Below are 72,089 nucleotides of genomic sequence, written 5' to 3'. Positions count from 1 at the left end.
TCTAAACCAGAACTTTTAATTTTGGTAACATACCCTTAATAAGGATTTTTCTTTATTTCCATTGGCTAATATATAGACTCTTCTAAATAATAGGATTTTGAAGCTGACATGAATTTTATGGCTAAATCATCTGGTCCAGTCTACTAATTATGTAAATTAATAAACTGGGATCAAGGATATTTTAGTGACTTGGTCAGAATTACACTAGAGTTGTAGGACAAATCAAAGATAAAATCATGGTCTGAATCTTTTCACTGGGAAAGAAGGATCAACAAAATTCAAAGTACCTGCAATATTTCTCTGTGTCCATATTTCCTCTGTTGATTGTGTTTACTCATCTCATAGATAGGGCCTTACTATGCCAGACATAATAACGAGATAGAAGAAGAAAGAATGGTTATTTGCATTCAGATTCATGACTGGGGAAAGGAGAACTTCGAAATTACTTGCGGATAGATTTTGTGGCCTCTCTATCTTCACACCACTCTCTAGTGTATTTAGACAGGATGTTCTTACAACTCTGAATGTACTTTATCAGGATTTGGCCTCACTGGAGCACTACTTTTCCCCAGTATAAACAAAGTACAAAATTAAATAGTTCAAGTGCAGAGTTGGAGAATCAGGAAGTCCAGTGTATTAGCAAATGTTAAGTCAGCTGCTTTTAACAAACTCTAAATAATAGTGACTTGAACAAGGCAGAACTCCATTTCTCTCGTATTTCAGCAAAGCAGGAGATAAACTCAGGACCAAACTTTCTGTTTACACAGAGGAGGAGATGCTTCAAACAAGTGGAAGGATTGGTTTTCATAAGGATTAAAGATTCCTGGACTGACATGACAGGAGAAAAGACAGAACATGTAGATAAAGAAGCAGATAGCCTGGTCATTCTGGTGGTGGGGCCATAAAGCAGGTAGTTCACAGATTATTCCTTTATTTTTTGAAAATAAGTTTGAGAAAGGATCATTAGCAGTGTATGGACTTGGTTGTGTATACACATGTGGGAGCATGGGGTTTAGAGAGGAGACTTCATGATAACTTAGAAAGTATATAACCTACAGAGGCCAATAAAGAAATGGTGGACACTGGCAAAGATTCTGATACGTGGGTCTATCCTGGAAGACTGTCAGAGTTCACAGAAACTAAAGTTATGTGAATAAAATGGTTGTTGTGTTAGGTGTTCATTACACCAAAACATGACTATTTAACCTTTTCCCTTATCAGACTGTGAGCTCATCAGATGGAAGAACTGATTTAAATTCTGCGTCCCTAGCATTTCATGTGGATCATATTGACAAAAACTTTGTTGAATGAATGAATGTTGTACATTATTAAAAATGTGAGATTATCATGTTTTTTTATGGTCAAATATTATGTCAAATGCTCTATTAAAGACAGCTTTTTGCATGTTATATACTAACATACTTTCAGCATATGATTCCTGAAACTTACAGAAAGTGAAAAAAAAATGCTTTTATATAAAGCCTGAATTTTAGTTTAGACTCCACGCTAATTCAGTGGTCAGAAAGAGCAATCAGAATTCTCATTGCCCCAGGCCACTATGATTTCTACATAATACTGACTTTCTGAGATTTTTAAAACATTGCTTATAATAGGCCACTTTGTTTCATTCTAACCTGAACCCTAAATACAGCATTTATTTATTTATTTATTTATTTCTCTACAGGCTGTATCATTCAGGTCTAGGGAGTATCCTTGAAAAACAAGAAAACACCTAAAAATAAGGCCTAGCATCTCTACTAAATGGCCATGAAATCCTTCACAAAATGGAAAATGGAAGAGTTATATTGATTATTTCAATGCCAGAGATGTTCCATAGTTGCAGTTTTGGCACCTTTTGAAGTTGCATTTACTCTTTTAGGCTGTTAAGGCACTATTTAATGAATCAATCGAGTCATTTAGTCAATAAAAGTATCCTTGTCTCCTAAAAGAGTTAATATGCCTTTTCAGTGGTGCTTCACTTAGAAAAAAGAAACAGTTAAAACACTCAACAAATCAGATTTAATATTAGTTAAAATGCACATTTTTCAAAACAATGGATTCTCTTCTACCCCAGTGATATACATATTATTTGTAAACAAACTCCTCCACTCACATAGGAAGAAGCATTCTCTGTTTAGAAATTTCAGTGGAATGTAACACTGTCATAGAATAATGATCTTTTGTTCCCATATAAATGCCTAGGGAAAACTAAGATGTTCATTTTCAAAGCAGGAAACATTGATCCACTGGGTATGTCCTATTAAAATGACTTTATTTTATTCCATCAAATAGCAGATGTAAATTCAGTCATTTAGTCTGATAGATATGGGTTCCAGAGAATGACATTTGTGTGCTACAGTACTACTAAATAGTTGAAAATCATTGCATTCTGCTTTGCTTTATTTGTCAGCAAAACAGAATTAAGTTTGTTCATGAACACTCTAGGGTTTAATATTGGCAATTTAGAAATGGTATATACTGATTTTATTTTTCTTTGATTTCCTTTAAGTAAACCTTTTCCAGATCTAATGGTCATTCAGTTACATAATTCTGAATTATATGCATTCTATTGAGAATTCTATATATTGTTATATATCAGAAAGTAGGCACTATAACACAACATCTGAAGATTTGTGGCCAATGACTGTTCAAATGAAGGTAAATGTTACCATAATAAAAAAATGATGGAGAATCATGCCTGGTTTTGATAGTATTTTAATCTGAACAGCAAAAAGAAAAGATGGCCAGTGCTCTGGGGGGAAAGATGGAAAAGCACAGAGATTTATATGTTCAAATAATGTGCATGTACATACATATAAGTCTGTGCATAGATGATCTGTAGGTGGACATATTCTGCATGATGAATAGTCACATAATCCCTTAGAGCAGTTTTCGTACCTATCCTTACAGTGTACTCTGTGGTACATGCTGTGTCTTACTGGCAATTCACAATAAAATTGTGATAGAAATTAATGGCTTCAGAATAAGCCTTTATATCATTTCTTTCATCAGGATCTAAATTTCACATTACCACCACTTGTGTAGCTGGCTAAATGCAGTGATTGCTTTTTTGTCATCTGAGCATAAGATGTTATAGAAATATAAGTTAGCATCAGATGAAAAAGTACTTTTTATTGAAACAATGTACACTTCTTTTCAAAATGGGGTCATTACATAGCATTTCTGAAATAAAAAAACTTTAAAGGGTAGTGATTATCAATAAGATGAAGGCTGTACAAAATATAAGAGGTGTGGGTTTATCTCAGAGCTTAATATATTATTTAAAGGGAGTAAGTTTCCCATGTCTTGCTAATGTATTTTAAGAAAAGATGGCATCTCGTCATGTTTATCATGCGGCACCCCTCATTCTAGCCACTCATGCTGAACTTCTCATATTCTCTCCTGTTTTGCACCCGTCATCATAGGCCCAGCTGATGTTCTGGTTCTTCTGTAACTTCCCTCTATTGCTTTTGCTTTTGTGCGGGTACCATCATTATACCTGATGCCCTTAAACCTAAAAAGATGCATCCAGGCACCATCCAGTGGGGAAGATCTTGGGGGTGGGGCTGAACCTGGAAGATTATGCAGAGAGAAGACACAGTGAGCAGGAAGTGGGAAGAGCAGTAACAAAGACTTGCCAAAGGAAAAGCAAATCAGCAACTTGGTTATTGTGGTTGGGGTAGAGCAAAAACAAGCCTTACTATTGATGGAGCTTGGTGGTCTCAGACTAAAGGTTTGTCCTGCCTGGGAAGAGAGTTCCAGCAGGCATACTGAGCCCACATGTGCATAATAAGTGACCTTGGCTTCACCAGAGAGATCATTGCAGTGGTGGGTACCAAGTACATTTGTACAGGTTGCCTTCACACGTTCCAGGCCTGGCCAGTCACTGTCAGCGATACAACATCACCATCACGCCACCGCTCCATCCACACATACAAGTGCTGGATGAAGGAGTCACTCTAAGACACATTTGCCATTCACAAGCACGTGCTGGAAAGGAGCAAGACCGAGTCAAGCCCTCTACCTTACTTCACCCTACTTTGACACGACTGCTCGTTCTCTCATTTTTCTCTTCATTTGATCCTTCAGATTTTGGCATGCTACACTTTGTTTTCCCCCAAGTACATTTTTACCCTTAAATAAAATAAACAATAACAAAAACTCCTGGTCTCTCTCCATCAGGTCCCATGTCCTATGCTCCACCCCTCCATCTGCTACATTTTCCCCACCTTGCAGTTGGCTCAGAAAATTTGAAACCCAGAGATTTTTTCCATCATTAAATATGTTATTTTACAGAACTTTCCCCATTATATGATCCAAGTGATTAACCAGAGCTTTAATTAGATTTTTGAAATCATAAATCAGGTTAGAAGATGCATTTTAATACTTGACAACTCAAGAATCATTCTTGAAACATTTTTCATTTCTCCACCCACCTATGTTTTAACATATCTCACCAAGTGCTATTTTCTCCAAATTATTCTACCATCTTAGATACATAAGGGCAGACACATTTCCTTTCAAATCTATTTTTACTGACTCTTTTCCTCCATAGACAAAAATCAATTAGGATATACTTAAATGCTCTAATTTAGCATCAAAAGTTACAATCAGTAGGACTAACATTTTCTTGGTTATATTTCTAAATGAAAAGTGAAAGGGGATATATATTGGCACATTTAACTGAATAAATCAATACAATTCCAAATCATTCTGCTTTACTTTAAAGTGCCTTTGTTTAAAAAAATCTATAGTGACTAATTTATGAACTCCTAGAATCATTTAATAACCTTGTTTAACCTTTGAAATGTTTCATAACTTTAAAAAGCCCAGTGAATGCTATAATCTCAGAATTACTAACTTCCTTTCAAGTAGTAGGATATGCACGAATGGACCTAGATTCCCCTTAATTTCACTGAATACACTTCCTTGTATGACCCTCTCACATCTCCATTATTTCTGCTATCATAAGTCAAAAAGCCTATTATGTTTATAAATGCTGAGAGCAGGAGTGAACTTGTTAGCAGCTTGCATACTTAGAGTAAATGAAAAATGTACTACCAGGAGATGGGAAAATTTTAAAGCTAACTTAAATTGGTAGGACTTTGCTTGTTATGTACCACTCACTACATATGAATTTGTTTCCTACTACACACCAGAACCATATGATCGTATATATTGAAAGTACTTAGAGATAGGGAAATGGCCATGTTCAGGGTTGGCAATTTTTATAGTACTTTTACCAAGATAGTTGCTTAGTTCTCTGCCTTCTTCACGTAGTGTGTGTGTGTGTGTGTGTGTGTGTGTGTGTGTGTGTAACTCTTGGAAACCACAAACATTTATTAAGTGATCATTTAAGTTTTGTTAATCACACATAGAAAACAAAATACATAAACACATATTTCCTGATCACAAGTCTATAGTCTCAGTGAGGAGAAAGTCAACAAACATAAATCAATAGAAAATAATATAAAGCAATACATCACTTATCGCCTTGTTTTATGGCCTAATAGTTTCCATAGGAACTAAGAGGAGAAAGGAGATAATTGGACCAAAGTCAGAAAGAGGTAAATGGCACTAGTACTGCTTTATTTAGTCCCTGCAGACAAAGAGAAAGGTACAGCCTAAGATATAGGGAGGCCTTCCAGGATTATTAAAAAAAAAAAAAAGAGGCATCAATTCAAAGGCCCCTTATGTTTTCTAAACCAGTCATTCTCCCATGGGGCGCATTTACCCCCAGGAGACATTTGGCAATGTCTGGAGGCATTTTTGATTGTCACTACTGGGCTGAAAGTGTGAGTGTTGGGGAAACTGGGAGGGGGAAATAGGAGGCAGATAAAGACCAGCGGGCAGATAAATGGTACTGCTAAATATTCTGTATGACGTGCAGGTTAGTTGCCTCACAACGAAGAGAATTATCTTGTCCAAAATGTCAGTAGCGCCAAGGTTGAAAAACCTTGTTCTAAATACATGAGCGTGGCGAGTGGGTTTCTCACATCTCGAATCCCATATCAGGTTGTGAGCTTTCTCTGCATGTACCAGCCGTACACATGGTGGTAACATAGTGTTTAGATTCCAATGAAAGGAAATAATGGTAAAAAGGTTTATTCTGAGCTCATTAATTGGCATCGCTAAGACATATGGAGTGCCCATAAGTACTTCACAGCATATACCGCAGTGTGTACCATAGGAAGACATAGTGTCTTTCTATTTATTTAGGTCTTTAATTATTCTCAACAGTGTTTTATTGTAGTTTTCGGAATCTGAGTCTTGAACATATATTTATTCTTGATTATTTTATTCTTTTTAATGCTGTTGTAAATTGAATTATTCTCTTAATTTCAATTTTAGAGTCTTTACTACTAGTGTAGAGAAATAGAAATGATTTTTTAAAAAGCCACTTTACTGAGCTATGATTGGTATCCAGAAAATATACATATTTTATATATATATATATATATATATTTGATGATTTTGGAAATATATACCTGTGAAACCATCACCACAACATTATGTCATAAACATATCCATCATTTCCAAAAGTTTCCTCCGGAACTATATATTTTGTGTGTATGTATATGTTGATAAGAACATTTAACAGAAAATGTACCTTTTAGCAATTTTTTTAAGTATACAATACTTAACCTTGAACAATACAGGTTTGAAATGTGTGCATCCTCTATGTGAGGATATATATATACATATATATAGTACATAACTGTAAATGTATTTTCTCTATGATTTTCATAACATTTTCTTTATTCTAGCTTCCTTTATTATAAGAATAGAGTATATAAGACCTATAACATACAAATTATGTATTACTCAACTGTTTATGTTAGTGGTAAGGCTTCTAGTCAATAGTAGGCTCTTAGTAGTTAAGCGTTTGGGGAGTCAAAAGTTATAAATGGATTTTCAACTGCACAGGGGGTCAGGACCCCAAGCCCTGCATTATTCAAGAGTCAACTATATATATTGTTAACTACAGGCACTGAGAACTGCAGTAGATCTCTAGAACTTGTTGATTTTGCATCACAAACTGTGTCCTTTGACCATCACCTTCCTGTTTCCCCTGCCCCCAACTCTGGTAATGACCGTTGTGCTTCCATGAGTTTGACTTTTAAATTCTTTTTTTTTTTCTTTTAAATTCTTTATACAGGTAAGGTCAACATAGTATTTATTCTTCTGTGACTGGCTTATTGTTTATTTTTTTATTTTTTTAAAGATGTTATTTATTTATTTGACAGAGAGAGACACAGCGAGAGAGGGAACACAAGCAGGGGGAGTGGGAGAGGGAGAAGCAGGCTTCCCACGGAGCAGGGAGCCCGATGCGGGGCTTGATCCCAGGGCCCTGGGATCATGACCTGAGCCGAAGGCAGCTGCTTAACGAATGAGCCACCCAGGCATCCCTATGACCGGCTTATTGTACTTAGCATAATGCCCTCTCAGATCATCCATATTTTCACAAGTGACGTTATATCCCTTTTTATAGCTGAATATCAGTCTATTGTATATAAATACCATATTTTCTTTATCCATTCATCCATCACTGTACATTTAGGTTGCTTCCATGTCATGGCTACTGTTAATAATTCTGCAGTGAAGAGATGGACACAAGTTATCTCTTTGAGATCCTGATTTCAATTTCTTTGGATAAGTACCCAAAAGAAGGATTGCTGGATCAAGATAGTGTTATTTTTAATTTTTTGAGGAAGCTTCGTAGTGTTTTCTATACTGGCTACATCAATTCACATTCCCACCAAGAGTGTGTAAGAGTTCCCTTTTCTCTACAAACTCCTCAATACTTTTTTTTTTTTTTTTTTGATCTGAGCTATTGTAAGAGGTGTGAGGTTATATCTCATCATGGTTTTTATTTGCATTTCTTTGATAATTAGTGATGTTGAGCACCTTTTCATATAGCTATTGGCAATTTATATGTTCTCATTGGAGAGAACTCTCTTTCTCCATTTTTTAATAAGTTTGTTTTGTTATTATGTTATAGGAATTTTAAAAATATTTTGGATATTAACCCTTTATCAGAAATACGGTTTCTAAATATTTTCTCCTATTTCTTAGGTTGCCTTTTCACTTTGTTGATTGTTTTCTTTGGACAGAAGCTTTTATTTTGGTAAAATCTCATTTGTCTATTTTTGCTTTTGAGGTCTGTGCTTGCAGTATCATCAGTATCATATGAAAGAAATAGTTGTTAAGCCCAATGTGAAGAGATTTTTTGCCTTTTTTCCACAAGGAGTTCTATGGTTTCACATCTGACATTTCAGTGCTGAATTCATTTTGAGTTGATTTTTATGTACAGTTTGAAATGAGGGTTCAATTACAGGCTTTGCATTCATATATCCAATTTTTAAGACCATTTATTAAAGAGTAAAGAGACCATTCTCTCCCCCTTTTATTTTCTTGGTACCCTTGTCAAAGATCAATTGACCACATTTGCAAGGGTTTATTTCTGTTTTTTATTCAGTTGCATTGGTCTATGTGTCTGTTTTTTTGCCAATATCATACTGTTTTGATTACTGTATATTTGTAATACATTTTGAAATAGGAAATGTGATGCCTCCATCTTTGTTCTTCTTGCTCAAAATTGTTTTCAGCTATTCTGGATCTTTTTGGGTTCCATATGGATCTAAAGATTTTTTGTTATTTATGTAAAAAAATGCCATTGGGGTTTTGTTATAAATTTTATTGAGTCTGCAGATTGCTTTGAGTGGTATGGACATTTTAACAATATTAATTCTTCCAGACATTGAACATGGAATATCTATTGTTTTTTAAAATTTCTTTCATCAGTGCTTTATAACTTCCTTATAATTTGAGTTATTCTCTAGGTCTTACAGTATACCGATTAACATATCAAAAATTACTTTGGGTTTTAGATTTATACTAAAGTCCAGTAAAATATAGAAACTTTACTACTATATAGTTTTTTACAATCTCCTTTCTTGTACAGCTGTCATTAAACATATTATGTCTATGTAAGAAACCCAAGAATGCATACGTATAATTGTGACTTTACATTATCTTATGTTTTTTTTAAAGAAGCTGATAGAATAAAGGAAAACAAGTATGTACTTATAGAATTTGCTATATCAACCTTCTTAATTACTATTTCTTAAACTTTTCCAATGGATTTCAGCAACTTTTTGGTATAGCTGTTTTCAAACCCACAACATCTTATTGTTAAATATATTTCATAGATATGTGTTATTATCTCATAATTATATGTATACATAATTTAATGAAATTGCTTCTTAAATAATAGAAGAAAGGTAAGTCATTAGTAATTATACTCTTATTTAGAATTACACACACACACACAGACACACACATACCTGCACAGTTATCTTTACTTTTTGTGTTTGTGTGTGTATTCAAATTACTGTTGGGTGTCACTTACTTTCAGCCTAAAGAACCTCTATTAGTACTTTTTGCAGGACAGGTCTGCATTGTATAATCATTGTTTGTTTTGAAATGCCCTTGTTTTGCCTTTATTTTGGAAAACTGGTTTGCTGGAGATAGGATTCTTGATTTTTTTTTTCCACTTTTGGCACTTAGAATATGTCACCCTAATTTTTCAGTCCATTGTTTCTGATGGTAAGTCAGCTGTTAATCTTACTGGGGCTCACTTATAGGTAATGAGTATTTTTTCTCTTACTGCTTTCAAGATTTTTTAAAATTTGTCTTTCTAAATTTTAGTTTGATTTGTTTGGGTATGGATCTCTTTGTTTATTCTACTTGGAGTTTGTTGAGTTCCTTGGTTGTCTAGCTAAATATTTTTCATTAAATTTCAAGTTTCAGCAACTGTAAATTATTTTTCTGCCCTTTTTTCTCTCCTCTATTTCTGCTATTCACATTACACATATGTGGGTGTGCTTAATGGTGTCACCTATTCCATTGAAGCTCTTTGATTTTTTTCTTCATTGTTTTTTATCTTTGCTTTTCAGACTGTATATTATCTATCAATCTACTGTCTACTTTGCTTCTTTCTTTTGTAAGCTGAAAATTCTGTTGAGTCCTTCTATTGAATTTTTTATTTCAGTTATTGTACTTTTCAACTCAAAATTTTCTTTTTGTCCTTTTATAAGAGTTTCATATTTTTAATAATAGTTTCTGTTTCATGAGACAGTGTTTTATCTTCCTTAATTATTTGGGCATGGTCTACTCTAATTTTTTGAACATATTTATAAAAAATACAATAATATAACATTTGCTTTGAATTGTCTTTCTTCGCTGCTAAATCCAATATCTGGATCCCTTCAAAAGAAATTTTTATTGCCTGTTTATTTGTTTGGTTCTTGGTTATGTCTCATGAGTTTTGTATTTTAGGTAATATATTGTAGCAGCTCTGGATAATGATCCCCTCACCAAGGAGTCGATGTTGTTTACTTAGTGAGGTATTTATTTATTGACTTGGCTGAACTAATTCTGTGAAGTCTATTTCCCCTGTAGTGTGTAGTTTTTTGGTGCTTCTCCTCAGAGTTTTTCTTATTTTCATCTTTTAGGCTGGCTTCCTAGGCATCACTTCCATGTCAGTATAAGCCACTTACTGGACAACAGATATGTTTAAGCTGCATTAGCCAGTTGGATTTTTGTTGCCCTTACCTTTGACTGTGTGGGGTGTGTGTGTGTGTGTGTGTGTGTGTGTGTGTGTGTGTGCGCGCGCGCGCGCGTGTGTGTGTGTGGTAGTTTGTGGGGGCTGGTTGGATGCTGCTGTTTATATTTCAAGGAGTTTATGTTTTTGCCACCTATTTAACCAAGGTCTGGTAGCTTGGATATTTTCTCTTTCATCACTGCCAAAAGGTATGGCTTTAGGCCTGCACATAAGCTCAGAAACATCCAAGGTTCATGTGATTTTATTTTTAAGCCTGGTTTCCAGGAAATTGCCTTTGGGTCAGTGTCGCATATTTTCAGTCAGTGTTTGGTCAGAGGTTGTGCTTAAGTCCTCCATTTCAGTGAGGATTCCACTGTCTGTTGATTTATCTGTATTCAATTTGTGGAATATTTTTAAGTAATCCTCATGCCCTTCTCTGACTGCTCCTGAGTTCATGCTGTGTAGCACTTATGTCCAGTCTTCCCAATCCCAGAGAGTATCTGTGATTTTAGGACGGTTCTTCTTAGCTGTCTCTGTTCCTGGTTCTCTTTGTTAAATTTCCTATTGCTCTGCCTTTTCACTTGCAGCTACAGGAGCAGGAGCTACACTTCCTTCTTTATGTCTCTGTTATTTTGAACAGCGTCATTAGGCATGGAACTCTTCTCATTCTATTCTAAATTAAATCAGTCCCCACAAGCAGAGATAGGAGGCTCTCAGTCCTATGGCCTGTCTTTTTGACTGTATCAGTGCACTACTTCACAAGAGTCAAGGGTAAGCTCTGCAGCACTCCTGGGGTGACATACCTGCTCTGTGAGCCAGGCCTGGCAGGGGAGCTCCTAATCTTCTTGGCTTGCCTTTCCTGGCTTAGAATCTTCCATAAGTGCTAGCTGGGTTGTGAGTGTTCAGGGCCCAGGGTTTGTTGTCTGCCACATTTTAAGCAGAATTTATGCCCAACACATCAGGGCCATGTGGAGGAAGGATGCTCTAGTCATTTTAGTTGTGTCTTCCCCAAACAGAGCTTCTGCACCCCAGGGGTTGAGAGGGATGAAAAGCGTCAGCCGCTTGCCCACTTGAGGTGAAATTGTAGCCCCAGACTGGGAACTGATGGAAGAGGGAACCCTACCTTCTTGATTCCACCTGCTTGGAATAGAGGGCCAGGGATAGTTTCCATGAGATGAAGCAATTTATATGGGGGAGCTAGTCATGGCTCCAGTACCACAGATTCTTGTTTTTCTTACATAGATTTAGTATATTCTCTGGAATGAATGTTTCCTATTTGCCATGTACTCCTAGGAAATTTCTAGAGACTTTAAATGCTCTGTGTGTGTGGCTTTGTGTGTCTAATTGTCTCCAGATAAAATTGTCTCCAGATGTTGGGAATAGAATCTGCTGTGCTTCAACTCTGTTCTTCCAGAAGGCAGTCCCATCACATATTTGTGTGTGTGTCACTGCTGACTGCATCTCAAACCCTAGCAATAGTAAAGGGTTCTATGCTCACAAAAACAACTGATGCTAGAGAGTGTGAACAGGTCCCGTGGCGGGGGGCGGGGGGGAACCACATCATGACTAGAATAACAACTGAACAGTTGTGTCTGTGGAAGGGCTAGAAGAGAAATGGAGAAAAAGTCAGTGAGGTATACCTGGGCAAAGCAGAATGATATCACAAAAGCTGCTGAAAGAGACAAAAATAAAAAGAAAGAAAGTGAAGGTAAGAATATTTCTAATTACTCTTTTAAAATATCACCTTCACGCACAGTATTAAAAATTATAAATAAAATTATACATTAATATTTATATAAATATGCCTGTTAAAACAATTACCCATTAAATCTCTTGTGTGCCATTAAGCCATTTATAAAATTCAGGGGAATCATGCTTTAAGTATCAAATTATCTTGAGATTTTAAAGTGTATTTCTCGTAGCTTCAGAGAAATATAAACTTCCTCTGGCCTTACTCTCTGTGCATATTAAACACTGGTTTAGAATATTCCTTAGTTGATAGTTTGTTCTTCCTGAAATATTGCCTCTAGAGCAATTCCTAATGACAACCACTCCTCTAAACACTTTATTACAACTGCTTATCAATTAATTAATGAACAGAGGGATATCTTTAATGAAGCTTCTCACCTTTTTGGGAAGGCCAAATTAAAATCAGAAATCCCCTCTAGTGTGAAATAACAATTTTCCACTTTAAGCTAAATGATGTTATCAAAACCAAAGTATCAACGGTATATTTTTGTGTACTGGCCACTCTTTCTAGTGTCCACTGTTTCTGAAAATAACAGCACTTGTGTCTACCATTGGTCTAAATGCTCTCCACTTAACTCACTAGAGTTAAATCACAAACTGAAGAGGGGTATGGTTCTATGTCTCCCATTGTTGAATAGAAATAGAATTAAAAAAACTCTCAATATAAAAAAACTTCAACTCACAGCTGTTTAACTGCTTAAAATTTTTGACAGGTAAGAAATTATCAAGATGGCATAAAGAGTGTAAAATGACAGAGAAGTTTCTATTCTAATATGGAATAATCTTTCTAATAGAATGTGTCTCCTTCTGGTTCCTTGAAAAATGATTACTTGCCTGATTATTATATCTTTATCTACCCAGGATACTAATCAGTCAGTGACTTTAATCGATATAAACTCTGGATAATTTGGGGTTCAAAAACACTCTGCAGTTAAATACAGAATAAACTTCCCAGCATCTTACTGTAATATTGTTTTAGTCAGTATTTTTTTAACTTTTATTCAAATATAATTTATTTCTAGCTAAAGATATGTGTACCTCAATTAGGTCTAACATTCTGTAACATATGTTTGAAGGTCACTTGTGTAGTGCTTACTACATGCCAGTCAGTGTTCTCAGTGGCTCTCTAACGATGAACCTATCTAAGAACGCTGTGGGGTCGGTATTGTCATTATTCCTCTTTCATAGAGGAACTCATATAACCAAGAGTCACAGTGACGGAAAATAGCAAAGCTGAACTTAGGACCCTAAACTGAGAGTACTGTTTCCCACGCTGTACTACCTGTTTTTGAAAAGAGATCTCTAAAACTTTTCATATGATTTCTTTTTTAACATGTTTCATTATCTTTATCATCAACACATTAGAGTACTGGAGGCTGCTATACAATCCATCCTGTACAAAATCAGCCCCGTAGTCTTCCTTCTAAGAGATTCCAGGTAAGCATGGCCATGGATTATCTAAGTGTAATATGGATCATAACAACCCTAACTGTATTATTTTTGAAAGATTTTGTTCTTTTGGCTGATAATTTCCTTTCCCACTGTAGGGAGAAAACTGTGTCATTTAAGGACATTCTCCATTACATTTTCTTCCTTCACCTGTAAAGGAGTTCCCATCTCTCTTCTCTTTCCTGTCTCTAAATTTGTGGTGTATTTTTCCTGCAGCTAATGAAAAATTGGAGGTCCTCAAATGTCATCTGTGAGGTACTAATGGTATTCAGTGGAAAGCAAAATACTCTAAAATGTAAAACCATTCTTTGGGAATTTGTTTTTCAAATCAATGAAAAGCCATGAGTTGTAAATATCTGTAATCTCTGACTTATTTTGATACACTTGAAAGATTTTTCTGGCAAGAACTATTGCTTTCCTATCTGATTTCCTGATTAAGTTTCAGTAAAATATGCATTTCATAATAATAAAATACACATTGTATTAAATAGGTCCTATACATGACATCCTTTTTTATTGGTCAATGTTTCTATGTGTTTTAATAACACCAGAAATATTATTGAAGTCACATTTATTTGAAATAATTTGAAATTCTCTCAGGAAATCATTGAGAAAGAGTGAGAAATTGGAGGTAAAAAGGGATTGGATTTCTTAGGGCTTAAGAACACTTTTTATCTATAGAATCAATTTTTCATATTCTGCCTCTTCAGGATTCTGACAAGATAATTTTGTTGATGTTTTTGATAATTTCCATGTATATATTTATGTGTGTGTATGGGCAAGTGTAGGGGATGAGTCAGTCTTCAGCTGACTGAATATTACTACTGTATTTTTAACCCCATCATTTAAATAATAGATTTTGTTCTTTTACATTAGCCACACTGGTTCCCTTTTTATCTTCTCATAAAATTGAAATACTTCAAAGCAGTGGCTTATGATAGGTTTTATTATTTTAAGTTTTTTTCCCCTCATTTTCTTTGGACATTTTTTTTTAATACTGTATATTTTTCCCAAGTTGTAACCTTTTCTAGACTCAAATTTATTTAAGGCATTCTTGCAAGAGACCTTTGCATGTTAAGGTAATGAAGGCATAGTGTAAGGAAAACAGTGAGTGTCTTATCTAGCAGACCTGGTCTTTGAACATACCTTGTTAGCCATGGGATTTTTTATTCATTCCTTTTTGGACTCAGTTTCCTCACTTTAAAAAGTCTCAATATTTATTTCATGGAGGAGTTATGATATTTAAACAAGGGTTATACACATGCATGGATTTGCACATATGTATCATATTTATCCCAGTAGGTAAATTACTGCTAATTTTCAATAAATTTTTATTTCTCTGATATCTTATAATCACTCATTTATTAATTTACTTATCTATATGCATTTACCTATTCAGCTCATCAGGACTTCACTATATCCTCATGCTGTATGATTTTGTTATACACAGATATTTAAGATAGTCTTAGCCCCACAAAACATACACAAATGGAAAGAGATGAAGATAAATAAATATAGTTGAATAAATGTGATAAATGTACCAAAATAGGTTTGTTCAGAGAGTGAATTTTTATTATTATTGATAATCATGTGCTTCATTTTCAAAATTCTACTTCTCACATTTTATTTTCAGAAGTTTATATGTAAGTTACACATTTATTAACAAAGTATATTCCCAGATATTTTATTTTCTTTAAAAAATTCTTTGATTTTAAGTAACCTAGCAAAAACATGCATTAAAAATTTGATTTTTATCTATGAAAACCTGTTTTTGACTTTTTTGAAAAGTATTTAAATACATTATTAGGATGGTTCTATTTGTAATAGCTAAAAATTTCCCATTGAAATTAATGGAGTCTAATTGACCACAAATGCTCCATTGAAACGAATAGGTTTTATTAATGAGTTATCCTTACTGGAATGAATGGCATGGGTAGCTTATAGATCATGTAGTTAAAGAAGGAAGGGACCTATTAGATCAGTAAGTCTGGGTTGTCTGCTTGGTTAGGATATAGTCCCCAAATAGAGTACAGAACATTTGATCTTAGCTAAAAGGCCATGAACAAAAGCTATTTTAATTTATTGCAATTAAAATGAATGGGATTCAATCTAACACATTTATGAGGATGCGATAACTATCGAATCACATTCATTTCAGTAGGATGTGTTAGTCATCCAATTCTATTCATTTCCATGGGGATCCATTATTTATCGAATCACATTTATTTAAATGGGGATTCATTAGCTAAAAAATCTAATTAGTTTCCATGTGCATGCATTAGCTATCATGTCATCCTTCCTTTCAAAGACAATTCTCTAGTTATCAAATCCCATGCATTTATGTTTGGATTGGATTCTAGAGTTTAAAAAGCTGTTACTCTTAATTAAATGGTTGCAATAAACTGTTATCATTATTATACTGTTGCATATTTAAGAGTATTTTCTAAATATCCGAAGACTTAGTCACCCCAGTTTTCAATAGCTAAATGAAATGATCTCTCAAACAATAAAACATTTAATTTAGCAAATGTCCAAAGGTCCAACATGATTTTTAAAATATGAAGATGGTATTATCTTTCTAGGTCAGACTTTCATTTTTTTTTCCCCCTGAAGCCTAGCTATTTGGTGAAGTTTTCATGTTCAGAGAGATTTTGGAAATGAGGGGAAAAATGCCAACCTGCTAAAAGGCCATATGATTAGGTGTTCAGATTTATGAGTTATGTACACTAAGCTAAAGCAATAGTATGTGTGTCATTAGAATAAAAATTGGATGGATTTCATTGTCACTTCTTGGACACAATTCCAACTCTTCAATTATTCAAAACAAATCTATGTTTTGGAGAAACCAGAGTTTTTTTATGCCAGGTTTTATATAACACAAAGTTAAAGGGATAGCTAGAAATTATCCCTTGCCTAGGTGGCGTAAGCAACAATAGTAGTTACTTTAGAAAAACACACACCTTTCTTAAATTATCTTGATACATCTCTGATTTATTCAGATAACTGTAGCTTTTCCTAGACTTAAAATAAATTATCTTTTGAGTAATAAAGTGATTAAGTTTTGAGATGTTCACATTAATAAAGTGATTAAGTTTTTGAGAAGTTCAAGGACATAGAATAATGTGAACATATTATATCAGTAATATCTTAAGGCTGTGTCAACCCAGGGGCCCTTTGGATCACTGTGAGTTTAATACTTAAAGGTGGTTATTGAGTTATTTAGCTCTTTTCAAACTTATTTCCATATTTCACAAGTTGGATAGCCATAAACATATTACTTGATTTAGATTTAGCAGTGCCATTTTTTTTTGCCTAAATAAGTTTTTATTGAGCAAAATACAGAAAGGAAATGTAGAAATTGTGTATAAGTACTTCTATACAATGGCATAAGCCAATAAAGCTCTGTGTGCTGGCTTCTAAAAATTTGATTGCTTTTTGAATTCCGTCTTTAAAGAGTTAAGAACAACAAAATCCTATTAGCATTTCTGGAATATTTGAATATTGCGTCAATCGTTATATTTAAAAAGCCCCCAAAATATAAATTTATAATGATATACTAAAAAGTCAAAATGCCTAAGATTGGATTCAACTAATGTCATCTGTTACCACTGAGACCTTATTTAAATTGCTGGTGCCTCTATTTATCTATAATACGAAGAATAAAATCAAAGCCACCAAATTGATCTGTAGAACTAAGTAATATAGTCCTTGTGAACTGCTTACCTGTGTGCATGCTCACTGTAATACCTGTATAAATCCATAAGAACTCAATGAATATACTATGTGCTCAATATAGATTAGCAATTTTATTATTACTAACTTTGTAAAAAAAAAAAAAAGACAAGAAAAGCAATTGGTAATGAACTGTCATCCCAGGAAATTTTTCCTTCATTTTTTTTCTTAGGAAAACAACTAAGATCAACATGTTTCAAAATTTAATGCCACTATAACTTAGAAAAAGCATTCATTTTATCTATACTAGCAATATTTTATGTATAATTAGTTATGTAAAATTCCTATTTATAACTCAAGGCAATTAAAGATAGTCTTAGACTTATTGGTAAATTGTATTCTATAATTATTGTGAAACTTAGAATTATTTTTTTTATAAAATTCAACTTGGTATCTGTAGCCTTCAGTTCAGTCAAGCATGGCTGAGTGGCTGTGAAAAGTAGGTAGATACCGAACTCTGAATGGTGTCCAAGGGATCACCTGGACAGATCAATCTGACAGATCACCTGGCAGATTCTCTCCTGCCTTGAAAGGAAACATGGAAGTGCCAGGAGAGTTAATACACTAACAAAAGTCTGGAGTTGAAATGAAATGACCCTCACTCAGGAATTTCAACATCAGAGAGAAATGACTGGTGCCTTGATCTAAAGTAGTGGGTATAAGCATGTTTCCTGATGACTATTCTCACATCCATGGTTAACTGGTGGTATTAAGGAGCAACCCATGCTAAGTCTCATAAGCCATACTTATTGTTACCACCCATCTATCTAATTCATACCGAGACAACAGGTCAGATAGAAACAAAGAGAAGAAATGGGATTCCAAAAGATCAAGTCTTCCAAGCAATTGAATATCCAAGGAGATGTTTAAATTATTGGATCCAATGGAGATTATCAGCTTCAACTAATCTGATCTCCCTTGCCTTCTAGACTAATGAAGTGTTAGATAAGATCAATTACAGAAAAATACAGAAGCTTTATTTTCTTTGCATTTCTTAGGGTTATATGATTAATCCTATAATTCCGTCATACTCATTTAACTCATTATGTTTTCTATACATTATTTTGGTAAATGTGCATCCCAGAATTCACCAACTTTTCATGTCATGTACCCTTTAAATGCACACCCCGCTTAAGTGGTGGGAGTTGAATATTTTATTAGATTTCTTTCCCTAGATGTTTCTGGAAATCCTCCATTTGGAGACTTGGGAATCCAGAGATTCACCTCCAAGTAGCTTATCTCCTCACTAACTCTTCTTTTAGAAAGTCATCTGTTTTCATATTGTAGTCACCTCCCTCAGACTTTTTGTCTCTTCCATAGTGCTTTCCCCAAATATTGATATTAGACTCTTCTGTCATTTACCCAGATGACAACTACAACCAAGTTATAATCTTTAACAAGATCTTACTAAATACTTTAGGATAACAGACAGGAATTAAAAATGGGGGAAACAAAATTATAGACAGCTTTTCTCTGTATTCACAAAACTAAGCCTTTCTCTAAGTATCTCCTACTAAATAGTATTCTAAACTTTCTACTTTCCTTCAGATAGTGGTAGACAGCTTTCTTTCTGCCTTAGTAGGATGCTTGGGCGTTTCTTACCTGGTCTAGATTTCAGCTTTTAAGACCCCAATTAAAAACAATTTCCCTCCTACCTTCCTACCTCAGGCAATGGACCTCCAAAGTCCTCATTTTCTACCGTAGTATGGGCCACTTGTCAGACCAGCCTCTACAATAATTAAGCATCACATCCTGTACCAAAATCTAGATTTTTTTTTAAATCATTAAATGACAGTGAGTATAGTTCACTGTCTATAAACAGTCAAGGTTGGACTGGCAATTCAAGTCTATAGTGTTCTGCCATGAAAGGAAATACCTCAACTTTCTTAATTTCAATATGTTTGTTCAACAGTTGTTTCAAACATCAGTATTCCCAGACTAGGATTTTTGCTTTACATTCTCATCATTAAAAAAAACCATGAAAATGATTTTCCCAAAACCTAGGACAGATAGTTTCCAACAGGAAATTCACAGCTATTATTAGAAGAAGAAAAACAGAAAAAAATTGCAATTTTGAAATGACAGTCATCACTCATCACCCTTGCCCCCCCATTTTATTTACATACACATACACCATATTTATTTTTACCATCAATATACCAAAAAAAGGAGTTTAACATTAGCCAGAGAATTACATTTTATTTTGAATTGGTAAGGGGAAGAAGGGTTGAATTGGCTTATAAAGGTTGGGTCCCTCCTAACAAATAATCCAACAGATAGGGGGATACTTTTGGCCAAAGTCAACAAGCCATGAATTGCTTTCATTATAATCAGATGTCTGAGAGAATGGTCTACCTGTTACTTGTCTTTTCATTGACAATATTATGATTTTCATCTAAACTTCTTTCCATCTTGGTCCACTGTGAGATAAAACATAATCTCAGAAATTTTCTTTTAAAACTTTGTTTTTCCAAATAGGAGTACCCAGTAATTTTATGATTTTCAATGACATGTTATTGATCATAAATATGAGAAACAGAAACAAGTGCTAACTTCCTATTATTAGCTTACTTAGACTCTGTAATAAATGCAAATATCCATTTAAAATCTATTTTCACTTACACAGATAAAAACAAAATTATCCTATATTTCCATGGAGGGTTTCAGCTGTTTTGTAAATATGATTCCAAGAGCCTTGTTTTGGAAAAAGGTAATGAATACATGGTTGTAGAGTAAATAAGATGAATCAGTAATATTTGCGATCCTTTCACATTTACTATTTGTATTTTGTTTGCTTGTATTTAGCATTCACTAGAGTAAAAAATATTTTAATATTCAATCACTTTTTCTATAATACTTTAAGCTCAGTGTAAAAGGGACCATAAAACCATATTTACAATGACTTCCTTAAAATTTCCCTCAGCTCAACTCAACTTCATATAGGCTTCTTCCAGATATAAGTCCCTGGTTTGCTCTTCTTAGAGCATAAACTTTAGACAACTTTCATTTATAAAGTATCCCTCTATTCTTAAAGATGTAAATCTTCTCTCAGTGTCTTGCCAGTTTTACAATGCAGAATTGTCTCAGGAATGTTAAAGGAGCCATCTCTTTAAAATGGAAAAATCAAGAAGCTTAGAACCCCTATCTCCCAATCCCTATAGGAGGGTAGGAGCCTAACTTTGGGAAGTGTCATTTAACCAACACAGATGGCCTAATCTCACTGCCTGACCTCTCCTCCAACGCACCCTCCACTACTCTTCCATGAGCTCAGCCCAGCTTACAACCCCCACCTTTTGTGTCATTGGAGTTCAGTGCAATTCTCCATTGCAGTAGTGTTACATAAAGTCTCTAGCTTGTCTGTATAATACATTCTGGTGCAATTTTTCTTTGACAGTATTGCCTTGTTCATGACTGTGAACCCATTATTTAGCAGACTCTTACTGAGTACTTATTATGTACCATGCTGGAAATGGCAATGACAAATAAGATGCAGTTCCATCTTGTCTCTCAAGAATCTCAGTACATACTAGAAGATGCGGGCCTATGAACCAAAGATTATAATACAGGGCTGAGCGTAGAATGACGTTTTTATGTGAATGAAACTATACATTGATTAAGGTGTGTGTGTGTGTGCGTGTGTATGAAATTGATCCACTGGAGTCCATAGGAGAAATAGAAAAATATGCGGAAGCTGCAGCTGGAGACCTGGAAGCCCATTTAGGGGAATTACACATTTGTCATTCTGTGTCTGTCTGTAGCCTGGTTAGGAAAAGGGCAGCTAGCATCTGAAATATGACCTTTCATGTTTTTCTGAAAGGAGGATATGGTGGTGAATGATGGACAAGGAGGTGTCTCTGGACTTAGTACAACTCAACCTTTGGAGTAAGTCAAATTTTTATAATTATGAAACAGTGGGGAAAGTAGACTTTAGTTATTGTAGTCTATATCTGTGAGTATGATATGTCAATGACCATGTTTATATTTATATTCTAACACTTATATGTCTGCATGTGTCAGAAAAGCTGCAAGAATTCATAGCATGATGGAGAAGTTTTATAGTTATAAGATCTTGGTTCTAGGCAATGTTCTTTCCAAAGTAACTTTAAGACTGGGAAAATCCATTACCTCCATGAATCTCTTGATATTCTCAGTTATAAATTAAATGTCGAACTAGCTAAATACAAAATAGGTATATTTAAAAATATTTTGCTATGTGCTATTCCAAATGGAAAAAAAAATGGGAAATATTTATATATATATATCTGTGGCTATGTTTTTTTATATTTTAGTGATTTTCTTTTTTTAAAAGATTTTATTTGACAGGGAGAGTGCACAAGCAGGGGAGGGGAAGGGGCAGAGGGAGAGGGGGAAGCAGACTCCCTCACTTGAGTGGGGAGCCCAATGTGGGACTCGATCCCAGGACCCTTGGATCATGACCTGAGCTGAAGCAGATGCTTAACCGACTGAGCCACCCAGGCGCCCCAGTGATTTTCTTTAATATTAATTATTTGACCCTCTCATCTTCAGGCAATTCACTCTTTATTTTTTGTTAATTTTATTTTATTATGTTATGTTAGTCAGCATACATTACATCATTATTTTTTGATGTAGTGTTCCATGATTCATTGCGTATAACACCCAGTGCTCCATGCAATACGTGCCCTCCTTAATACCCACCACCAGGCTAATCCATCCCCCCAACCCCCTCCCCTCTAAAACCCTCAGTTTCTCAGAGTCCATAGTCTCTCATGGTTCATCTCACCCTCCGCCAATTGGCTCTTTAAACTGTAGTTCCAACCTATCTCTATGTTCATCTCTATCAACAGCCTTCTCCTATTCCCTAAGACCCATTCATGCCAAATTTTTCATGAGTGTTTCACATTGCCAGGGCCTTTCCTATTTTCTATGATGGAATTCTCTGAGCATCTTTTTTTGCCTTGTAAAACAAGGTGAGTGTGTGACATCATGAAAAGACCTATACATCCCAGTCAGAGAAACCCAGTTCCTAATTATCAACATTGTCCCTTTGAGTTATACCTAGGAGGTCAGTTTATTTAATCTCTCAAAATCTTATTTTTTTTTTAAACTTACAAGGGGATGTAAATTCCTGCTTTAGATTGTTGGGACTATTCAATGACAGTGTAGGTCATGGTTCTAACACCCAGTAAAATCTTGGTAGATGTTGGAGTCCTTCTCATCCCTCATATTATCATATTCAAAATGTCTGTCAGTGGAAGGAAAAAAAAATGTTTAATTCATGACACATGACTTAAGTAAACAAAACTCTCTCTCTTTAAGTTTTTATTTCCAGTTAGTTAGCGTACAATGTAATATTAGTTTCAGGTGTACAATATAGTGATTCAACACTTCCATACATCACCCTGTGCTCATCACAAGCGCCCTCCTTAATCCCCATCACCTGTTTCACTCCATCACCCCACCTACCTCTCCCCTGGTAGCCATCAGTTTGTACTCTATGGTTTCTTGGTTTGCCTCTCTCTCTTTTTTTTTTCCCCTTTGCTCATTTGTTTTGTTTCTTAAATTCCACATCTGAGTGAAATCATATGGTATTTGTGTATCTTCTAACACACAAACTGCTTTTGCATTTCCATCATTGCAGACTAACTAGAGTTCCTCATATCACACCCCATCCTGGGAGTAATACTGCAAGTGTAGTCTCTCAAGGAATTTACCATTTAGCTTATGTAAGTCTCTATTGTGAGCTCAGGTAAAGCATCCTTCCATCTCATGCTCTCTATTCCAACTCTTGGGCTGTGAGGTATCATTTATGGCACTTGTTATTCCAAAAGTAACAGGCTTCACTCTGCCCTGGGGTTTTCTTTATCACTAGAATTGGCTCATTAGGCAAAATTAGAATGCATAGTTGTAATAACAAGGAATCTCCAGCAATTACCATGAAAAACCTCCAATTGGTGAGAAATCCATTGTAGTAAATGTCTTCTCACTGAAAAACCACTAACTAAACATGTTATGTGGATGTTTTACTATGGAATAAAGGAATAAGAACAATGGTGAGAAAAAAAATCAAAGACTGAGACCCTAAATTCAAACTATTTGTAGAAAAAAGCCTTGAGACATCTGGTAGGTCCAGAAGTTATTTGTCATTGGCAAGATGAGTAAGCCCAACCTATTTCTTAAGACCTTACGAGAATAAAATAGAACTAATGTGTTGATGTATCTTGGTTGTGAGTCCAGTAACATATTGATTTGCTTGTTATTGCAGAAGGAGGTATGAATATTAGAATTAGGAAGGCTGTCATTTTTCAGAAAAAATATGCAATTCACTTATCAATAAACATTTATTAGTTTCCCATTAAATTTAATAAAATACATAGCTATGACATGGGCAAGGGACAATGAAAGTATCTGTAATACAGGATTATTCCTTGTAGACAATGTTAAAATATATATGTTATAAAAACAGATGCAATATTATAACTTTATTATACAGGCGTTTTATGTAAGCATATTTTTCGTAATGGAATTGTAACACTTATGCATATAGTAACGAATGAGAATGCAAAAATGATCTCAATTTTGGGGTCAGAATTATTCCCAGCTTCTATTGGTAACTCTTAAATATTTTCAAAATTACAATCTAAATTCTCAAAGACAGAACTGTATGAAGTATAATTTTATATGTTTTTAATTAGCAATTTTTAATACCTCATACAGCCACGACGACTTTTTTATGCTAGAATACCTCCTCCGTTTTTCTCTCCTGAGAAAGTAGACTACATATCATATGGCTTATTCTTGGCACTGTAATTTCAACCACGCTGGCTTATGAAAAGCACCCTATACACTTCACGGTTTCTGTTTTTCTCTCACTGTAACAGCTTTTTGAGACGTGCAGCAGTAAACACTATGCATTTTAGATAAGAATCTGCTGTCCCTACCCCTCCCGCACACACACTTTTAATCATTCAGCTTCCTGGGAGCTTCATCATTCCTGTTAATGGAAAGAAGACATTTAAACATTTGTGCAATCATGGTGTTTACAGTCTGAGCTATACGCTACCCCTAGTACAAGGACATTTGATCGTATATACTCTGACATCTTCTTTGTAGTACCTTTTCCTATTCATTAAACAAGAGATTTTTTTTTTTTCATCTAATAGGGTGATAAAATAAAACACTTATATTTGGGGGTTGAATTACCTGGACACAGTCATCTCAGAAATAATTTCCATTAGATAACTGTGCTATTGAGTGTCTAGTGATTAACAGTGCACTCAGAAAGTACATTTTATCATTTGAATTGGTGATTTTATTTTTTACCAGAAATCAACACTAGAGGATTATGGAACCAGATGTGAGAATTGTCTTGAAAGAATTTTATATTTTCCTGATAGCAGTAGGTTCTCACCTAATTATTTTTATTTTTTTTAATTATTTTTAAAGTGACAAACCGTAACCAAGAAATTCCACTACTTTTATATCGGTTATTTTGGTAAGAATTTTGATCATTTTTTTCCTAACTCAAAGTAACAACAGGACTCAAAATAGCAATGAGTGACCCAATACATCTTTTTCTAAAAACAATTTCCAGCGTAACCCCCCACACACCCCAAGAGATATCTCAATATAGATAAAAGATTTATCCATTATTTTCCCCCTTAAGTAGCTTGAGGAAGCAGGGCTTAAAAATGCACATGGTACATGATATTCAATTTACATCTTTTTATTCAATTGAGGAACTGTTGTAATTAATGAGAAAGAAAAGACAACATTTTTGAAGGTTGTACTTTTCAGAACATTATTTACCAAAAACACGAGGTAGTTTCCAAAATCATTCACTTGCTATCATCACCTCTTCTTGCAGTAGTAATGAAGATCTTTGGGGTACATTTTATCCTGCAGATTAATGTCAAGAAAATATGAATTTAAAAATCCACATATATGACTAATAGATAATTTGAAATTTGTGCCAAACCATAGCAATTTTCATATATTCTGTATATTTCCCTGAACCTGTTTGTTTTATTTCTTCTTGAGCAATAATGCAAAAACCTGATGTGTATTATTGATTGAATTTTCTGTGAGTTAATATAATTATAAACATGTGGGGCTGATAGCATGAAATCCATGTTTTGTTATACCAGAGAAGATTTCCACCATAGGGGGAAGAAAAACAAGGAAAAAACGAGGGGGTAGTTCTTTAGTCTATACTGATGGATTGGTGAAAACACATTTATTTAGGAAAATACATGATACAGTAGGCTGTGGAATGATGAGATGGAAAATAAAGGTCCAAATTAGGAACGATGCAAAAGGAAAGCAACATTTTAAATTCATTTCCAACAGAGCAGAACCCAGTCTTCAAAGACTCTCAAGTCCAACCATTAAACAATAAGGTAGTTTTTATTGAGGAGACATGCTGGATATCCAATATAATTAGATAGTAGACCCTGGAGGATTTACAGGACTTGGGATTTTTTAGAGTCAAAGAGCTAAGTAAGCCAGTATTAAAAGACCTACCCCTGATATGAATAAATCCCACATCTGTAAGTTGTTTTGTAATTTTGCTTTGAACCTTGTGAGGTGCTGTAACTTAACAGCTCTTTCTTGTCCATGGGCTTTATCCCTTTTTAGCCTTAAACTGGGCAGTCCTGTGGTGTCTTTTTCTATTTCTTTCTTGATAGTTCTTTCTCTCATTTTTTTTCTTTTTTCTTTAGGTACATGCTTCTCTCCAAATCATTTAAATTACGTGTTAAAATATTTCCAATACCAAAAGATTATCTTCTGGTTTTACATGTTGCATGGTAGGGGAATTTTGAACTGCTCTTTTACTTCTCGTGATTTAAAATGGAAATATATTTCTTCCACACAATTGCACTCTTAACGTAGGCATAATTTTCCAAAGCACTCATAATGAGCTCTTAATTTAGAAAGGGAAAAAATGAACCAATGTGATTCAACATGTGATAGGGAATTTTATAGACAGAAAATTCAATGGCTGACCAAAATGTTTTGTGCTCTGATAGGCAGTCTGAGGCATTGTTTAGATTTATTATATTTCTCTCCGGTTCAACCTCATCTTGTAGCTTTTCTTGTCTCCCATGGGCCCATTTCTCTTGGTGTGCTTTGTCTTCAGTGTCTAAATCTGGAAATCTCCTTTCTTTACTTTCTGCCATTATTTCTTTATAAAAGGTTTCTGGATGTAAGCGTTTCTGGTCATTTTAATTTTTTAAACAAATAAAAGAGAGCCGCATGCATGTATTACTCCATTTTTAATAGCCACTCCTGAAAGACAGGGCATTTCCTTGGTATTGTTTTGAATTGCTATTATCTTAAAAGAGTTTTATTTTTATCAATATCTTTTGTGACATTCAGTTAAAATGACAAAGACTCCCATGCTGGGCAAACTGAAGAAACCCTTTAGTTCACTGAATAAAGGACTGAGACTGGCTGTGGGGGATTTTTTTTTTTTTTACATTTTTGTTCATATTCTATTGATGCTATAGTTCTTCTTAAATAATTTTCATGTCCTATTAAGAGAACATGGTATTTAGTATACAGATAACTTTTTCACAGGTCGCCTATAAAGTTAAGTAAGATTTGGTACATTGCTGCCATCTATGGACAGAAAATGAATACTGATTTTAACAGTAGCTGTGGGACTGACATTTTCACACATGTATACATTACCATGTAGAAAACTCTAGGGAATAATCATACACTCATACACTCATTTATACATATAAAGAGAGTCTATTTATTAATATATATTAAAACTCTGAAAAGAGTCAGTCTGAGAGACACAGATTTAATCGGCACCCACAGATGGTATACAGTCTCTTCTAAGAGTTGACAAATATTTTCACATGTTTATTTTTTAAGATTATGGGCAGGAAGAATAGACTATCAGCCCCATCTGAGGAAACTGAAGCTCAGAGAGTATCTGCGATTTGCCCAAGTCACGTTGCTTATCAAAAGGAGAGTTCACTTCAATAGAAATGTCCTGGTTGAGTCCACTGTCTGGGATCTCTGATAATTTGCAGGGTCTGGACTTTCAGAATGCTTGTTTCTTAAGCCTTGCTCAAATTAACCATTATGTATAAACAGCTATTTCCTGATCAGAATTTTGTCCCTTCATTCTTCCAACGAATATTTGAGGGCCTACTCTGGGCCAAGAAGTCTTCTAGGAATTGAGAAATTGCTGGGATCAAGAAAGAAAAGATCCCTGCACTGTTTGAGCTCACATTCTAGTGTGGAGAGAGGCAACAAAAATGTGTACATAGCTGGATGGCAAGATCTGCTGAGAGGGTGGTAAGACCACTGAAAAATATAGAAGTACATGATAGGGTAGTGAGGATCAGGGCGCTGCTAATCCTTATGGAAATATAAAAGAAGCAAAAAGTACAATCAATGTTTGCAAGAAAATATAGCCTAATTAGAATAGAAGAAATGATGCTGTATGTAATTATGTGTCACACAACAGTAATAAAAATAAACTCAAATTTTGCTTCTTTATGTTTGTGGCCCACATACTACTTCCTAGACTCCCAGTGTGAAGAATTAGTAAACTTCAGTACTGTCCAGAATGATCAAGGATAGCCTCACAAAACATAGAGGTCTCTGCAATATCTGAGAATAGCATTTGATTGTTATAGAGATAATACTGAGGCAAAGGGAAAATTTTTGCAATGGCCGACATTTGGGGGAGAATGAAGGGATGGACTTTGGAGAACTGAAGTACAAGGAAAGCATAATTTTTTCCACACAGGCATTGAGCGCCACCTCAGGCTTTGTTAGATATTGAATTTCCAAACCCTTGCTGGTTTAGAGCTTGCCTCTGTGTACAGAATCACATTCCTAAAATAATCTTTTTTCTTTTCCTTTTTTTTTTATCATGAAAGGTTTCTTTGAAAAAAAATATCACCATGATCTTCATTATTCTTAAGCATTTATTCCAATTTACATTCTGAAATATTTAAGAAATAATTTATTGAAAAACTTAGCAAATAAATAGCAAGAGAACTTAGAAACATATAGCAATGATTGTTGGTAAGTGTCATTTTCTGTATGAAGTGGAAATTTCTTATTGAAATATTTTCATTCTCAGAAATTATTCTAGTTGAGGGGTGCCTAGATGGCTCAGTCAGTTAACTGTCCGACTCTTCATTTCGGATCAAGTCATGATCTCTAGGTTATGAGATCCAGCCCCGCATTGGCATTGGGCTTCTCTGGGCATAGAGCCTGCTTAACAGTCTCTCTCTCTCCCTCTTCCCCCCTGCCCCGCCCCTCTCCTTCTCCCCTCCCCTGCTCCCACGTGCTTGTGTGCTCTCTCTCAAATTAAAAAAAAAAAAAAAATCTAGTTGAATCTAACTTGCCATGATATATCATAAAATAGTCTTTTTTTAATCAATGAGTTGAACTTAAATTCTAATGAGAATAACTGATCACTTAGAAAAAATATGCAAGGTGCTCTGTGTTCTAGGAAGCAGTAAAGTAGTATGAGCAATCTGATATTTTTTTGCAAATAAAAGATAAAATTCCCATTCCTTCTCACTAAGGGCTCCTCATTCCTGTTCTAAAGAGTATCAAAGAATACAGCATCTAAATTTCAGTATCTCAGATTAAGCACCTGTAAGTGAAAATATATGGAAACTTTAGTTATGTTATGTTAGTTGTGAAAGTAGAAACATAGAAGTTTGAAACAGCAACAATTTTTTAAATGATTTGTAGGTATATATTTATTTCCAAGTTATATCCACAGAGTACAGATTTATCTCTGAACTGGTTAATTCGATCAGTGTAAACAACCCATCCTGAATCTAAAATCCAAAGTGGTTCTTTGGGGATGAAATTGAGCCAATGAATTGACGAATTGTCAGTTCACCTCTCTATGCAATTTGGCTGCACTTGACTCTATATAAAGGTGATGATACTAATTGAAAGCACAAGTACATTTTAGCTGTTATTCAGACAAGACACATAGTAATAAACCAAATTTTCTAGTTTTATTCATCTATCATGAATCATGTTATTACTATGAAATGCATTATACAAGCTATATTTTATTTTCCTCACAAATTACATGAAATGAAATCTGAACTATGCATTTTACAGCACACACTATAATGAACACTTGATTCAAGTCCTTTCGATATGTTTTGCCCTGCTCTTGAAACTTCTTACACCATCACTAACTTAAAATGATTGACACTGTTAAGAAAAAGACTATAATATACTGTATCTGATCTTTATCATTTAAGTGTTAGAGTAAATAATCCTGGGCATGCAGTGAAGCATGGATAACACCTTCTTTAGTTCTGTTTCTAATTTTTGGTGCAAATACCAGGAGATGCTCTACATTTGTTCCTCCATGCTAACTTTGGACTTGTGATTTCCAATATATGTAGATTTCTAATTCTCTTGGCTTTCTGGATATTTCCTGTAACACTTGTTTGGTTGTAGTTTTTGGAGAGGTAGAGAGATCACTTAAATCAACTTTACACTAGGGTGTAGTCGGAGAAAGTTTTCTCACGGGAGATGTATTTCTGCTGCGAATGTTATTTTGTATAATCTATTCAGGAAAAGGATGTGGGGGGAAGGCATGGAGAGGGAGAGCATTCTAAGAAATATTAGAAATACCAAGACATATGCAAGCTTGAAGTCTCACGGATGCATCATTTATTTTCTCTGGAACATAAGGTGCATGAAAGAAAAAGCAGGCTGTTGAGAGTGAGCTGTGATCAGAATCATAAAGACCATCATGTACCATACTAAGGACTTCAGAATTTATCGTTTTGTAATGGGTGGTCGGAAGAACAAGAAGGAAATGCTTTGAAATATTTTAAACAGAGAAATTATAACCTGATTAGATGCTTCTCTTAAAAATAAATTACCTGTTTGGAATGGGGTCAATGGATTGGGCAGTCAGGAAGTAGTCCAGGTTACTGAAGATAGTGGCTTTAGGTTTAAAAAAGAGGAAATGGAAATGTGGAACATCTGAGAGGCACAGTCATCAGGGTCTGCTCACCAAATAAATGTGGGAGCTGAGAAAGAAGGGTTTAGCATGACTTCATATTTTCTGGCTTGAGCAATTAGATGAATGATGGTACCCATAACTACAGCAAATACTAAGGAAAAAGGAGCAGGTTTGGAGGAAACAATGATAGTTCAATTTTAAGTATGTTGAATATCCTGAATGAAGCAGGAACACATCATCACCAGAAAAAAATATGTATGTGCACAATTTTTGTGTTGAGATGTAAAATGTGTAAATTTTAGGAAAGAGAAATCTGAGGGCTAAAAATAAGTGACATGAATAGAGGACTTAATATACTTTCTAACACATTTTAGGTGCCTAATAGATATTTGTTGAATGAATAAGCAAATTCTGTGCCAAGTACTGGTCTGCCTGCTAAGAACACACTGTCCTTGCTTTCAAAGAGCTTGCAGTCCAGTGGGGGAGGTAGAAATACAGATAGATAAGTCAAAACTGGACAGTAAACAATTTTGGAGGATGCTCTCAAAGTAGCCCAGGAAGAAAGTATAATGAATTCAGGAGAGCTTCTAACAGGTATTTCACCTATGAATTGAAGTAGTTGTGGGAAAGGCAGACTCGCTGCAGCATGAGAAATGGGCTGACCAAGACAGCCTGAGCATTCTTCTTGTCTTGACTGAGCTTTAGATGTGTTTCTTTCTGACAACAGACCCCTTCCCTGCCTTTTCTTACTTACTTTAGAAAATGTGGTATCAGAACTTCCTTCTCTGTCTCTTTGTGATGTAAATCTTCTATAACCCAAGAATGTCTTTCTCAAGGACTTGGGAGCCGTTCCTTTGAGACACAATCTCTCAGGTTGCACTCCTGCATCCGAATATCTGCAGGAGGATAGGAGCCTACCTTGAAGAAGGGCCAGTTACAAACAGGGATGTCCAAACCACATTGACCAACCTCCCCATTAACTTCCCACAGCCCCATTCTGCTAACTTGCCCCAGTGCGTAAACACTCCTCTGCCTTTTATTTCAGCAGAATGTACTTCAGTCTCTCCCGTGCTGTTAGTCTCTCTCTCCTCATCGGTATTGTCCACAGTTCCCCAGTTTTACTTGTGCTTGTTCGTGTGTATGTGTGTAATTAATTCTATGCAAGTTTGTCCTGTGTGTGGATTTGTGTTTCCACCTCACAGGGAAGACACACAACAGTCCCACGTCTGCAAGGATCCTTTGTGTTGTCCTTTTCCAATCACTTACAGGAAACTCTCTATTCCATCCTCGATTCCAACTCTCTGTTCCACCCTCTACCTTCTTTCTAGTGTTGTAACTGGTCTCTTCTCTATTTCTCTAATTTTGTCATTAGAGGGTGTTATATAAATAGATTCATACTTGTGGGTTTGTATTTCTCCCTCAGCAGGATTCTCTGGAGATTTATTCAGGTTACACTTGTATCCATACTTTGTTCCATTTTATTGTTGAGTAATAATCTATGGTATGGTTGTCCCACAGTTTGTGTAACCGTCCATCCTGATTGTTTCCACGTTTTGGCTATTATGCATAAAGCTGCTGTAAACATGTAGACACAGGTTTCTATGTGAAATGTGTCTTCATTTCTCTGGGATAAGCATGCAGGATTACAATTGTTCATTCTATGGTACTTGCATGTTTTGCTTAAGAAACTGCCAAACTGTTTCAAAATGTTTGTACCATTTTATATACCCACCAGCAAAACAGGAGTTAATTTTCCTGTTTCCCTGCATCCTTGTCAGCATTTGATGTTTTCAGGTTTTCTTTTCTTTTTTTCTTTTTTTCTTTCTTTTTCTTTTTCTGCCACTGTGATAGCATTTAGTGATATCTCATTGTGGTTTTTACATTTCCCTTTTGGTGGGTGATAGTCAATAACTTTTCACAGGCTTATTTGCCATCTGGTTATCCTCTGCAGTAAACTGCCTCTTCATATCTAGAAGTTTTGGTGGCTCAGATGGTTGAGCGTCTGCCTTCGGCTCAGGTCATGGTCCCAGGGTCCTGGGATCGAGTCCCACATCGGGTTCCCTGCTCCTTGGGAGCCTGCTTCTCCCTCTGCCTCTCTCTCTCTCTGTCTGTCTTTCATGAATAAATAAATAAAATCTTTGAAGTTTTCCAGACTGCATACAAGTTAGTCCCTTGCAATAAATCATGGGAAAGGAGATGGGAGACCATACTAAAAAAGTGATAGGGGCATGAAAAAAAAGGAATGAGTCTGAAGTGATCTTTAAGGGATGATTATTTGGCAGTAAGCATGTGGAAATGAGTAAACTTAGGGATGACACCCAGGTTTCTGAGTATATCGTTGTAATTTAAATGACCAATTGGTTGAGGAGAAAGCACAAGGAAATGAATAAACTAATCAATAGATACTTTTTGAAGAAGTTTGAGGTAGTTGTAGATCTATGTGAGTTTCTTTCATTATTTCATTCAAGAGATCCAAATAGCTTTTGAGTAAATGATTAAATATGTTCACTTTGCTTGGTCATTTCAGCTTGTCAATAAACTGTGATAGCCTAGGAATTAGTCGAGTTTTTCTGGAAAGGTGATTTGAGATGGAAAAATAAATAATTGTAAATAAAGCACAAAAACAGATAATCCATATAGGAACATTTGAAAATATATTACACAATAAATTTATTTCTTATGGTCAAGGAACAGAGTTCTCTAACTATTCTCCTGATCAATACAGACTCTTCTTGTTTATTACATGGATTACTACATAATTCTATAACCCTTCCTCAAATATACACACACACTCACACATACACACACCTAAAACATGAATCATATTCCCACATGTAAAATAATATGGAGAATGAAGAGTATTTCTTTAGAATTTTATCTGCATATTTTATTTTTTTAAGATTTTATTTATTTGTCAGAGAGAGAGAGGGAGCATGAGCAGGGGGAGAAGCAAGCTCCCCACTGAGTAAGGAGCCCAATGCGGGACTCAATCCCAGGACACCCAGAACCCCAGGATCATGGACCTGAGCAGAAGGCAGACATTTAACCAACTGAGCCACCCAGGCGTCCCCTAATCTGCATATTTTAAATCAGTATAGGCTTTGGAGCTACATTGCTTAGGAATTGGAAACAATTCTATGCAACAACTGGGGAACGTAGTGTCTTCTGTACAAGAAAAATGGAATACCAAAAAGTTTTGTGTAGATTTGCTATATGAAGAGATGTAGTTGTGAGTTCTTGAACCATATGAAAATAAGTTGCTGGTGAAAAGATTGTAGATTGTAAACACCAAATAAATAATTGCATAGTGAGTCTTTCCACAAAATCTGCAAGATGAAAATGGTTCAGTTGATGTTAACTTGATATCATCGAGCTCAGGAGGAGTTTAAAGGTTAATGCCTGCTTGCATTAAGTGTGCACTCTGTATTTACATAAGCATCAATTCCTTTTATAAAAATTGTTCCAATGAGACTAGCAGTTTCTAGTTTCAATCTCCAATCATTGTCCTAGGTTAAAAAGGAGGACAGGTTATCATCAAGAATGTCCCCACCACGTTGTCTGTTTTGATGTTGATGACTTTTTACTTTGCTTAAAATATATTTCAGAGCTAAAAGAAAAAAAAAAAACAGAATTGATAAAGCTTTTAAAAATTTGAAAGTCTTAAATTCCCAAAGCATTGGCTAAAACCTGGGAGGCGAGGATGGGGAGAGTTCAAAGAAGACAGTACAATGGAAAAAAAAGCTGCTTTAAGAACCAGTCGGTTCCCTATAGTTGAGGATAACTTAAATATATTCGTCACTTTTAGAATAGTGGTTACTATTTTTTGCAAAAAAAAAACCAAATAAGCATGATTACTTCAATATGGCAAGCAAAGCAAAAATGTACAAGGCAGAAATTAGGAAAAAAAAAAAAGGAAAGGAAAAATCCAGTACTATCATCCATTAATGATAACTGTCATTTATATTTGCTGTACATTTAATTTTTAAAAAATGTCATGTAACTATCATTCTCATTACCATGCACTATTGTGCACATCTTACAAAATAAAGATTGGGAAGATTTTATATTTTATAAAATCTCACAAGAGAAATATTTCAACAATTTTCATTGACAGTTGTTTTAAGTTTATATTGCTTTTATCAGGTATCTTCTCTGGTCTGTGGATTTTTGTGGAAATGTTAAGTGCTTCAGCACTCTTGATTTTAGTGATATAGGCCCATGCCCAACCAAAAGTTCAGCTAATGACTTTAGAATGGCTGTCCGTATTTGCATGAAGATATTGATATGCCAGGTATTTCTCGGATCCTGATCTGTCAGTCAAACCCTTTACCTTGAATATAATGTCTAACTTCCACAGGATAGAAAGCTGTCCATTTATCTAAGACATTCCCAGGCAGGCAGGAATATGCTGTCTTGGACTACAATCTTTCCTTAATATATAACCCCTGTCTCTTGAGTTGTCAGGTAATTTGAAAGGAAAAGTATCACTGTACATCTTTCTCATTCAAATTACATTGTCCATCTTCCTTCTCCTAGCCCTTACCCTGTCTGTATCTCTGGGAACTCTCTCAGAATATAAAAATTAACTAGGCAAAAAATAGGAAAGTTACCTATACCAGTTATTGAAATATGAACCTAAGTTTTTAGTCCAATTCCTTTTCATAGCCTGGCATTTTATAAATGTACATAAGCAATTTAACGATCCATTATTGTTCATCCAGGGAATTGGGGATTTATAAGAGAAATGCTCAGACTTCTACCTCAGTGAAGCAGAGGGTAGAGCAGAAGGAAAGCTTTTGCTTTGGTAGCTAAAGAAGCAAAGTCTCAGTCAGATGGAGGGTGGGGGTCGGTGAGCTTGGGCCTAAAGCTTGTATCTGTAGTGGAGTGAAAACAAAATGTTTGAAAGAGCCAGAGTACTCTCTCTGTTCTATTATGAAATGAGCTTTCATAAATGCACTGTGGGCAGAGCTTGAGAGGTAGAGATGTGCGTGTGCGTGTTTGATGCACACATTTTTTGTTATGTTTTTAATTGAAAAGTTTATTAGAAAATGAGAGAGGGCATAAATGAGTTAGAAATCCATCTTGCTACTAGTTAGGGAAGTTTTAGGTTGGAATTTTAACTTGCTTTGGGCTATTGGAAAATCAGGAGTTTTCATTGGGAAAGAGCATCAATATTTAAATAAGTAGGTGTGAGTATGACAACTTCATAATCACTGAATTAGCGTAAATAGAGACAAATTATTTTGGACATTTTCTTTGGGCCTCTCTTATCTAATAGAATCCAGAAGAGTCACACACGTAATATGAGTATGGGGCAACAGTAAAGAGGATCATTTTCTACTTGACTGGATAGATGTTGGAGTTAGGTTGCAGACAATCTCTGAGTTATTAGGAAAGCCTCAAGAGCATGCACTGATTTAAAATTGCAAGAACACAAGGAAAAAGTAGAAAGTGGAAGGAACTTAGGACTACCTCTGTGTAAGTATTTTTTATCATGGTCTTCTAAATCGTTTTATTTTCAAATGCAACTTGAAGGTGAAAAAGTCTTAATTTGGAATGAGAGAGGACACCGAGGTTTCGTCTATAAAATGAGGAGTTAGGGGTCCCTGGGTGGCTCAGTTGGTTAAATGTCTGACTTTGGCTCAGGTCATGATCTTGGGGTCCCGGAATTGAGCCCCACATTGGGCTCTGCCTCACTGGGGAGTCTGCTTGTCCCTCTCCCTCTGCCTCTCCCCACTGCTTGTGCTCTTTCTGCCTCTCTCTCAAATCAATAAAATATTTTAAAAAATTAAAAATTAAAAAAATGAGTTAAAAAATCTCTTTAAGAGCTACTGGTCTATATATATGTATATATATATATTTAGAAATAAAACATTGAAATTATATTTGAATATTTACAAGGATTAGTTTTTAAGAAATTACAGTAGAGATGATTTTCAAGTACAAATTATATATGATAGAATCTTTTAGTGTTTTTTATTAAATTCATCCAGCTTGGAGAATATTTGCAAATGAGCAGTTTAACATGTTTGATAAAGATGGTGTAATATGTCTAATTAAAAGAAATATGCTTACCCGACTGATATTTTAAATTATTCCATAAGGTGCTATAATATCAGGGATTGCCATAGTTTCAACATCTTACCATGCTTTTAGAGGGAGATTCCAGATCTTGGGATATTTTTATTCTTAAATATCAATGTATTTTTAGAATGTGGTATTTTTCATAAAGGACTATGCCAGCTAGCAGAATGATTTGAAGTGGGGTGGGGGGAGGAAGAAAGAAAGAAAGTGATAGAGTGAACCTTGGAATCTATGGAAAGAGCAACAATGAGCTCTAGTGGCAAGACGTTATAATGTCAAGCAAGGGTGAAATTCAGCAATGATAGACAGTCAGCCTTCCCTTTATACATTCAGTAAAGATTTCTCAGCCCTCCAAATGAAGATTAATTTGTGGAAATAAGCATTCCTCTAAATCAGAATCTCATTAACTTCAGCACAATATTAACTACCTGGGTAGGATATCTATAATTTGTATATTACATATAATTTATCTATCATAGTTTTTACAAAACAACACCAACAAGATTATTCTACTAACAACATATTTTATGTTGGGGATGACATAACATACTGTATCTGATCAAGTCATTCTGAAGTTAAACTTGGATTTTAAAAGAGTATTGATTTATGTGTTGTGTACTTGATAATATATGTGAGCCATCTCGTCCCTCTGCTCTACCATCTGGTTCCTTCACAAACACAGGCACAATTTTAAAACAGGAAGAGTGCTTCTTTTCTCTAAATCTGACAAAACTATATTTTACTTCCTCAATTCAGGGCAGTGGCAATGTACAAATATAATTTAATAAACATGTATCAGACATCAGTTCAAGAACATTTTAGTTTTTAATGTGTTCTCCCAAATATGGGCAGAAAAGAGGTTTGAATTTTTTGTTTGCTGTCCATTTGTCTTGAGATTATTTTAATTCCAGGTACTTAATCAGAATAGCAACTAACATTTGTGCCCTCATGTAGAATTTTTAAAACTCTTTATTTGTTGAATATCGAGTAACTAAAATGTGCCACAAATTGTGCTAGATGTTGAGTGATATTATTCAAATCCTTTATCGAATTTTCTCCCAACGGTAAATATCATCTTATTAACATTATTATCCACACATTCCTGAAGAGAAGACTAAAGCTTAGGAGAGGTTAAATGAAACACAAAGCCAATACATGTTAGATTTAGGATTGGAACTCAGATAACCTGCCTTCAAATCCTGAGCTCTTGTTGTGAGGAGTACTGAATGTTGTATGTAAGTGATGAATCACTAAATTCTACCCCTGAAACTAATATTACACTACTTGTTAACTAACTGGGATTTAAATAAAACTTGAAACAAATCCTGAACTCTGTCTACCACACCTCACTGCTACTGTCTTTGTTCCTTTTTAGGGCAGTTCATCACAATGGATACAGAAGAACAACAACTACTTTTACCAAATATGCTTTATATTGTATCAAACTTTACTATTTATAAATTGTTCTCACATTTTAATATACTAAATCCTCTCTGAAAAGTCCTTGATGTTAAATAGGAATTTTTAATCCCACTCATAAATTTTTTAAAAAGATATCAACTAACACATGAAAAATTATCACAGCCTTAATCCTGAAACAGAACATAGCAACGCATGCTTGTCTGAGCTACAGAAAGGTAAAGGGGAAAACCTTAACTTAGGGATGATATTTTGTTCATATTTCTTTACAGCACTTCCAAATGCAAGTCTAAATTATTCAGGGATTTTGATCAGATCCAAATGGAAAGAATTTTAAACATGGGCAGTTGTGCCATATGGGATAACAGCATGGGGCACATGACAACCACTTCCCACTGGACAGGAGTGTAGAGAGCTGTTTAATACCTGCTAAATACATCAATTAAAAATCCTTACTACTTGTAAAAAAATGCCATTTAAGAATCACATTATTTAGCAGCTGTTACATTACTTTCCCTGTAGAATTAGAGAACTACAAATCCCACTTCAGTCAATTCTAGAGAGATTACCTGTCATGTTTTAACTAACAGGCATATTGTATCTCAAAAACCTTCTGGGCCAAATTTGTACATTAGGCTCAAGTTAGCTTTTAAGTCAAGATGCTTATATAACTTTGAATAATCAGATTTTGCAGAAAGTAAAACAAACACACAAAAAGGAATTCAACCCAGAGCTCAGTTAGCCGGCGGGGGGGGGGGGTGGTTGATAGTTTTCATTCTGTCACAACCCTCTGAATTATTTTTTTTAAATTGATACACATATGTATTGCTAAATGATTATCACAACAAAGTTAGTCAACATATCCATTATCTCACATAGTTGCTCATGGGGAGAATATTTAAATCTACTATCTTAGCAAATTTCAGGTGTATAATACAGCATTGTTAAGAATAGTCACCATACTGATTATTAGTTCTCTGGAACTTATTCATCTTAAAACTGAAAAGTTGTACCCCATGGCCAACATCTTCCCATTTGTCCCATTCCCCAGATCGTGGCAACCACTATTCTACTCTCCGTGTCTAGGAGTTTGAGTCTTTTAGGCTCCACATATAAGAAAGAGCATACAGTATTTGTCTTTGATTTACTTTACTTAGCATAATGCCCTCATTCATCCCTGCTGTCACGAGTGACAGAATTTTCTGTTATGGATAAGTAATTTTCCTTTAAATATATATAAAGGAAATGTGTATATATATGTATATATGTGTGTGTATATATATATACATATAATCTATACATTCCATTATATATAAACATATTTACATTTTACTTGTTCATCCACTGATGGACACTTAGGCTGTGTTCATGTCTTCACTGTTGTGAATAATGCTGCTATAAACATGGGAGTGCAGATATCTCTTTGGTCCTGCTTTCATTTCCTTTGAATATATATTTATCTAGAAGTAAGATTGCTGAATTACATGAAAATCAATTACTATGATACACCATACTAATAGAGTGAAGGATAAAAAAGATATCTCATTTGATTCAGGAAAAACATATGACAAAATTCCACATTCTTTAAGATGAAGACTCTCAACAAGGAATGGACCACAACATAATAAAGGCGTATGTGACAAGCCCACGGCTAACATCACATTCATCAGGGGAAGCTGAAATCTTTCCCCTGAGATCTGGAGGAAGACAAAGGTACCCACTTACAACGTTTCTATTCAACATAGAGCCAGAAGTCCTAGCCAAAACAATTAAGCAAGAAAATAAATAAAATGTGTTCAAATAGAAAAGGAAGAAGTCAAATTCTCTATTTGCAAATGACCTTTATGTAGAGAACCCTAACGTCTCCAGCAAAAAAAATATGTAAGAATAAATAAATTCAGTAATGTTCTAGGATATAAAATCGACATACAACAAATCATTTGTGTGCCTACATTAACAATAAACTATCTGAAAAAGAAAGAAAACAATTTCATTCACAGTAGCTTCAAAAAGAAAAAAGATACTTATAAATTTTACCGATTCTGTCAAAGATCTGTATAATGAGAACTACATGACTTTGATGGAAGACATTGAAGACAAACAAATGGAAAGAAAAATGTCCCATGATCATGGATCACAAAAATTAATATTTTAAAACTGTCCATACTACCCAAAGCAATCTGTAGATTCAGTGCCATCCTTATCAACATTTCAGTGGCATTTTTCACAGATAGAGATAAAAGAGTCCTAAAATTTTTATGGAACCACAAAAGGCACCAGTCAAAGCAATTTTGAGAAAGAAGAACCCTCTGAATTCTTACTTAAAAGCTTTCATTTAAAAGTGAGTATGCCACTGCATTAACAAAATACTCAGTGACATTTTAAGTATAGCAAGGAAAGATTCTTTTAATGGAATCGATTCCCAGTCACCAGTTTTCTTGATCACCAACAAATGCTTTTGAACAAACACTTGGTACAAGACACTGTGATAAGGGAAAAATGCTGTTTTCCTTCTACCTTATCCATGGCTCAGTAAGAAAGACAAAAGCCAGCTGGGAGAAAGGCCAAGCTGAAATACTAACTTGTCTATATGGCAAAGTTTTATTTTTTTCTTACATATTCCAAGTAAACTTAGGTGAATTATATATATCCCTTCAGTACTGTATAAATGCATGATTTGTTTAGAAGCAATTTACCTTAATTTATTTATGCATTTTTAATCTAAAAATACTCTAGTTATCATTGTGATTTAATATCAACATTATTTCTTAACATGCAGTTCTTTTAAGCTCTGAAGGATCACTTAATTGTCAATATAATTAAAGTTCAGAACCAAAAAAAGAATATTTTTGGTTGGTTATGACTGGGCCACAAATGAATGGTATTGCTTTATGCAAATCTCTCACTCTTTCATTCTATCACATACTGTCTTTCTCTTATTAGGATACTGGGGAGTATCTGTAACTCGATATACTATTTTATAGCTAATTATTTTGATCTGCCAGATGCTAATTTAAATGTGTTTACATTTTAGTTATTCCAAAGATAATTAATATTATGGATGACCAATTATGACTTCTTTTAAATCATGTGACTTTATGAGCTGCCCCATTAGATTCTACAGTGATATTTTGTCATTTTAAATACCTACTCCTGTTGAGAGCAATGGGTTATAAGCATCTAAACCCTGTCAAAAATCTTTTTCCTCCCCTAAATTTTTAACCACCAGACTACTGTGCTGATCATGAGTATCTTTCCCAAAAATGCCTTTGCCTGTCAGATGCAGAAATGTACTGACATTTCAAGGACCCAAAATTTATGTAGTGAAAATGAATATTTTTATAATACACTGAAAATCAGTTACTGAGCATATTTTAAATTAAAAATAGACATTAGAGTCCTACTGTCTTATGACAGAATTGTTTAAAATTGCACAAAATGCACGGCAATAAATCATCACAAGGGATAATACACAGTTCTATTTAGACAGCAGTACAGGTGAGGTGATTAGATATTCAACAAGTTTTCCTTCACTTGCACTTAGCCTATCATAAATCAATTTATTCTCACAAAATAAAATCAATGTCCACAAACCACCGTTACCGTGTGCTGACCACAATGGTGGGCTCTCCCTGGCTAGCACACTGTTTTAATCAGAAATGTGGTGTGTCTAATCACTCTGGTACACTGATTGATTGGAATGCTAGGATGTATCTCTTCAAGCTCTTTCCACAGAGGAGTGAACTGCCATTTCTTTCTTTTGGAACTCTAAGAAGTCCTTCAAGTAGGTGTGTGCACAGGCAAGTTGATTTTAGAGATGTTTCTGGAATTTTTATTAATATTGAATATTTTATTCTGAATTATCTACTCTGAGAGGTTATTGCAGTTGATCACACAATTATGGCAGCTCATTGACCCATAATTTCTAATGTCAGATAACCTAGGCATCACCTTATCATTTCCAGCTAAAAACAGGATCTCGAAATAGACGTGACAAAAATTCTGACTGTACTCGGAACATGTTTCATATGTCTTAAAACTTTTCTTTAAGTATGAATGGAAATAATTGAGGCAAGTCCCAGGGTACTGCAGACTATTAATAATTCAATAGTACTGATTGTGCAAGTAATGACATATCAAGCAATAAAAATCTGGCAATATTAATTGATATCCTCTAACAAGCTGCTCCAGGGCATATCTAGTAGTTTTTACCACCTTTCAACCAGACCACTTGCTTAAGGGCATTGACATTTAATGGTAAAAGTTTTAATATGTTTTTTCTCTTTTGATCTCAAATGAGATCAATGAAGATTCATTCTCAGGAAGAATAGAGACTATTCATCCATTTAACACTAATCACAGGTGCAGAGCTGTAATGAGAGAAGTTGAATTTTAGATGAAGCCAGGAGCGCATTTTTTAAAGGGTTATTTCCTAAGATCAAAAAGGTCTTTCTTTGAATGTGTTCCACAAACTTGAGGAATTTCAATGACAAATAGCGTTCCTTTCCATCAGATTAACCAAAGTATCCCTACACACTTTTAAGGTCACTGACATTTACACAATTAATTTATGATGAAGAGACAAAGCTTCTTCCCAAAGAGCTGAGGTGAAGAATTCCTGGACTCAGTGCATTGCATGAATCATGATAACATGAGATTATCCCATGAAGGAGAAATGTGTTTTCACTAAAACACCGTACACCCTACAACTGGTTTTTCATATTAAAATGGTAAAATTGTTTTGCTTCGTTAATAAGTACCTTATATGTCCATCAGCAGCTTCACTCAGTTCGACGTTCCCATTTTGAAAAGTGGCCCCCGCGGGGCGCCTGGGTGGCTCAGTCGTTAAGCGTCTGCCTTCGGCTCAGGTCATGATCCCAGGGTCCTGGGATCGAGCCCCATGTCGGGCTCCCTGCTCAGCAGGGAGTCTGCTTCTCTCTCTCTGCTCTCCCCGCCCCTGCTCATGCTCACTTGCACTCTCTCTCTCTCAAATAAAAAAATAAAAAAAAAAAGTGGCCCCCGCTGAAATCGTACACAGTTATCAGTGTGACCTGATAGGCCTGAAGAGGTGGGTCACAGAAGACTTCTTCTCTAACTCCCAGGAAATCCGGCCCAGTATAGTCTGAGAATGTCAGCAGCAGATGGCTCATGGAGTCTGCCTGAGCTATTGCTCCCTCTGGCTTTAAGACAGGTGTCTGGTCATAAGTATTGAACAACAAAAACACCCACACTGCATACGTAGTACCACAATTAAGGGCTTAGGCTTAGAAAAGAATTCTCAAACAGAATTATGATCAGTTTATGCTACAGGTCACTGTATGTATTTGCCGCCTTTTAAAGAAAGAGATAAAGATAAGTAGTTCTAGATGCTGTGACTCTCGGTATTATCAATATTTTCCTCCTTGAAGAGTAAACATATCTCTTGTAGCTGTCATTGGTTTTTAGTAGAACACATAAATTGATATCTCTGTTGATGGCTCTAGGGAATACTTGAAGGAAAAAAAAACTGAATTTGGAGGCATTAAGTGAAGGACTTAATTTTTATCCCTCACAAATTATTTGTCTAAAGGCCATTTACTTGTAAATTTTTCTTGGTTTTCTTATCTGTAACTTAGATAAATAATATGTCTCTCTGAGAAATGATATTAGAATTCCAGAAAAAATTATATGGAAACACTTAGAAAAACATTTATCACATAAAAGTTTACCAATAAATGTTTGCTGGGTTAGTATTATTGTTGTTTGATTGTCCCAAAATTTTGAAGTGGTCATCCACGATTAGAAAATAAAATTTTACTCATTTTTTTATTCCACATGAGGTGGAATAGGGCCATTATAATATTATAAATATACAGCATTTATAAAATTATTATGAAAATTGGATAAGTGAAATTCAGAGGAGAAAAATTTCAGACAGAGGAGAGTGGTATGTAGATATTCACACCCCATGACTGCACATCACTGGAGTAGCATCCTAAGTTCCACTCAAAGTCCTTAGTACCTGGAGAAGAAAGGACAATATTTTCACAAGAATGATAAAGTTCATAAAAAGCAACACAAAACATATGCTTAAAACAAACTCTTGTTTTTCTTAATGTTGAGAGACATTTTATAAAGACTACAGAGTGATTATGAGAAGTCCTTGAAAATATTTCTACAGTAAATACAGTAAATGGATCTCTGTGACTCTTCTTACAGGATCTCTAATATAAAGTAGATACTATAGTAAAGGTAACTCTTTGAAGATCTAAAAATTGCAATATTGTATTTTCTGGAACTTCCAAATCACTGTTCATTGACGCAGTGTCATGTGCCAGGCACTATTGTAGTCTCTTCTGATAATGGTGAATAGAAAAGGTATTATTTCCATGTGTATGGTGTTTAACATTTTTGTGGAGTGAGATGGAAGTTAACACCCAAAATAAGTAATGTGATTCCAAACTGAATTTTGATTTAAACTGGTAGCACATTAGCATTATGAAATTTGAATGAAAGAGCCATACGATAAGGTAGAACCGGAATTATCTGTTGTGGAAGGTATTTGGTGGCTCCTTTAGCTAGGATGGTTAAAAAGTCCTTATAATTAGATGTAATTTAACCAAAGTGATTCATACAAACTGTGATGGTAAGTACACCTGGAGTAGCTTTCGGGGAGAAAGAATGGAATATTCAAAGGCCCAGAGACAGAAATGAGATTGCTGTATTCAAGACAGAAAGGAGGCCAGGGTAAGTAGACTACAGAAGTTGGAAGCAGAAGGGCAGGGGCAGGTGAGTTTGGAGTAGTACCAGAAATCAGGCCATGCACAACCTTTTAGGCCAGTTAACATATTTAAATTCTATTCTAACTTGCAATGAGGATTTATTAGAAGGCTTTAAGAATAGTGATAGAGCATGAGTCTGGTTCGATAAAAAGTTTCAAATTACAAATAAAGAGAACTACATTGGCTATTTAACTCTTCTTCCATACATGTTACTTCTTTGAAATTTATTTTAGTTAAGGTTTAGAATGTATAGTATGGTAAATATTTGGAGAGTAGAAATATTCTGAGGACTTCCCCCATGGTTACAACAACAGTACTTTTGGCAGGTTACATTTTATTTTATTTTTTTTTAAAGATTTTATTTATTTATTTGAGAGAGAGTGCACCAGCAGGTGGAGGGGCAGAGGAAGAGGGAGAAGCCAACTCCCTGCTGGGCAGGGAGCCCAACGCAGGGCTTGATCCCAGAATCCCAGGATCTTGACCTGAGCCAAAGGCAGACACTCAACCAACTGAGCCACCAAGGCGCCCTGGCAGGTTATATTTTAAACTCCAGTTAAAAAGGAATACAGCTTCCTCAGCTGAATTCTTGATCGGCTACTCAACTACTTGGTTGGAATAATCTGAAACTTTAATATGCACTGTTGATGAATAAACATACATATTTGGTAGTCCCAGATTTTCAGTGTTGAGATCCATGGTGTAACTCGTAAATACAAAGAGGTGTAACCTAACTAGACTGTTGATGTGTGTGAGATTTAAATCTCTGAATATCTTCTGTCCCCTGCGTAAATATTCCTCTGACTTTACCTCAGATTGCTCTTTTGCTCTTTCTTTATGATTCAACTATATAGGACTTTTTCAGTTTTGTTGCTGTCTGTTTGTTTTAAAAAGCAAATTGTTGGGGTGCCTGGGTGGCTCAGTCAGTTGAACATCCCACTCTTGGTTTCGGCTCAGGTCGTGATCTTATGGGTTGTGGCATCAAGCCCCACTTCGGGCTCCACACTCAGTGGGGAGTCTGCTTGAAGATTCTCTCCTTCTGCCCCTCCCCCCACTTCTACATGTGCGCGCTCTTTCTCTCTCTCTAAAATAAGTAAGTCTAAATAAAAAAATAAATGGCAAATTGTTTCTTTGTTGATAACTGTCTTTCCTTAGTGTTAGCTGCTTATTTAATCTTTTAATCTTTTACTGACTACAACATTCCTCCAGCCCTATTGGTCTCCATTACAACCCTCACCTTAAGTTTATTATATGTCCCTCAGTTATATTCATATTTATTTTCTCATTTATTGCCTGTCTCCCTCTTCATGCTCTACCTGCAAATGTAAGCACCTGAGACCATAGATACAACTATACAACTATATATTAAAGATTCTGGAACAGTGCCTGGATCTTCGTATTCATTCAATAGATTTTGCTTAATGAATGGTATTATGGATGGAAGGAGAGTTTCAATAGTCCAAATTCATAATTTTTAAAATTTTCTTAAGAAAGGGACCTGAGTGACTTTCCGCTTTACAGGTCCTATAAACTGATAGGTCCTTGCTGCCTAAACAGAATGAACATTGCTTAGCCTGTTAATCCAAGAAGGAAATTGACTGGTGTTCAAATCTGTGACAGATTTCAATGTAACCATGCACTGAGTCTGCTCAAATACTACATTAGAGGTGATAAAACTTGCTTGCCATTGGATGAATATAATTATACTATTTCATTGTTTTTTTTTAACAATGCCTCATCTATACTGACTGCAGATTATGTTTTGGGAAGTGGTGAGGGGACACTGGATGAACAGGCCTTCATCAACATTGTGACAATGTTTAGGTCATCTGGCTGACCAAAAAGACAATCTAAGCCAACTTTAATGTAAGCATAGCATAAGGATACACAGCTATACATTACAGCTCCATCTTGATTGTTACAATCAGCTTCATTCACAACTCCCAGTTCAGGAGAAGTTTTGTCCATGTGAGTCATTTTCACTAGAGGAGGCTCCATTGCTTGATGATAATGTACTTGGGTTTTGGAGTCAGGACCTGGGCTTGAATCTTAGTTTTGTCATTTACTAGTGACGTTTAATGTGACCTTGGCACATTATTTAAATTCCCTGAGACACACTTTCTCATCTGTGCACTGAGTATATTATGGTTTCTGCCCAGGGGTCATTGTGAGGATTACCCAAAATCATGCATGTATGGCTTCTGGTGTATTGTTTGGCACTTAATAAGTGCTCATGAGCAATAGCACCTTTTTTTGTCATCATCATCTTCATTGTGTGTTAGAGAAATATGACAGAGGGGCACCTAAAAATATTATATGGTGAAAATGTTTCATGAATGGTAACAAGATTGACAGTGCATTTTCAGCATCCTTCCTTGTGATGTCAAGACACTTCACAGTGATTTCTGTAATTACCTTAATTGACAAAGTCTCTGGAAACAAATACAATGGCACTGCTTTATTAGGCTGTATAAATATAATTGTGGATTGGGCAGTAGCTTATCCATGCAGCCTTTTGACTCATATGGACAGTAAACGGGCCTTTCCTTTGCTTAGTTTATTAATTTTAGGCCAAGTGAGTCTTCAGGGCTTTCTCCTCTATACAAGGAGAATAAGCATTAAACAATCAGCTACACTGTTGACTCCATTAAGACTGAGAACAACATGATCTAGTTTCAGGAAGTACTTTTAAACTCTGGCTGCAAACACTTTTTCATTTTTATACTGATCATCTTAGCAGAAAAATAACATATAACTCTAGGCAGAAATCCTCTTACAAAGTGCATAGACCTTGTGTACCCAGTGACAACATGGATGATAAATATGAAACAGACCCGGGAGAAAAATTCCCCAGCTTCAGGCACCCATGGATCCATTATGCTGGCATATAAAAAAGGCCATGTGCTCTAGAAAATGAAATCTAAATGATCCATTCTTCATCTTACTCTCCATCTTTCATAGGTCATATGAACATTATTCTACCAAGAAAATGGGGAGTTCAAAATATATATTGAAAAATTCCATTTGACCAGCATTTATTAAGCAAACACTATATGAAAAGAACTATGTTTGGTATGAAGGGCTACAGAGATAAAGACTATGTGGCCTTTAAAGCCATGTTCAAAAAATATCAGAGTATGCATAATATGAAATGTTGTATTTTTAGTTAATCAGAAAAGATATAAACCTTAGACTTCATTTTGGGCCACAATTCTTGAAATTTGAAGACCAATAAATTTGTCAAAATGAGCTTCTTTACTGTAAAAAGTGGTATACATATAGTCTTTCCTAAGTAAATATTTTCCATCTTGTAACTTAAGTATCCCTAAGTATTTGATCAATGTTATTGAAGGATGCATAGGAAAAACTATTTGGAAATAACAGTAGTAATGCTTTGCTTTTTAACTGGTGTGTTTACAACAATACTTTATAATTCAAAATTATAATCCTTCTAAAATTACCATTTTTATATCCATTTTTCCTATTTTTTATTATGTTAATCACCATACATCATTAGTTTTTGATGTAGTGTTCCATGATTCATTGTTTGTGTATAACACCTAGTGCTCCCTGCAGTACGTGCCCTCTTTAATACCTTTACCAGGCTAACCCATTCCCTCATCCCCCCTCCCCTCTAGAACCCTCAGCTTGCTTCTCAGGGTCCATAGTCTTTCATGGATCATCTCCCCCTCCGATTTCCCCCCTTCATTTTTTCCTTCCTGCTATCTTTTTTTTTTTTTCAACATATAATGTATTATTTGTTTCAGAGGTACCATTTTTTTTATTTAGAAAACATATTTTAAAATATTTTAGCTGGTTTAAAAAGAAGGCAGTATTGGGTTTTTACAGATAGCCATAAATGATTGGTAATGTATAGAGCTGGCAAAAATTAAAGTTTATTATTACTCTTATAGTATGTACTATTCTGTTATACTAAAAACATGTAGCCCAGAAATGCATTTTACATATAGTTTGATATTTTTTAAATATTTTATTTATTTATTTGAGATATAGTTTGATATTTTATTGAGAGGTAATTATTCAGTGTTTTCTCCTGTTACATCATATTTTCTTCACATTCTGTCTCAAGTCTGTTATGAATTTGCAAACCCTTAAAATTTCAAAACTATGTAATTTCTGAATCCTAAAGATTTCTATCAAAGATTTGTCAAAAGCTGGAAACATTTTAGGAAGAATCAAGGCCATAGCAAACTTTATTTTATGAGATTAAATTAAGAAGAAATGTATAGGAGAGGAAACTGAGTTTTTTTGGAAGACCTAAATCTTAGCTTTATCATTAGTCTTTTCAGCGACCTTAGGCAAACTGTTTAATCTTTGACATACTAAATTCTCTTATTTTTTTTTTAAAGATTTTATTTTATTTATTTGAGAGAGAGAGAATGAGAGATAGAGAGCACGAGAGGGAAGAGGGTCAGAGGGAGAAGCAGACTCCCTGCTGAGCAGGGAGCCCGATGTGGGACTCGATCCCGGGACTCCAGGATCATGACCTGAGCCGAAGGCAGTCGCTTAACCAACTGAGCCACCCAGGCGCCCCTAAATTCTCTTATTTTAATTTGAATGTTCTCTAGGAACATTTTACAATCTATCCATAGGAATTCTGAAATAATTGCAGTTTTTAAAAGGAAATATATTAGAGAAGATGCAATCTGCTCAGATCTTGCTATAAGAAAACAATTGATTGTTGCTGGAGTCGGAGGTGGGAGGGGTGTGGTGGCTGGGTGATAGACATTGGGGAGGGTATGTACTATGGTGAGCGCTGTGAACTGTGTAAGACTGGAATCACAGACCTGTACTTCTGAAACAATACATTATATGTTAAAAAAGAAGAAGAAGAAGAAGAAGATAGCAGGAAGGGAAGAATGAAGGGGGGAAATCGGAGGGGGAGACGAACCATGAGAGACTATGGACTCTGAGAAACAAATTGAGAGTTCTAGAGGGGAGCAGCCTGGAGGGATGGGTTAGCCTGGTCATGGGTATTAAAGAGGGCACGTATTGCATGGAGCACTGGGTGTTATACGCAAACAATGAATCATGGAACACTACATCAAAAACTAATTATGTAATGTATGGTGATTAACATAACATAATAAAAAAGAACAAAAAAGAAAACAATTGATTGAAACTGTCCCACAAAACTCCAGGGGTTTCCATGATCTTTCAGAGGTCTCTCTGTGATCAGATGCTTTTCATAATATGCTAAAACACTATTTGCCATCTCCTCTGAATTTATATTTTCATTCATGGTGCAAAAACAATCATGGGTAAAACTGCTAGTGCATTAGCATGAAATAAGGTAGCGAAATCAAACCTAACTAGTTATCATTGTAACTTCACCAGCATATAATATTATGTTTTTAAAAGAGGCAGCTTTTATTTAAGAATGCTTTGATAAATAAAAAAATACTCATTTTTAGAAATCTCAACTTTTGAATATGTCTTCTTAATATGCTGTATGAAGAAATCAGAAGTGGAAAGAAGGCATTTCTGCTCAATCCCCAACTTCAAATAACTTTCTTGAGCAAAAAGTATCCTTGAACATTATATCAAAAGCTAATGATGTGCTATATGTTGGCTAAGTGAACATAATAATAAAAAAGAGCATTTGTGTGATTGAGAGTTGAACTATTTTTTTCACAAAAAGTCATTTTGTTTTAAAAACACTGTTATTTAGACATAGGTATATGGTAGATGTTTCTCAAAAATTGATGTCAGCTCAAGGAAAAGAGACAGTATTTTTGTCAATAATAACATTCCCGACTTTTGAGAGAGTATTAGAATTTTGGTAAAATAGTATCCTCCCACCTGAGCTTGACATCTTCTCAACACTAAAGATTTTTCTCATGATATCTGTGGCATATTAACAAATGTGTTTTTAAAAATGTACTACATAGTGGAATGTGTCAATATTAATAGGTATGTATAACTCAGTGAAACAGTATTTTATGGAAAGTCACACAATATTTTGAAATAATGCATGATACTTTGAAATTATATGTAAGTAAAAGATGCATTAAAAGGGCAAGATAGACTATTGGATTAATGTAGCAGCATACCAAAAGATCTTCAATATGATTTAAGATTCTACATTGCAATTCATATTTACAGAAGTACTGTTTGTTTAGATGAGTTTCAAATAATAATATCCATAATTATTTCAAAAGGCTTTTAAATTTTCTTCCCATTTATAAAAACACATTTGCATTGGACGGATTTACTCTATATTTTAACTGAAATATATTACAGCAGATTCAATGCAGAAGCAAATATGAAAACCTAATTGCCTTCTAATAAGCCAAATCTTTTTTAAAATTTGCAAAAATGATGTCACTCTTTTCAGTAATTGTTGCATTAGACAATGCACTTATATGTTATTTTTCTTAATATGTTATATATTTATTAATGTGAAATAAACTAAAACATTTTTAAGATTTGTCAGGTTTAATTTTTAATTCACTAAATGTTAATAGATAAAACAAGCAAACAAGCAAAAGTTGTTTGGGGTGATCAATGATTTTTAAGGGTGTAAAAAGTTCTTGAGACCAAAATGTGTAAGATATACTACTTCAAAGGAAAATTTTTTTCCTCTTAGCAAGCTTGTTTTCTCATGTGACCACTATGTGATACCAGTAGTACTACTAACACCTGCAGCAAGGAGACTGAATAGTCTATATCAAGGAAAAGAGAATTGGACAAGGAAATGCCACAAGCCTGCTTACTGCTGTCTGCATAGGAAATTAGAGTGGAAAGGTCCCCAGATTTTGGATATTAGGTTGTATTTTATGGGAGCAAGCACATAACATTAATATGTAATCAATGTGATCAAGAGTAGATCCTGTAACAGAGGAACAGAAAAGAATCTGAAATTTTAATCAAGGCATGTTTGAATGTAAAATGTTTGTAGCTTAGCCTATGTTATTAACACACCCTCAAGAAAGAAGAAGAAATGCCTTGAAAAAAAGAAGTGGGCATCTTGGGTCTATGAGTTGTCCTGGTTGTTTGGGGCAACTACTGCTAGCTAACATGTAGATACTTCATCCTAGGTGCTGCTGTATTTTGCATAATTTGCATATATTATGTAACTAGTCCCTCCTCCAACACTTTGAGCTAAGACTTATAATTTCCCCTATTTTACGAAGAGGAAATTAAAGCACAAATATCTAGATTAAGTAGCTTTCCCAAATATATAGATGATGGAGTCAGAATTGATTTTTCATCTGTTTGACTCCGGATCATGTTCTTATTTACCACATCCTGCACACAGCAGAATATAGTCTGTCTCCAGGAGGTTTCATAGTCGTTCAGTTTAAACTTGCCTTCACAATAAATTCCAATGCTTAGACTCAATAGCCTCCCGATAATTAATCACTTGATTTAAAAGAAATGGCTCACCATAATTCAGTTCATGAAACAATCATAGGAATATAGTGGACATGACCTGGTCTTCAGTGCCCTGCCTGAGGGCTGTTCCAGGGAGATGTCCTCGAGGGGCAGGAGGACGTTACCCACCCACACCACTCTCTTATCACCAGCACCTCTGCTCTGCCCCCCAGGAGCTGTGTTGCCCAGCAGAAAATTTAAAACTTCCCTTTAGTATAGCTTTTTGGCATTTTGACAGAAAACTTAGGAGCAATGCACTGGCATCTCATAAGAAAAATGAAATAAGATTAATATCTCTTATAAAGGAACTGGAACAGACAGAAGTGGCCCCAGACTGAGAATGGACTTCTACTCTTCCAATTATTCATGCTTTCCTCCATTCTGGATTGCTGCTGTTAGCCCCAGTGAGCCTGTTTCCCTGTCTGCCTCGCACAGGGTTGGACAAGTTGATGCCAAATTAATTCATTTCAAGCCCCACCATCTATGTACTAAGCTAATAAAAATGAATTCCTTTTCTATAATACACAGTAGATTCTGGTACAAAGTCCAGAGAGGCTTGGACTTTATTTATTTATTTTAAGATTTTATTTATTTATTAGAGAGACAGACACACACACACAGAGCATGAGTGGAAAGGGTCAGAGGAAGAGGGAGAAGCAGTCTCCCCCACTGGGCAGGGAGCCCAATGCAAGGTGGGGTTTGATCCCAGGACCCTGAGATTATGACTAAGGCAGATGCTTAACCAACCAAGCTATCCAGACTCCCCGAGAAGCTTGGATTTTAAAGAATATCCAGAAATACATTCTCTGTGAATTATTCTTTTTTTTTTTAAGATTTTATTTATTTATTCGACAGATAGAGAGACAGCACAAGTAGGCAGAGTGGCAGGCAGAAGCAGAGGGAGAAGCAGGCTCTCTGCCGAGCAGGGAGCCGGACATGGGGCTCGATCCCAGGACCCTGAGATCATGACTTGAGCCGAAGGCAGCCGCTTAACCGACTGAGCCGCCCAGGCGCCCCTCTGTGAATTATTCTTTTTTTTTTTTTTAAAGATTTTATTTATTTATTTGACAGATAGAGCGTGCACAAGCAGGGCGAGTGGCAGGCAGAGGCAGAGGGAGAAGCAGGCTCTCCGCAGAGCAGGGGGAGACTGATATGGGACTGGATCCCAGGACCCCGGGGTCATGACCTGAGCCGAAGGCAGTCGCTTAACCAGCTGAACCACCCAGGCGCCCTCTGTGAATTATTCTTAAGGGAATTAAGGAGAAGTAAAATGTGTGATTTCTATATGGATTTCTTCCTATTCAAATGATTTCCCTTAGCAATGATTAACTGTTTCTGTATATGTCTATACATAAACTCTTATGTGCTTTCTAAATTCTCATTATTCCAAAACTCATTCTCAGAATAGTCCGTGATGGTGTTATGAATATCTCTGGTATGCTTCTTTTCCTGCAAAAAGCATTGTCATGTCCCTTTCACCTTATAAAAATGAGATATGTTACAGTGTGTCTTACCAGAATGGATTTTCATGGAGTGGTCTATGAGGTACAGGCTTGAAGGTACAAAAACTGTCTTAAATTCGATTCTGCTGTGTCACGCTGACCAAATTATATAATTTTTCTAACATTCATTTGTAAAAATATAAATGATAAAAAGGAGCAAATCGATCATAAGTGTCTGGAAAATGGCAAGGTTTAATACCATAATAATAATAATCTTACTGATAAAGAATTTCCTCTACTTATTCATCCATTAGCAGTTTTATGCACACAAAATGTGCAAAATCTAGTGGTCAAGATAAATTCAAGGATCTTGCTTTTGGAAGATGGCTCTGGCCTCTAAGATGGAGGTTAGAAAGCTGAAATGGAATGGGAAAATTAATTTTCCTGATTTTTTTTATTGTGGTACTTTAAGAAAATGTTTACGTGCTCCAAACAAATAGGAAGCCATCTTAATAATGTTAACGTTTCGGGCTTTTTCTCATGTAGTACTCCTATAAATATACAGTCACTTGTAGGAAACTGAAAAATCAGCTATTAACCTCTTCATCAATTAAGAGCAATTAATGAGAAAAAGCTAAATTGGATATTATCATGGAATATACAGAAATAGAAAATACAGGTGGGCTTAGCTTTGAAAAGGAAAGCATATTATTAATATCTAATACATTAAAGACCTCAAATTTTAGACTGGAAAAGTCCCCTTTTATATTTTCACATAATATAAATTAGAAAAACATAAAATCAGGATAATTACACTCAACGAATATATATATCTATATTCCATATAGATATATGATCTGACTGTAACACACACACACACACACACACACACACACACATCCCTGAAGGAATTAGCTTTGGAAAAGAATATAATTATCAGTGGAGGCAAGGAAATTTCCACAAAGATCAAATTTGTCTATTGTATTTCTTAGTGTGTACAACATATAAAACTACATATTTGATTTTGAGGATGATAGATTAGGAGTAGTAAAATATGTTATCACTAACATTTACACACAGCGTGTAATGCTGTGTAGAGCAGAATTTTATTTAACACTTCATGAACTTAATGGAAATTATAATTTATGTTTGTATCAATATTCACTGAGAAGAATGCCATTAGTTTGGATTTGTTTCTTTCCATGCCTTTACCTGGGGGTTTGTGTGCTATCACTTTAATCAGACTAATTTATTGTATCTCTTTTCTCTATATATCATTTTAACATTTTTAAGCATTCTAGAATAGTATGAGATGTACAGAAGTAGTACTACAGGCTCAATTAATTAACTCTTTTTAACATCCTCATGCTTTTTACAGGTTTTGATCACTTCTTCACTGAATATTTAGGTTTGTACTAGCGGGAAGATTTTTTTTCCTCAAAAATAACGAGATGTAGTAATTACTCAATGATTTTTCTATTGCCATATTTTATACACCCCGGATTGCCACCATAAATAGGTGGTGAGCTTTTCTAAGGCATCAACCACAATGTATTCCACCCAGGCCCTGGCATAGAGCTTGTTTATTCAGATAGCGTGTGCTCTGGGGGTGCTCTGGCAGGCTGTATGCTAAGTACTGAGTAAACAGAGATAAAAGACAAAAATCCCTGCCCTTGAAATTCATAGTCCAATGGGTAGTAAAAAATCAACATGCAATTAAAATGAAGTGATCAATGCTCTGATAAACGTAGAATACGGTGATTTGAAGGCCATTCCCAGATGTATATTTTTTTTTCATTCTTTTTCTTCCAAATGGTTAAAAGAGGCTTTCCTAGTAGGGAAAATACTGAAAAAGAGCTCTGTCAGTCTCAAAGTTTCTGATAAATTTTCTGATGAAAAATACAAAATTTGGGGGCATATGGGTGTCTCAGTCAGTTAAGTGTCTGCCTTCGGCTCAGGTCATGATCCCAGTGTCCTGAGATTGAGTCCCGCATTGGGCTCCCTGGTCGGTGGGGAGTCTGCTTCTCCGTCTCCCTCTAACCTGCCCCCCCCCGCTCATGCTCTCTCTCTCTCTCAAATAAATAAATAAAAATCTTAAAAAATAAAAAAAAAAAAGATAAACACAGTCCCTGACATACAGGAACTCACCTGACAGTGACAATTAGCCTTTGGTGTTGTTGGGAGCTGGCATTTTCAGATAGGCCATGGTATTCTCCTGTTGATCGTATGAGGTGCTAAAGTGACCAAGATAAAATGAGAGCAAAAAATACAAGAAACAAAAAGAAGGTCACTGTGCAAATTACAAAAATATTGATACCCTTGGGAGCCTGGGTAGCTCAGTCGGTTAAGTGCCTGCCTTCGGCTCGGGTCATGATCTTGGAGTTCTGGGATCGAGTCCTGCATCAGGTTCCATGCTCATCGGGGAGTCGGCTTCTCTCCCTGCCCCTCCTTCCCACTGCTTGTGCTCTCTCTCTCTCACTCTCTGTCTCATGCTCTCTCCCTCTCAAATAAATAAATAAAATCTTTAAAAAAATACAAAATTTTTAAAAATTCTTTTTCTTCCAAATGGTTAAAAAAATTTTGTCCTAGTGTGGAAACACTGAAAGAGCTCGGTCAAAGTTTCTGACAAAAAGAGAGAAATCTGGCCCATGAAAGAGATGCGGAGCTATGAGTTGGGATGGTAGACAGCAAATTTGACACAAGAAGGACAATACCATTAGGAAGTTCAGAAATCAGTGATGACTTATTCAGGACTGGGATTTCCAGGGAATATCCAAAGAACTGCAGAGGGCAAATGATCAAGTAACTTAGGTGGAAGACCCAGTAGCTCTCAGGCTTAATAAGTTTCGAGACAGCCCAGTTCCCTGGTTTTGTCCAATGTGCTTCTACTGAAACTTTACTATACCTTCCATATATCTGTGGCACACGGTAAGGCCCTTGGGGGAGGGGTGATGCAGAAGAAAGGGAGTCATCAAGATGAATGATAAATATTTCCTGACTTCTAGGATGGAATCAAGACAAATGAACTGATAGGGACCATATTAGTGATATGGCTACTGTAAAAATCCAATATACTATAATATGCAAGCTGTAGAAACTTAAAGAGAAGCTGCTTCACTTTTGTTTGAATGGTTAAAGAAGTCTTGCTGGATAAAATGTTTTCCGAGGCATAAGGTGGGATAGGCAGGTTTTAGTAGCCTGAATTACGTGTGCAACATAATTACCCATGCAAATATGGTAGAATTAACATCACAATAGTAAACAGCATTTTAGACTTGGGAGTCTTTGGAGGTTCCTAGCCAACCTCTTTGATTACAAAAGATGAGGAAACCAGGATCCAAACAAAGTGACTCACCTAAGGAAACCCAATTAGTTAATAAATAGGAGTCATAGGACCATTACTCACATTCCCAATTTCCAGTCTTGAGCCTTTTCACTTATTTTCCTCCTTTACTTTGCTGATGAATTCACAAATAGGCAATTTTTCATGAACAGCCATTCAATATTATGTACCTCTAAGGTCTTTTCATAGGTTATGAAAACTCATAACTTATAAGTTATAAAATAAAATATGCGTAAAATATTAAGACTGCAGACTCAGTGTTTAAAATATACTGTACTCTAGAGTCATATAATACAGTCCTAATGATTTTGAACCACACTATACGGTGACCACTATTAGCTCCGATTTATAAAAAGGATTTGATTCTTCCCAAGGCAATGAGAGTAAATCCCCACACAATTTCTTTGTCTATCTTGTTCCAAGCAATTTAAAGTTGTGGATTAGTAAATGAAATATAGCATTATTTTGTGGCACTGTGCAGTGTAAGGTGAAATAAATTGAAACAAATAGACTTAATTTGCCATAGAACACGTGTCATTAAGTGTCTGGGAGTTTTGTATTTTACTACTGAAAAGATAGGTAATGAAAATAAGCACTTAGGACAAATAATTTCAGCATTAGGATGTATTTTTGTCTTCCTGAGCCATCTTAGGTTTAATAATTTTTATTTGATTTACTTGTGTTTCCAGAGAGATTGCCAATACCATTTACAGATGTTGACCACGGTGATGCAGGCAAACGCTAAAAAGTAAGTGATTAACTTTTAGTATGTTGTTTCAATGTATGAATGTGTTGGTTAGACTGACACATTTTAATCTCCAGATGGCAATTGTGGTCCCTGTGGACCCATGGATTTATCCAAATTTACCTAAATTACTTAACTGCTTACAAAGACACCTTCAGTAACAATTCAAAATTAAAAGACTATTTTTAAATATTAAGGTACAGTCACTTAAGTTATTTAAAAAATTATATACGGATTTGCCAGAACATGAACAGGACATTGTGTGATGTAGTAGGGCACTACGTAATTACCAGTGACTCATGGGAAAAGAAAGGTTGAGATACTACCTCAGTGATGTTTTAATAAACATTTTTTGGCCTGAAAAAGGTACAGAATAATAATGAATGAGTCAAATAATCTTAGCAGATGTTTATACAGACGTGCTGAACTTTGAAGAAATTTTGCCAATTGTGGCTACTCCTACTTACGTGTAAAGATGTTTATGTTTCATCAAACTAATATTGTCTTTCACATGAAATTGGTGGTGATATCTTACATTTTGTTACTTTGTATTCAATTTACTTGGATTTTGCATTTCTAAAAGAGTCAGGAGAATTAGTTTCAAGTATTTTTAAATCTGCTACCTTAAAATAACATTATAATGAAAATAAGTTAATTGAAAATGTCCATGAGAATATTTTATTAGGTTTATACAGTCTTCACATTTTGAGAAACAAATATATGTTTATCTTAAATGTATTTAAGTATACATTAATGTTATTGTTAATTGTAAATTTTCAGATTCTAATAGACATATATTTAGTGATATGAATGATGTTTTGATTAGATATATTTATCATGACAAACTACCTTTTATTTGTTATTTATAAAATCTTTTGGGACGAATAAAGTTAAATTGTACAAATTTATTTTTAAACCTCTATCAAGATGGATTTTATTAGTTATAGTCTGTTAATTACTTCTGTTGAATTATTGCTATAGTTGAATCTACCAATTGGCTTTATAACTATACTATAATAAGCCTTATTTGATGACAGTAACCTATCTGTTTAGTATACTGCTGGATTAGGTTGTTAGTATTTTTTCTGATATTATTTGCCTGAATGCTCATATATGAGATGAATTTATAATATTACTTATTGTATTATATTATCAGTTATAATGTTACAGATTATATTATATTAAATTATATTATCAGGCTTTGCTATTTGGGATTTATGATCATAAAATTAATTGCAGAGCATTTCACCTTTTTATTTATGTTGGACTATATTATTTGACATGAAAATGATCAGCACTTTGAAAGTATGAGAAAATTGTCATAGTGCCATTTTTGGATACAGTTATTTAACAGAATTAATTTATGAATGCCATATTTATTGTATGCGTACTCTTTGAGTGCTCTCTTTCTTCTTGAATTAGTAATTTCTCAGAAAGAAATATTTCAATCTTTTAAAAAAATCATTAATTTTTGTTGATTTATTTTTTAAATTATGTTAATTACCATACATTACATCATTAGTTTTTGATTTAGTGTTCCATGATTCATTGTTTGTTTATAACACCCAGTGCCATCATTAATTTTTAAATAAGAAAGTGTTGGGCACCTGGGTGGCTCAGTCGGTAAAGCATCTGCCTTCAGCCCAGGTCATGATCCTGGGGTCCTGGGATTGAGCCCCGCATCGGGCTCCTTGCTCAGTGGGGAGTCTGCTTCTCCCTCTCTGTGTGCTCACTCACTATCTCGCTCTGTCTCTCAAATAAATAAATAAATCATTTAAAAAAAGAAAATGTTGCTATACCTGCTTCCTAATACCTGTCTAATGCAAAAATCACATCAAATTATGACTTTTCCTGTTTTTATTAAAATTGTTTTATAATTTTTTAAATTAAATTCCTCAGCTATGTTGAATCTTTTGCTTAAAATATATGTAACATTGATGTGTTTCAAAGAAGAGCAAAAAAATACCACAGATTTACAACTTTTTAATTTTTTACTTTTTTCTGTTGAAAGTTGGGTCAGGACAGTGTACTATTTTCCTTTTCATTTGTTGTGATTTTATTTATTAATAAATTGATTTTACTTCTATTACTACTGTCTAAATGCACTGTGCTATTTACAGAAAATATAGACTGGCTAATTTTCTATTTGGGAAATTTACTGGGATTTTGTTTAAGATTATCATGTATATATAATCGTTTTAAATAATTTTACTGGTTAAGGAAAACCGGAAAGGAAAGCTTATCATCTGCTTATAACACAGATTGGAAGAACACTCACAATTAACTATATGTCTGTGATTTTATTTTTAAAATCATTTTATTCTTGCTTTTGTCTGTGTTTTCCTCCAACCTGAGAGTTGCTAAGGTTCCATTATTCCTATATTTGGTGCTATCGTGTTACTTATTGTGCCACATCATCAACTGTTCAGGTTTGTAATAGGTGAGTTTCCTAAAATGAATTAGAAAATCTGATGATTTTGTATTCATTTCGGAATATTTTATACAGCATAAATATTCAATAAATGCTATGTATTTTCTGTAAATGTTGGCTTGTAAGTATATAAAAGTTTCATTTCTATTTTTAATGTTACTTTGAATTATAAGATATATGATTTGTTTTCTTTTCAGTTTTTAAAAGTAATGCAATGAGCATGAAAACACATGGAAGAACAAAGGAATGTTATTTATTTAATTATGTTTTCCTTTTCTTAGGATAGTGGCTTATAGAAATTCGTAAAGAGAGTGGCATATCTTTAATTGTAAGCAAAAAGACAGAAAAAAGAAAGTGTGGATTAAAAGATAGTAAAAAAAAAACAAACGAACAAAAAAATACAAAAACAGCTGTGCCTGCCATTATGGCCTAGGCATGATTGTATGTGAACTATTAGTTGGGCCCTATGATTACTAGCTAGCATAGAAAGAGAAGCCTTTCAGTTATCCAAATAACTGTGTCCATGAGATAAAAAAGTGAACAAACAACAACTAGTACTACTTGTTCACAAGAATTAAAGCTGTTCCTTATACTTACACCATAGAGAAATTAATCTCCAGATGCACTAACTGAAGTGAGGGGCTGAGGGGAAAAGAAACTGTGATTGAAGGAGAAATACTCTCATCATCTTTTAGCGAATTTTATAGGATTGTTTTTTAGAGCAGCCTTCAATATAAACCAATGAACTTTCAATCAGAGTGCAAATCAGTGAAAGAAGTTTTATGGGAAGCCAAGACAATATAACCAAATGTGGGTCCTGCAGAATGTTGCAGTCACAAAGGCTGCCTGAGATTTACAAACAGACAACAGGCTGGACTTGGTCTATAAAACTGAAAGAACTTGATTTCCCATGGGTTAGTCAGATTCTAGGGCTCCAAAATCAGCTACCCTAGACTCTTCCTTCAGGTAAGAGAATCTCTCCAAGTCATATTCACATCCTGCTGGGCAAGGATAAATAATTCTTGGCCAAAGTGACATTAGCACAAGTGAGTTGGACCGCTGGATCTTCAGGAAGTTTGCTTGGTGAGAGGAGTACATTTATGCTGGAACCAGAGAGGATAGGGGGAGCTGCAGATTGCTCCTTGCCTGACTGTGATGAAGAGTTACATATATAATATTGTGATCGCTACAACGTTTTGCCTCCTCTCTAAAGTTAAATGATACCTAAAACTTCGTTGTCAGACTGATTTTCAAATGGAGAAAGCTTCTCCTTAATGAATTCCTACCAAGGAATCCCATATGTGATTTTGCAGAAGGGAGAACTGTCACAGTTATAAGCAGGGCTTCCCAAATCGTGTTAAGAATACACCACAATCAGCTCTTTGGGGGTTCAGAGCTACAAGAACATGGTTATTGGACTGGCAGGGCCCAAATGGAGGTCAGGTGTAAGGCAGGGGCGTTTTGCAAATATCACAGGGAGAGTTGAAGTCAGGCATAGGGGTTTTATGGTTTATTGGATTTACTTTATATTCCATCTTTTAAAACTCTCTATTTGATAATTCTTCAAATACTTGAAGAGTGCTTCTTTTTACTCTGAGATCCTAAATTTTTCATTATAAGCTTATTTTGGATTCCACCATATGTTCACTTTTTCTGTCATTATTTTGCATTCTCCAAATCTTTGAAATTCATACATTGAATCATTGGATGCTAGAAATCATAGACTCTGATTCTTTCTATGACTGCTTTCATTATGTATATAACCTTGCACGCTTCTCTTAGTTCACATACATACCCACTTCTTATGTGACTACCCCTGAGAGTGGAATTTTGGGCTCATAGAGTATATGTCACCATTAGTATATGATTCCTAAGTAATTTGAAAAAGATGTAGCAATTATATTTCCACTAGCAGGATATGAAAGTTCCTATTGCTTTAGATATTCGCCAAAACTTGATACTGTCACGTCTTCATTGTAGTGATTTTGGTAGATGTGTAATATTTTATCTCACTGTGTCTGTGTGTGTTTTCCAGAAATATAATTAAATATTTTTACTATGTTAGAATACTGAAGAGAATAGTGAAAAGAGTTTTATTGTGTCAAAGTACTGTTTGAAAAATAGAAATATTTAATTATTTCAAAATTTTCATAATTTTATCACAGGAATTTTACATCTTTTTCTTGTGCACAATGCTATCAGTCAGAATTTGGTTGTGTTTATTGGTTAGTGATATACATTAAAAAACTCATTCTTGAGTCCTTCACTGGCAAAAAAATATATTGGTATTTCCAAACATAGGATATTTGGATAATTTTTAATATATATATTTATGATCATCACTTTCAACACATTACAGAAATCTGTTGCAATATCGTATTTAACTTCCTATTATACCACTTCAGTTCAATCAATTCCAGTTACAGCTTTTAATTAATAAAGTAGACCCTTAAGGGGCACCTGGCTGGCTCAGTCGGGAGAACATGTGGCTCTTGCTCTCAGGGTCTTGAGTTCGAGCCCCATGTGTGGAGTAGAGTTTACTTAAAGAAAACGTTTTTAAATACAGTTGACCCTTGAACAACACATATTTAAACTGTGTGGGTCTACTTATATGTGAATTGTTTTCAGTTAATACAATACAGTACTATAAATATGTTTTCTCTTCCTTATGACTTTCTCAATAAACATTTTCTTTTCTCTGGCTTACTTTAAGAATATAGCATATAATACATATCATTTATAAAATATGTGTTAATCAACTCATACTGTTAGTGCTAAGGCTTTCAGTCAACCGTAGGCTATTAGTATTAAGTTTTGGGGGAGTCAAAAGTTGTACATGAATTTTTGGCTGTGCAGGGAGTCAAGACCTCTAGCTGCCACATTGTTCAAGGGTCAACTTTATTAATATTAATTGAGAAAGCAAAATAAAAACTATTAAACAATTTTCATATTGCTTTAATTTAGAGAACAGTCTGTATTTCAATATGAAACTCTTAAATTATTGGAATGTAGTTCAGGCTATCACTTTTACTTTCAGAAGCTAATTCGAAAGTAGGATATTAATCTAAATTGTTCTTGCCAAAAAGGTTTCCCAAAGGTACAATTTTCCTGGGAGTGAACAAATTAAATCAAACCTCTGCATGACTATTTGTGGAAGCCCTTTCAGAGAAACAGTGTAATGTCAACCAGAGGATTTTACCTTGGAGGAAAAGAAATGGTCACTTTCTTTCAACAGTTCAAAAAACTAATTTACTACAATTGCAGGTGCTATGATACCCAATCTTCATGTGGTAGAGTCAGCTCTCACTTCACACATGTATTTGTTAAAGGACAGCATTAAACTTCCAGGGGTCCAAAGTATTAAGTGAAAGAAACTTGCCCAGTCATTTATACCTTTCGATAGTAGTGTGGTGGTGTGGCAGAATTCATTGTCCCAGCTCCTGAGGGTGTTGATGGCTGAAAGCTCTCTGCTGAGTTCTCTACTTATGATTCACATTAACTGAATAGAGCTGCCTTGCTCAAGCTTATGCTCATTTCCTGGAGCAGCCTGAATCCAGTGATCATTCAGGGTGGGGTATAAATGTCCCGATTACCCTAACTTGGAGTAACTCTGTATGACCATCCCAGCTCCAGGGTTCCCTGTGGGACTAAACCTTTTATTATGACCACTTCTCAACTCTTCCAAATCCTGTTTTCAGGTATTTTTACAGGTATTCTTCCTAAAAAAAGACTCCCCAGTAAGTACCTGCATGAATGTCCTTCACAGAGTCTACATCCCAGGAAACCTAACCTATTAGAGTTAGTGTCAAGAGGAGTACAAGAAAGCAGCCTGATCTTAACTAGGATTTTGGAGCTAGACCATTGCCATTCAGTTGGCAATGAGGACAATGCCACTGGTTGTAGGTGTCATGTTCATAGTCCCCGTAGTCTCCGTGTTCTAGTTCATAGTTATATTCATAGGTCAGTATATAGGAGCATTACAATTGTTCAAATTGTCACTGAACTAAGTCCACATAATGGTAGAAGAAATTGGCTGAGGCAACATAGGCAATTGAGTTGTATTAGAGGCAGGAATCTTATTTAAAAGGAAAATGGAATTAGATTGTTGCTGCAGTGAATGCTGCAGTAAATATTGCAATACATGCTTTGGAGGAAGACAACTGGAGTGTGAAAAGCAGAAGGCTTACTTGAAAGCTATAAAGAGACTCTCTCCTGTACTGAGCAGAAAGAGCTGAAGACTAGCCCTAGGGCTCAATCATAGGAAAATCAGGAATCCAAGAAGCTTGCGTTCTTAGTCTTGGCAGATCTACCTCACAAAGGTCAGGGGCCTGATTGAGGAGTGGGGGAGTAAGGCATGGGATTGGGAACATCTTGGTTGATTCACTTGAAAATCTTGAATTTCCAGATTTTCCTGAAAATACAATTTTTCTATAGGTATGTCGTACATGTCACTCTCACTCTTAAAGGCTAACATGCCATCTTTCTGGAAGATAAGGCAAAGTCCTCTTCTTTGAAGATAAAAAATGCTTCCTATTCCCAGAAACTATTCGCAGTACTTAAACCAATAAACAGGGTTAAGTTGAACATAACCTAGCCAGTGTCATCCTAGAGCCAGTGTGCATTCATAGGAGCCAGAAAAATACATATGGGGCTGGACTGTGAGGGTGATGAATCAAGAGAAGATGTGTGGAAAATGAAGTTGGCTAAGGGAGAGTTTATCAGTATGCAATTTGACATCCCAGCAAGGAGAATTAGAGATGGTGCTAACATGCCCTTAGGATGGCTATTAGAAGCATGAACAAATAGTTGGACTCATTACACAAGGTAAAATTCCCAAAGTGCTACGGCAAGAGGTGGAAGAAGGAATCGAAAGGCTCAGAGAATCAGATATGCTAGAGTGGATATATGGATGTACTCCATTAGGTTGGAAAACTTACCATATGACTGTGTTCTGTGAGAGAGACTGGGCAACATTTCATTTATGAATTCAAAAAGAAATTCTTTGTGAAGAGCGGCACCAACATCACTATGTTGACTCTTCTCTGTAGGCAGGGCTAATGGCAGGAGATGCACTAACTGGGCTCCCTTGGTAACAATGACATTGATGGGAATTATAAATAACAGGATCTTCTTCAGGACGCCTGGGTGGCTCAGTCATTAAACGTCTGTCTTCGGCTCAGGTCATGATCCCAGGGTCCAGGGATGGAGCCCCGCATCGGGCTCCCTGCTTGGCGGGAAGCCTGCTTCTCCCTCTCCCGCTCCCCCTGCTTGTGTTCCCTCTCTCGCTGTGTCTTTCTCTGTCAAATAAATAAATAAATAAAATCTTAAAAAAAAAAAAAAAGAAGCTTCTTCAAATGAGTTCTATGTCATTTATGCAAGATTCCATTTTTCTTTGAGCACTTTATTTTCTGGTGCAAATTTTCCAGGCCCGTTTTGTACTTTCTCTGCCCTACCCCAGGAATCAGTCATCTCTCTTAGAAGCCCTGTTTCTTTTTAGTGTGCCAAATCAAATTTAGGAACCAGTGTCTGGATGATAGGTGTGTTCATTGTTTTGGGGGTATCACTGTTCTCAGGCCCTCTAAGTGGACAGAGCAAGGGAATCTACCTATTCATACAAATATATACATGTGTAAGCACATACATTAACATGTGTTTAGAAATAAACACATATATTGATTGATGCATATTGTACATCATGAGCTCATGCTGATTAATTCTAAGGCAACACAGCAGAATTGATTCTTCTTTTTCCCTTTTCATATATGTAACTCCCTTATCCCAGATAAAATGCCCGGCTCACAGTATCTTTAATATCTTTACTTAATCAGGGCGCCTGGGTGGCTCCGTCTGTTAAGCGACTGCCTTCGGCTCAGGTCATGATCCTGGAGTCCCGGGATCGAGTCCCGCATCCGGCTCCCTGCTCAGCGGGGAGTCTGCTTCTCCCTCCGACCCTCTTCCCTCTCATGTTCTCTGTCTCTCATTCTCTCTTTCTCAAATAAATAAAATCTTTAAAATATATATATATATTTACTTATTCAATTAATCCATCTCTGTTTATTCAGTATCCCGTTGCTGCCCTTGTCCCTCCCCCCATTCCCCAAAGGTGACTTTTTCAGCTCACTAAGGCTCTGGCAACCTACAACAGGACACCACTTCAAGCTGTCCACATGGCCTGTGCATGTTCTGATGTCCTCTGACAATGCACTGTGATGCCCTGTGCATGTTCTGATGTCCTCTGACAATGCACTATGATGCCCTCCCTTTTGCATGCCCTCTTCACTTTTCTTGGGCTCCAACACCCCAAGCTGGGTCATCCTTCCTTCATGGATTCTTCCCTCACATTGCTTAGGTGCTACCTCTCTTAACCCGGACTGACTTCCAATGAACTGTCCCTCTCACCCTGTCTGTGTGCCAACACTTCATAGCAGTTGGATCCCCTTACCTCCAACTCTGCTCTAGGTCATTCTACAAAGGCACTCTCCTCAACCTTCTTGGATTCTTGCATTCCATGTTGGATTACCTTTCTTGAATTCCAACACCCCATGACAGACCACTGTCTCCCATAAGTATCTTCTTTATTCCACTTAGGCTCCAATAAACTGCCTTCCTACACTGGTGTCCTTTTCACCTCCCCAGAGATCCAATACCCTGCCCCTGGCCATATTGCTTGCACCCCTGCGTGGACAGTCTGACTCTGCTCAGGCTTTCAGAGCCAGTGACAGGCTACTTTCCTTTACAGTAGCCCTTCTTACTAAACTATGTTAGGCTGTCACCTTATGCCTATGTATTTATCACTCAACACCGGACCCCGCACTCTGCACTCACCCACAAACCCCCTGCATAGGCATTCTCCTGTGGGTTGTTTCAACACCCTTATTTGGGTGACCCACATCCCTCCTACACACACACACACACACACACACACACACACACACACACCCCGTGCACACACACACTCATACAGACACCATCTCCTGCCCCACCTAATGGCTTTGGACGGATTTGTTCAGGAAGGGAAGGACAAGGGGATGAAAGGAAGAAATGGAAAAGTAAGGAAAACGGATAAAGAAATGAGGAAGAGGACTAGGTTTTACATTATATTCTGAAAGCATTCTTGTTCGTGGCTTTTACATGTTAGATTTTTTTTCTTTTTGTTCAACATGGTTTAAGATAAAGATCAAGTTTCAGGTTTCTTGGTATTTTTTGTTTGTTTGTTTTCATGTATATGTCCTGTTGTTCTAGCATCATTTTTAAAGAAGTCCATACTTTGCTCTTCACTTTGAAGAGACACTCTGTTCTGAAGGAAATCAACTTTGCGTAAAGCCGTCAGTCTATTTCTGTGTTCATTTTATTTCATCTATTTTATTTCATCTAGTTTTTCTATTTTATCTATTTTATTTCACCTATTTCTCTTCATGATTGTAGTTTTATTATAATTCTTCATATTTAGTAGGATAATCCTTCCCAGTTTGTTCTTATTAAATATCTTGGTTATTTGTGGTTCTTTGCATTTCCATATGTATTTTATAATTAGCTCTAAGAGTACCCTCTAATATCTGCCTACAGAAGTTAAATTCTGTCAAGTTAATTTTTTTCTGAAAATACATATGAAAATTCTGAAAATTTTTACTTTTTAAAGATCTAGTCTCTGGCTTTAGATATCTAAATTGACACTCATTCTCTTTCATCATTTATATATATAATTGTTTTTCCATTTGTCTTGGTTGAAAAGTTTATTAGGGTAAGCTTCAGTGATAATATCCCCCTCCTCAGAGGTGAAAGCAAAGTTTCTCACTCACAGTATACACATCATTTGATTCCATATCATTTCCAATAACTCCATAGAATGCATAAAAATTTATATTTTCTGGGAAAAATATTCTAAAGTTCAATATTAATGTATATTCCAACAATTAATATTGTTGCCTAAACCTCCTTTTACCCCAGTAGTTTCTTAATTTTTCTGTAAACTTTTTGTAGCACAGCATTTTTCCTATACTTGAAAAATAAACTCTATTTATTGCTAAAAAGAAAATGAACTCCTTATTTTCCTCATTTAGACTTTTATTTGTTACCTTTTTTTTATTCTAAGTGGTGTTCAGAGTTTGTTTTCTAAAACTGTTTATAGAATTTATTCCTGGAGGTACTTGCAGAGTTTATTTAATCTGGAATAAAATAAATGCTTAACTATAACTAGAAAACTAAGATTTCATAACTTTGTCTATTTATTCATGCCCAGATCATCATTTTTTTCCAATTTCATTAGTAGGTCTTTGTTTAATAAATAATAGGATTCTTGCCTTTTTCCTGTTATACTTGCACATTGCCAAACAGACCTCTCTTTCTGCTATTTTCATAGTCATTTTTATTATACAGTCATTTTATTATACAGATTATTATACAGATATTCAATCCTGATTTTCTCATTTCGAGCTTTCTTCCTTATTGCCATTTCATACATGTATCAGAAAACATCTGAAGGTGTCTTTACTATAACCTAGAGTTTGTGAAGTTCATCTGATACTAAGGAAAATGTTTACTTTTTAATTGGGCTATTTATTTTTATTTTTTTATTGGGCCATTTATTAAAACATTAAGCCCTGGGGCTTGGGATCATCCTTGCTGGATTTTTAGGTTTTTATTTTTTCTTCTGTTTGATCCTCATAATAGTAGAAAAAAGTGCACAATATCTTGTTGTGTACAGGAATAAGTGAAAAATTATGGTACTGGTTTTGTTCTAATCAGAAATATTTTTTAAGGAATGAGAGGTTTACTTAATCGAACCACCAAAAGTAGTGTATTCAAATAAAGTGATTTATTTATATTAGTGTGGCTTTGTCATAATGTAATTATTCAAAGTACAATCCATGCATAAATCAAATTAATTAACACCATAAAACTATAGCCACAATTTCAATTTTTCCAGCAATCTTAATCAATAATATGAAAATGAGAAAACAAATGAAAAAACAAAACCAGCCTCTGTCAAAAGTAAGTGAGCACAAGTAATCCAGAAAAATCAATTACCATATAAACTTGATTTATTCAGTAAGTGACACTTCATTATTATATTTGTTTAACTACATAAAATTAATAGTAATTGTAAGCAGAGTAATTGAAAATACAAAGGAAATGTATAAATGAAATATTAGGTTATTGTCGAAGTTCTTAAGTATTTTTAGAAAGAGAGAGACAGAGAGGAAGAGAACTCACCTATGACTTTAAATTCTGAACTTTTAGTGAGACTATGTTTCAAAACAAACTATGGTGTAACTGGCATTTTTTTTTTAAGTTTCTTTAGAACTCTCAAAAAATCTGCATTATAAAACAATATCAACTGCTTACCAGTGTGGTCCATTTTAAATAAAAGTTTCTACATTACTTACAGAAATAACAATAATTCCCCAAATTAAGAATCTGTTTGAAATCTCTCTAAGTGGACCTGTCCAGCTTTTGGTCATATTTCTATTTGCTAGGTATGCAAGGGTGAACCTTTACTGAGTTACTGTGGTTTCAAATTTAATCCATAATATGTCCCTTCTTTTAAACATTTTTTATTAAGTTTTTTATTTTATTCCAGTATAGTTAACTTATGGTGTTATCTTAGCTTCAGGTCTACAATATAGTGATTCAGCAGTTCTGTATATTACTCAGTGCTCATTATGCTAAGGGTGCTCTTTAATCGCCGTCACTTATTTCACCCATCCTCTCACCCACCAGTATGTTAATTCTTGAATCGTAAAAATTTCATCAGTACAAGCTATTATTAACAGATAATTATCAATTATTTTCTTTCTCATAAATGAAGACTTTCTTTGCCCAGCTATTTCTTATTCTGATCCAGTCTGAGGCACTAATGACCTAAGTGGTATTTTGCCCAAAAAAAGTTGCTTAATATTTGTAAGGAAATTCTCTTACTATCTCCCTTATTTTATTTTACCTATATTATTTGAGCAATTATTGTGATTTTTATATATGGAAAGTATCCCAGAATGAAAAGGCACTAGCTTCGAATAATTGTTATTTAAGATAAGATCACTGAAACTGTATTACTGGTGTTAAGAGATGAATATATTTCCTATATTTGAAACTATGTTTTACATCTCTGTATATGTTCAGGATGGATTGGATTTGCCAACAAATAAGCTAGAGGGAATTAAAGTGCCTGATTCCGGGTGTTTGTGGGGACTAACCTAGGATACACTTAAGTCTTCTCGGAGAACGAGCAGTAAACAAATATTTGATCTGATGCTTATATGTAAAGTGCTGTGAGGGATAAAATGAAATGTAAGATTTGGTCTTGAGTATCAATGAATTCATAGGTTACATGGAAAGATCAGACACATGTTTGTTTCTACATTTATGCAAATAAAATTCTGATTTTAGGCAAGTTAAAGTTTCATTCAGTGAGGGCTACAAACGTTGTTATAGAGTTTTGAGTGAAAGGTATCATACTTTCAGCTAGGATGTTCAGTAAAAGCCTCATGGAAGGGTAGAAACCTGAGTTTCTCAGAAACTAATTGGCTCACGCCTGGCTTAGTTTTCAGCTGGATGCTTGCTATTAGAATTGAATGGAGGGATCAGGTCTAGGTCAGAATATGTAGTTACTCATATTGATAAAGGGTGGACATTGTCACATAGTTTAAGCATTTTTGTAGGAAGCACTGATGGTACAAGTAAAGATACTAAAATTTTCTGGTACATCAAGATGTTCACAGGACCAGAAATGGTGACAGAAAAAAAAAATGGGACCAGAAAATGAAGTAGTACAAGAAGGGAGGGGCATATACAAAAGCAGTGGCAAAGGGTACATCACAACAATAAAAATGATAGGTGCTGGAAAACTGAGGAGGGTTTTTGTTCCTTACCACCTACACAGCAATTCAGTAGCCAGGGTAGGATTTTTTAAAAAGTAATCATTCTATTTACATGGATCCCAGGTGTTGCCTAAAACTCTGTCAAGCATTTGAGAGAATCAAATCTAGCCCATTTCGATGGCTGAATAGGTTGAGATGAGTCTTAAATGGTATTGAGTATTAGTGTGAACATTGAATTATGAGGAAGGAAGTTGAACTTTATTCCCTTGGTAACATGACCTCCTGTACGCTCTGCTACCCAGCTTCCCCCCATTGGTAAAATATAGCAAAACTGTAGCACCACATCACACTGAGGATTTTGACAGAGATAGTAAAGATAGAGAACATTTCCTTCACCAGGAGGATTCCTCGTGTAGTCCATTCATAGCCCTACCAACTTCCTTCCCCAATCTTCCTTAACCCCAGACAACCACTGATTTTTTCTCCATATCCAAAATGTTGTCATTTAATAATGTTATATAGGGCGCCTGGGTGGCTCAGATGGTTAAGCGTCTGCCTTCGGCTCAGGTCATGATCCCAGGGTCCTGGGATGGAGTCCCGCATTGGGCTCCCTGCTCCTTGGGAGCCTGCTTCTCCCTCTGCTCCTCTCTCTCTCCCTCTCTCATGAATAAATAAATAAAATCTTTAAAAAAATAATAATAATGTTATATAAATGGAATTACACTGTATGTAACCATTTAGGATTGGCATTTTTTTACCTCGGCATAATTCTCTGGAAATCCTTCCAAATTTTCTTGGATATCAGTAGTTCATACATTTTATTGCTTAGTAGTATTCCATCATATGGATGTACCAGTTTGTTTAAACATTTCTGCACATTAGGCCACCCAGGTTGTTACTTCTAGTTTTTGACTATTATGAATAAAACTGCTGTATATATTTATGTACAGGTTTTATGTGAACCAAGTCTTAATTTCTCTGGGATAAATGTCCAAGAGTGCAATTACTGGATCATGTGTTAGTTGAATGTTAACTTTTATAAGAAACTATCAGTTTTCCAGATTGACTATCCCATTTTATATATCCCCCAGTGATGTATGGATGACCCAGATACTCTACATTTTCACAGTGCTTGGTAGAATCACCAATTTTCATTAC

Source organism: Eumetopias jubatus, unplaced genomic scaffold (genome assembly GCF_037043125.1).
Source record: "Eumetopias jubatus isolate StellerSeaLion01/CBP00866 unplaced genomic scaffold, mEumJub1_p1.0 scaffold_3, whole genome shotgun sequence".
Taxonomy (NCBI): domain Eukaryota; kingdom Metazoa; phylum Chordata; class Mammalia; order Carnivora; family Otariidae; genus Eumetopias; species Eumetopias jubatus.
This window is presented reverse-complemented; position numbering follows the sequence as displayed.